This window comes from Carassius carassius, chromosome 12 (assembly GCF_963082965.1).
Source record: "Carassius carassius chromosome 12, fCarCar2.1, whole genome shotgun sequence".
NCBI lineage: Eukaryota > Metazoa > Chordata > Actinopteri > Cypriniformes > Cyprinidae > Carassius > Carassius carassius.
In genome coordinates, this window is record NC_081766.1 from 31,329,816 (window position 1) to 31,401,904 (window position 72,089).

The 72,089-nt window shown below is 39.4% G+C and overlaps 2 protein-coding genes across 3 annotated transcripts in view; both read right to left on the reverse strand.

The window, feature by feature from the left end:
* Positions 1–7,009: 7,009 nt before the first annotated feature.
* On the reverse strand, positions 7,010–41,614 carry prkag2b (protein kinase, AMP-activated, gamma 2 non-catalytic subunit b). 2 transcript variants are annotated; one of them, XM_059564120.1, is made up of 16 exons: positions 41,267–41,614; positions 37,068–37,139; positions 26,688–26,934; positions 16,539–16,750; positions 15,007–15,058; positions 14,351–14,460; positions 12,705–12,786; positions 12,091–12,149; positions 11,823–11,868; positions 11,546–11,600; positions 11,232–11,358; positions 10,887–11,052; positions 10,711–10,748; positions 9,815–9,961; positions 8,610–8,703; positions 7,010–7,197 (listed from the first exon to the last, which is right to left on the reverse strand). In XM_059564120.1, the coding sequence occupies exons 1-16, from the start codon at positions 41,357–41,359 to the stop codon at positions 7,166–7,168; spliced, it is 1,632 nt and encodes a 543-aa protein (XP_059420103.1). In that variant the 5' UTR covers positions 41,360–41,614; the 3' UTR covers positions 7,010–7,165. The 2 variants fall into 2 exon arrangements, with proteins under 2 accessions (XP_059420103.1, XP_059420104.1); XM_059564121.1 differs by lacking the exons at positions 26,688–26,934; positions 37,068–37,139; positions 41,267–41,614 and adding an exon at positions 21,394–21,881.
* A 16,601-nt stretch (positions 41,615–58,215) lies between these two features.
* The window catches only part of kmt2cb (lysine (K)-specific methyltransferase 2Cb), a 115,093-nt gene continuing 101,219 nt past the window's right edge, over positions 58,216–72,089 (reverse strand). Inside the window, exons 49-61 of the mRNA XM_059564122.1 lie at positions 71,346–71,524; positions 71,080–71,216; positions 70,489–70,702; positions 69,083–69,222; positions 68,113–68,214; positions 66,829–67,984; positions 64,651–64,787; positions 64,413–64,543; positions 62,821–62,992; positions 60,297–60,413; positions 60,126–60,199; positions 59,383–59,491; positions 58,216–58,558 (exon numbers count right to left, since the gene is read on the reverse strand). Of these exons, the coding sequence (XP_059420105.1) occupies positions 58,466–58,558; positions 59,383–59,491; positions 60,126–60,199; positions 60,297–60,413; positions 62,821–62,992; positions 64,413–64,543; positions 64,651–64,787; positions 66,829–67,984; positions 68,113–68,214; positions 69,083–69,222; positions 70,489–70,702; positions 71,080–71,216; positions 71,346–71,524 (2,761 nt within the window). The 3' untranslated portion in view covers positions 58,216–58,465. The remainder of the gene's footprint in view (positions 58,559–59,382; positions 59,492–60,125; positions 60,200–60,296; positions 60,414–62,820; positions 62,993–64,412; positions 64,544–64,650; positions 64,788–66,828; positions 67,985–68,112; positions 68,215–69,082; positions 69,223–70,488; positions 70,703–71,079; positions 71,217–71,345; positions 71,525–72,089) is intronic.

The following is a 72,089-nucleotide window of genomic DNA, read 5'->3' on the forward strand; positions in this document are numbered from 1 at the left end:
CTGTCTGAAAGGACTGAAGCTTTATGTAAAACAAGTTCGCTTTCAAAATGAGTGTCATAGTGTCATCAATAGATGCTGTTTGTCTCTCGTTTACAGCTGTGATTCTCTCTAACACTAACATTTGTTCAACAGATTTCATTCTTATTTCACTTTTATTTATTTTTAGGTACCTTAAACAGTTTGCTCCAGAAGATCATTTAGAGTTTTATTCATTTAAAAGTTTTAGTTTCTACGAACGATTTGGGGTATACATATGAATCAGTGCTGCTTAATGTAAAGATTAGAAATTCTAGAAATCATAATTGAATTGTCTGTTCTGTGTGGCGATGTTATGAATATTAATACTTCATTTCATGCAGTCACTTCCACTGTTTCTGTAGCTGTATGGAAATTCATATCAAAGAACTTTATTTTTTGTCTTACATCCTTAACAGGAGCCCAATGAAATTCATTTTGATATTGTATTTTCACTAGTGATGAGTCAATTTTAACATGTCAAAGTAATAAATCAGATTATTTTAAACTGTCAAATTATTAATCAACTCCAGAATAAGTTTTTATTTACAAAATATGTATTTGTGTACTCTGATATTTATGATGTGTACAGGTGCTGGTCATATAATTAAGAATATCATCAAAAGTTGATTTATTTCACTAATTCCATTCAAAAAGTGAAACTTATATATTATATTGATTCAACACACACAGACTGATATATTTCAAATGTTTATTTCTTTTAATTTTGATGTTTATAACTGACAACTAAGGAAAATCCCATCAGGATCTCAGAAAATTAGAATATTACTTAAGACCAATACAAAGAAAGGATTTTTAGAAATCTTGGCCAACTGAAAAGTATAAAAATGAAAAGTATGAGCATGTACAGCACTCAATACTTAGTTGAGGCTCCTTTTGCCTGAATTACTGCAGCAATGCGGCGTGGCATGGAGTCGATCAGTCTGTGGCACTGCTCAGGTGTTATGAGAGCCCAGGTTGCTCTGATAGTGGCCTTCAGCTCTTCTGCATTGTTGGGTCTGGCATATCGCATCTTCCTCTTCACAATACCCAATAGATTTTCTATGGGGTTAAGGTCAGGCGAGTTTGCTGGCCAATTAAGAACAGGGATACCATGGTCCTTAAACCAGGTACTGGAAGTTTTTGTTGGAAAATGAAATCTGCATCTCCATAAAGTTGGTCAGCAGCAGCAAGCATGAAGTGCTCTAAAACTTCCTGGTATACGGCTGTGTTGACCTTGGACCTCAGAAAACACAGTGGACCAACACCAACAGCTGACATGGCACCGCAAACCATCACTGACTGTGGAAACTTTACACTGGACCTCAAGCAACATGGATTGTGTGCCTCTCCTCTCTTCCTCCAGACTCTGGGACCCTGATTTCCAAAAGGAAATTCAAAATTTACTTTCATCAGAGAACATACAGTAACTTTGGACCTCTCAGCAGTCCAGTCCTTTTTGAAGCGATGCGCTTCTGACGCTGTTGTTCAAGAGTGTCTTGCATACGTCTGTGTGTAGTGGTTCTTGAAGCACTGACTCCAGCAGCAGTCCACTCTTTGTGAATCTACCCCACATTTATTAATGGGTTTTGTTTCACAATCCTCTCCAGGGTGCGGTTATCCCTATTGCTTGTACACTTTTTTTCTAACACATCTTTTCCTTCCCTTCGCCTTTCTATTAATGTGCTTGAGCTCTGTGAACAGCCAGCTGCTTTTGCAATGACCTTTTGTGTCTTGCCCTCCTTGTGCAAGGTGTCAATGGCCGTCTTTTGGACAACTGTCAAGTCAGCAGTCTTCCCCATGATTGTGTAGCCTACAGAACTAGACTGAGAGACCATTTAAAGGTGTTTTGAGTTAATTAGCTGATTAGAGTGTGGCACCAGGTGTCTTCAATATTGAATCTTTTCACAATATTAAAATTTTCTGAGATATAGAATTTGGGATTTTCCTTACTTGTCAGTTAAAATCCATCCATCCATCATCTTCCGCTTATCCGGGGCTGGGTCGCGGGGGCAACAGTCTAAGCAGAGACGCCCAGACTTCCCTCTCCCTAGCCACTTCCTCCAGCTCATAGTCCCTCCAGCGTGTCTAGGTCAGTTATAATCATCAAAATTAAAAGAAATAAACATTTGAAATATATCAGTCTGTGTGTAATGAATGTATATAATATACAAGTTTCAGTTTTTGAATGGAATTAGTGAAATAAATCAACTTTTTGATGATATTCTAATTATATGACCAGCACCTGTATATAAATACACACATACAGTATTTATTTTGAATTTTTTACATGTATTTACCTTTATATATTATAAATACATAAAATTTTTCTTAAATATATCCATGCATGGTTATACAAATATAATAAATATACACAGTACACACATGCAAATAAAAACGTTTATTTCTGATGTGATCCCTAAATCAATTAATCGATTAATCATTTGACAGAACTATTATATATATAATATATATACACTTTACTGTAAAACATTTTCTTAATTAGTATTTTTTTCCCATCTTCTAAATAAAAATAATTAAAACAAGCTAAATTTACTGGAGAACAACACTTTTTTAGAGAAATTTGATTGGGAAACAAAAACACTTTTTGCATTGTTTAACAAAATAAAAACTCAACACTATCAGAAGTACGCAAATAGATTTCTCATTAGACATCTAATTTATTTCTTTTTCATCTAAGGTGATTTTACTAAAACTGGCATGTTAAAATTGAGCTTTTGCTTGAGAAAATACTCTCTGTCTTTTGAACGTGTCTTTTAGTTTGATTTCAGAAAGCTATGTAATTTATATAAATATATATAACATTCTGTATAAATGGACTTTTCCTTGCACTAATATATTGGAGTGAGTTGAAGCAGAAAAAACATATGAATCTATTAACGACTGCATCATTCTCTTGACTGTATTGAACTTTAGTGGCATATGTCTTAGATTCATGAGCACAATTATGCATAAACACATTCAAAAGGTGAAAAAGGTCAGATTTCACAATGTACAGTCGACACAAAACACATGTCTGTTTCTGAATGATCCTGTATTGTGTTGTTGTTACTCCTGGAGCGATTTCACTGAAGAAAAGCTGCTATTCTTCTGTAGCTCTGCTTCAATAAGCTACTAGTGTCTAGAATCCCTCTGTTCCTGCCAAACAAATTAAGATTCAATAAAACGAATATAAGATGCCTTTGCCTCCGTGAAATGACTGATTTACGGTGAGATGAGGAAATTCAAAAACACGTCAGTCTTTAAGGGAAGATGCAGACCAGAAGGGACGGCAGCCATCAGTTCACCGTGTCCCCTCGACTTCAAAGACGTCCCAGAGCACGTCACATCTCCAAACCTTCATCCCACTAAATGCCATGCGTGTAAAAATGACTCCCACAGGCCAGCTTTCACCTCACACTCAATCTCTCTCCTCACACGCTCTTTCTTTTTCTTCAGCTCGTGGCATTCTTTAAAAAGACACCACTGGATCTGTGAAAAGCATGATGCAGTGAAACGACCGGTGACAGACAGTTCCCCGAGGAGAGAGTTCATCCCGCATGAACCGGCCTCCGTCCCCCGAGCACTGGCTCTCCCTTCATGCATATGGAAGACATGGCATGCTTTGGCTGGAAAAGGAATTGAAAATCACAGCCAGATGCTGAAGTGAGCGACGTGCCAACAGCTGTGTGCTAGTTTTAGTCAGAGCGATCGATATTTGGCCTAATGTTCTACTACGAGAATATTTTACCTGGTTATGTTGCAAGTCTGGAAAGTTCGCAGACAGCAAGGAATGTCAATATCAATATCAAAAAAAAAAATAAAAAAAAAATTATATATATATATATATATTACTAAATGCAAATAAAATAATGAAACTAAACACTGTGCATGCTCTATTCCCTTTAACAGAGACTATATTAACAGTATTGATATAATATATAAAACTATTCTATTAATATAAATGTAGTTAAATATTAATAAAAATTATAACATATAAATAACATCGAAAAATATTATTAAATATAAATATAGAAAATATTTTCTTTTGTCCATTCGATGAAAGTGAACAGGGTCCAATATTTTTTTTGGATATACTTAGATTTTTAAACACTTTACTGCAAAACATTTTCATACTTTATAAGTACTAATAACCAGCCAATATACTAGCAATATGCATGATAATAAGCAGCTATTTAATAGTCAGACACTCAAGCCAGTATTATCTAATATTATCAATTTTCCAAGGTCCAATATTGTTTTGGACCCCATTGATTTTCACTGTATGTTCAAAACCAATTGAAACATTAATATTCATATGGGTAAGTAAATTATTATATGTATGATTATTTATTTATTTATTTGGGGTTAATTATCCACTTTCAAGTCACACATTTTCATTAAAATGTTATTTTATTAAGCGAACATGGCATTGTTCCTCTAGAAAATCAGGTAATAGTCATGTAGTGAACCGGCCATAACTAATATCATGGAATATAACAGCTTTATATTATATATTTATGCAACTCAAAGAGCACTCTGCTAGCAACGCCAAGGGCACAGGTTTGATTCCCAGAGAATCTTATAAAAAAAAAAAAGTTTCTGTTGATAAAACTCTCTAACTCTCCAAACGCTTAATATAAATATAAATGTATTGAGCAATCAACATATGGTGCTGTGCATTTGCTCTAAACTGCGGTTTTGGGGCTCGTGAAATGAGGTAGATTCTGACACGGACAACATGGTTGTGTGATATGAAACAATGAAAGCCTAGACAATGCAAGGTAAAAATAAAATCAAAATACAAGCCAGACTACATTAAATACAGGTTGACTTGCAGCCGGGACATAAACATGGCTTGTGAATTACAGGCTGATGACAGAAACACTGAGATCCAAGAGAATTAATAATTCTGCATATTGCTGGGCCTGGAGTTTGTGGTCATATAGTTAACACTGAAATCTATTAATATGTGCACATTTTGTTTCTTTTTAAGCTACTGTGTTTGGTGCTGGTTCACTACTCAATGTCCAAAACACAGCTTGGGAAAAAAATGGTTGAGAACCACTTCTTAAAGCTTACAAAAGCAGACTTTTAATCCAACTTCTAAATGAAATATTCATCATTCTCTAATAATAACTTTACATGTGTGATTAGACACTGTGGCATGAGAAGGCCAAACAGCTGAGGACAGTGTCCCCTAGTGGACATCCCAAATAAAAGCTAAAACACTGTCCACTGCTGTGGAAAATATAAACTATAAGATTACTAACACTCAAATAAACTGCACAAGCGAGCATTCAAGTCTCTGAATGCCTGGCAGGTATGACTGTAATACACATTTTTATCATATTTCTTCTAATGATCCATTTTAATGAGTATGCATTTTTCTAATAATAATATAATAATAACGACGTCACGACGTAGCGTGCAGAAAGAGTCTCTGAAAAATCTCCACCACAGTTTGTCTGAAAAATACTCATAGAATAAAATGTTTCTATCTCCTAGTTATTTATTTTTAAGTAGGCCTACCCTAATTTAAAGTGATGCTCTCCTGTGTCCAAAATAACAAGCCATCTGCTAGCTTCAAACATAGAGACAGGACACAACAAAACAAATCTCAGACAAATATTAATGCATTATCAATATATTTTAGCTCAACCACATAAAAAATAAAATATAGTGTCATTTCTGTGTACAAAACTGTACATTTCTTTCTCTCCAGACCTAACGGTCTTAACTTTCACTGACAGCGTTTACAATGAAAAAATGCAATCAAACAATACATGATTTATCAGTTTTGAACGCATTACATGGCATGTCGTATTTACAGTAGGTCAGCATATCACTCAGGTGCAAAGAAGACATTCCTGCTCTTTTAATGAACAAGAAAGGTAGTGTCTCCATAATGCCAAACACTACAGACACTCATAATAGAAAAATAAGGCTCTGTATTTAGAGTCACTTTCCAGAACATTCTTTGTTCCAGTAAAAACAGTTGTGACAGTCCATGACTTTCAGTGCGTGTGTAGTACATACATTTTTTCCACTGACAACTAATAGGATGAAAAAACAATTCATATTCAGTAGACATTCTGGACTAATAGTCCAGTGTTAATGAGAAAAATCTATAATATTCGGATAAATCTCATTAAGCTTTTCAAGAATGCGTCCGTGTCATATCATATTTATATATATTACCCCATTGATTTTCTTTTTGATTTTTTTGCTTGTTACATTATTTTCATGACAAGTAAGCACATTTCTCTGCAATTTTAAATACTGTAATACAAAACATCATTCATCATTCTCTTTATTTATTAATAAGACATATATATTATAGTACTTGTTATATTACCTGTAACTTAAGCAGAATAAACAAAAAAAAAAAAAAAGAAAAAGAAATGGTACAGTTTTTTTAAATAATGACCAACTAATGAGAATCACTTCTAAAAAATAGTTGATTTTCATGACAACTATGTAATATTAAATTATTAATGTAGTTATTTTCAGAAGTGATTCTTATAAGTTGGTCATTTTTAAAAAAAAACAATTACAGGTAATAGAACTTTAATATATACAAGTTTTATTGTTTCTATAATATTTAAATATAAATAAATAATGAGAATGAGATGTTTGTATTGCAATAATAAAAAATGCAGGAAAGTATGATTAATGTTATTATAAATATTATTTTGTTTTATGCTTCATTTTATGTTATATTTTTTCTTTTCATTTTGGGATGAAATGCAACTTGGAAGTATTTTCAAGAAAGTGAAAAAAAAGAAAGAAAAAAAGTCCAGATGTCTACAGAGTCTAAAAGGTTCTTTGAACCGACAGCAGCTTATTGCTGAAGAATCAAGAGCCTGCTTTTGCACTACAAGCACATCTTTGGATCTCTGCTAACCTCTACAATCAACTCTCACTGAGGTCTTCACTGAAGGCACATGTTCACTTCAGATGCTCATCCCAGAGTGGACTACAGTGTCTGGAGATATAATGCAGACCCAGCTAGAATCAGCCCCCCACAAACCCCAGCCCTTAAATGAGGCTCTAAAACAATTCCTGCTGTCCTCTTCTCTGTATCCCGTCAGGAATGCCTGCTGGACCTTCTCTGATTTTATTTGTGTTTCTCCAAAATATTGTCTTGTCATTCAGTCACACTGTCCCTTCTGTGTCCTCCTGTGGGGCAAACGATGTACAATTCAGTTCATGAAGCAAATCTATCAGTAAGTGCTCTTTTAATACCACACACACACTGGAAGTTTTAAAACGAGACTCATATTCTGACCCTCTCAACAACAGATCTGTAAGCGCAGACAAATCACTGAGCAGAACACAAAGAAACAGGGTTTCTACAGGGTTTTTCATTTTTCATAATTACAGGAAAATATTTGGTAAGAATTTTAGTGAATGAGCTCATTTCCATTTCAATTAAATATTTTAAAGCTGAAGGAAACTAGAAAAATGTACATTCAAAAAATACATTTCCATGACTGACCTATGACTGAAGAATTTATTAATGTCCTTGACTTTTTTCAATTGTATGAATATCCAGAATATTTCTGCATCTTATTTAGATAGTATTTTTCTCAGGACTTTCTGTATTTTTCTGTAACTATTTACCCAAGCATTGATTTCCATGACTTTCCTGTTACTTTTTACAATTTGACTTAATTTCCATTGCATCTTTGGTCACTTTTTTGTGATAGTATTCATCACCAAGACATTTTACAGTTTTATTCATTTGCATGAATTTTCTGTATCTTTCTGTATTTTTCCTGTGATTTTTTTTTTACAGTTGTATTAACTTCCATAATTTTTTTGTGACTTTTTACAATAGCATTGATTTCTATAACCTTCCTGTTACTTTTTACAGCTGTGATAATTTCCATGTATTTTCAGTGACTTATTATAATTTGCATGACTTCAAGATTTTTTGATTTCTATTATTTTCTATGGCTTTTAAAGATTCTATAAAGATTTTAATTTCCTTGAAATATGATTTCCATAACCTCTCCTGGCCTGGAAATCACAATTCTTAAAAACTCCAACCTTTCTCCAAAAATATTTCCAGGTTATCCACGACATTTCTTATTTTTGCCTACACAAGAGTGTTGCTTATCGCAGCTGGAGACATTGAAGACAGCATGCTGAGCAGCACGTGAGAGATGCCCGTGTTTCATGCAGTTTTTCCCAGCAGGCTTCATAAAGGGCTCTCAGAGCACATGCTGTATCTCAATCACTATTCAACCAGACAGCTATTTCTGTCTCAAATTGATTTTTTTGCCATTGACAGTCTATCATTTCAACTTGCAGTTATGTATGAGCTGTCTGTGTTATAAAAAAACTTCAGAACCAAACAAACAGCTGCAATGATGCCATCATGATGTGTATAACTGGAATACACAGCTACATCCAGCTTCATTCTGCACAACCATAACAAGCCTGTGTGAGCGTACCTGTGCTCAGGGGTCAGAGAGGGACACTCGAGTGATAGATGTCCAGGGAGAGGAGATTGGGTCCGGAGAAGAGTGGAGAGGGAGAAGGAAAGTGAAATGGAGGGTTGATTTAGGAATTCTGTGCGTCTATACCTGCGGGGGTGAGAACCAGTGCCTGCAGGATGTCTGAGAGAGAGATGATGCCCTCGATGCTGGAGTTATCATCCACCACCACCAACCTGTGCACCTGCAGGACACACACACACACACACACACACACACACAATCAGATGGAAAAGCAGTGCAATTGAAGGTAAAACATGTTCTTTGTGAAGGGACCCTAAGTAGTTAAAATCACTGAACTGAAAATCATTTCATATTGATCACTGAGCTTTGTGCATGTAATGGAGTAATTTAATAAATTATTTGCATTGTACTGTATATGTAGCAAATCTGCGGCATGCTGTCGATTACCACAAAAAAATACTACTGAATTGTGATAAAGGAGCAAAAAATGCATTTAAAGTGCACTGCTGGGTTTGAAAGCACAACTTTTGGTGAAGTGCTTAAATTATTCTTAAGCAACACTTTGTTTTAAGGACCAATTCTCACTTTTAACTAGCATGCATATTATAAATCATATGTGTAACCCTATGTAACCATATGTAGTCATAAGGGTACATTTTTTGAAATTGAGATTAATACATCATCTGAAAGTTGAATTAATAAGTTATTTATATTGTTAGGATCAGACAATATTCGGCCCATATACAACTATTTGAAAATCTGGAATCTGATGGTGCAAAAAAACCATAATATATATATAAAATCATCTTTAAAAAATTGTGCAAATTAATTCTTAGCAATGCATTTTACTAAAAACAAAGTAAGTTTATATATATTTATGGTAGGAAATTTACAAAATATCTTCATGGAACATGATCTTTACATAATATCCTAATGATTTGTGGCATAAAAGAGAAATCAATCATTTTGACCCGTACAATGTATTTTTGTCTATTGCTACAAATACACCCCAGAGACTTGTTTTGTGCTCCAGCTTCACATTTTAATCTCTTATTCTGCATGACCATATTTTAGATCCCTTAATCCACCTCATACCTAAACTTAACAACTTCAACTTGTAGATATCAATTTTGCCATCAAACAAAAGGGACATTTATTGAGGTGATAGTAAATAGTTAGTTAATAGTGAGAATTGGACCTTAAAATTCATGCAAAAAATGAAGTGTCTAAATTAGATAGGACTTCTAGTGGCTGTGTTATGGATGTAACTCCAGTCGGTGGCGTTTGCTCACTGTAAACGCATTTTTCTAACTGCTGTGAGCAAATCTGACCTCAGCTTTGACGATCCTGTCCACTATAGTATCCAGGGTCTCGTGTCGATAACACTTCATAACGCCCTCGAAGTACTGCGAGCGATGCAGCAGAGCCTGAGTCACGGTGATGTCCAGGTTATTGTAGGTCTTCTCAGCTGCCAGGTTCTACACGCATCCACAACACTAATGAACATAGAGCCACGCTACAGCAAGCAGAATATAAACACCACACAACTAATCATCACTACTCATCAGAACACACTACATCTGATGCTTACTGCAGGACACTACATACTGGATCCAGTTTGTCTGAACATGGTCGCAGGGGACTGTAACATTTAAGGTTCGGTCACTAATGGCTCTTAGTCATTACAAGAATAAGTTGATACATTTAATTCAATGGATACAAAAGTGTTTCATGAAGAAAATCATGAAAAAGTTTAAGTTCAGTAAGTTTTTATATATATATATATAAAGATGAATACTTTAATTCAGTATGGACTCATTTAATTGATCAAAAGTGAGAGTAAAAACACTGTTACATTCTATGTTACAAAATACAGCTGCGCATTAATTACATTTCAAAATATATTCAAAATGCGATTTTATTACAATATTACTGTTATTTGATCAAATAAATGCAGCCTCGGTGAGCAGAATAGGCTCTTACTGACCCTGAACTTTTGAATGTTAGTGTATTCGCGTACAAATGAGAAAACTTGTCAGTGCAAAAACGAACTGATGATATATTTCAGAATAGATAACTAAAAAAAACATTCACTGTAGAAATATTTTACTAACGTCCATGATCATGACCGTGGAAAACAGCATTTTAATTTCCATGGGAACCTTATATATTTACACCTCACATGTTATTCTTTAACTTGAAATAGTATATTAAAGGAACAACTTACAATGACATCAAATTTGGAGTAAATGTCTACAACCTTTCCTTTGGGAGGAAAAATATGGAAAGCACATATGAGAACTTTGACTTCGAAAGACATGTTCAATGAAATTTTGTTCCTAAAAAAGGCCTTGACAGGAGAATAATTGAACTGACAGAAAGGTTAGCAATGCATGTGGCTACCTGTAACATCCACCACCGGCAGGGCAGACACTCTCCTCTCCACAAACATGCCCAGGGCTTTAATAATGGGTGTATCTGGGTGAATGAAAGCGATGTTGCTGTATGTGCCAATGCCCAGCTCCTCCAGAGTCTGCCTCATGAAGGCTGCTTTAGGCATCTCACACACCTACAAGACCATGAACCCTCAGTGTACACAGGACACTACATAACTCATGATGATTAGTACTCTTCTGTAACCTTTCACTAGTTTGTTCTGTTCACAACAACTAGCATTTCTAAAAGTATGATAAATGTAAGCATAAAAAGGTCAGTATTCAGTAAGCTCAAAGGAAGCGATAGACTCACAAAGAGCTGCAGAAACTTGAGGATCCTCTTGTGTGTGAGGATATAGAGGGCATTTCCTGTGACCGGATCGATCACTGGCAAACGATGGATCTTATTTTTGATGAGCGAGTAAACAGCATCAAATATACTGAAATAAAAGAATTACAAGAAACCGAACATTAAAAAACAAAAACACATTTTTTTGCAAGCTCTGCTGAGTTGAAAATGTTACAAATGTGAATCTATAATTTGGAGACAATGTTCCTTTAAACCAAAGAGAGGATAAAGCATCATGCTTTGAACACGGTCTATGACAATTTGAGCTACCGTCTCACCTCGCATCTGGAGATGTGTTGACTAAGGGTTTAAACGTTTCTTGCAAGTAAAGTTCTGTTGGTATAAGCAGAAATCGAAAAGGGTCAAAGCACTTGGCATTATTTACTCATTTATTTCCAAACTTTTACTTTATTTTTTCCAATAGAATATAAAAGCACAAAAATTCCAGACATGAGTGTGCGTAAATATAAAATGTGTTCAGTGAATAATTAAAAATCGATATAAAGGCAAATGAGTGTAAGCAGTGATGAAGTGATAAATGCCTGAAATATGTACCTCTCCAAGTCTCAATCTTATGCTCCTCCAGCTCATATATTTGCACCTGAAGCAAAGAACACAAAATATGACTGGACATTTTAAAATGTACAAATATTCTTGATCTCTAAGGTGAACATTCACTAAGTGATTACATGCAAGGTCTACAAGCTGAAGATAATTTCTGACGCCAAACCCCCATGAACAGCCATTAACCACAAACAAGCACTGAGCAAAATGACCAGCAAAACAGGTTGTATTTGAGATTCTGTGATGTCTAAATCCTTACCAGTGGTGATTTGTAGTATCTGTGCAGGATGATGATGAAGTCTGTGATGGTTAACATTCCTATTGAGAAAACATATTATTAGATATGACTCATATCTAGGCTCCTAGAGAAACTGTGCCTGCAGATTTAGCAGAATATGCATCCAATGTCCTTTGTGCATTTGCTATAATACATTGCTGTTCAGTTACTAGCAAGAGCTTTCAGATCATTTAACATTTTACCATGTTAAAATTAGCTTTCTTGTAAAATATCAGCACACAAAATGTAAAAAACGTCAGCAGATTCCATCTAGGCCTGTTTATAAAAATGTATATTCAATCAAAACAATCCAGACAGGAAATAGGCAGCAATGGATTTCAACCAATTTTGTACATGTTATTGACAGCAAGCTAACATAATGTCCAATTATGTTACAGGTGAACAAATAATATCCTGAAGCAATGTTTTTATTTGATTACTGATTAAGCTTAACAATAATTTCAAGACAGGCTTTTAAATGGTCTTGCACGATTAAAGGAGTTAACCATTTTCTGCCTGCATGACCCGTAAAAGACAACTCCAGTGAAAAGAATGACGGAAATGCAGGGCATGTGTGTGAACGTGTCATTGCTTACCCACGAAGCTTTGCTTTTTGGTTTCCCATAATGGTGCAGCTCGAACACCATTTGCAACCAAGGCAAAGAAAGCTTTCTTTACCTAACAGAGATCAAAGGATGCACATAACAATGCTTTTCTTTAGGTAACACTTCTGGAGGAACTGGTGGCGTGAGACAAAAAAATAAAAAAATTCACAGGAGACAATTCGTTGGGTGCAACCAGGGTTAAAAACAAAAAGTACACAACTGACTATGACAAACGAACAGGCAAATTTGGCCTTAAACAGCTCTTACTGGCCATAAAGTTTTATATTGTAACAATACAATTCATAAGCTGCTTCTCTGTATACTGTAGCAACAAACAGCACAATTATCAATTGTGACAGTTGCAGCATCATATAAAATGGGAGTCGAATTATTGAAAAATTAAGATACATTTTCCCCCCTCTGCAATTTTTATAATTTCATATTCTTATTATAGAACGAGCTTGAGCTTGGCAAATGAGCTTCACCAATAAAAACATTATTATTATTATTATTGAAACTTTCTTTTGAAGGTTTAATGCAAAGATTATGCGATATATTAGGCATCCTAGACAAACTTAAGCTAGATGACAAAGATGTTCAAAGACGTATGTGTTACTTTTTTAGTAGATTCTGGATTATTTGAAATGATCATGTGGCTTAGTAAAGGGTTCATTCTTCATTTGACTTAAATAATGTGTGCAATTTCTAATAAATTATCGACCAACCGGAACCCAGTGGTTTTGTTTAATGACTAATGCTATAATTTGCCAAATTATGGACCCGGCACCCATCATTTCTAACAAAAATTCTCTCTCTCATTTTTTTCACCAACCCATCAGTTATCAATTAAAAATTAACTTGCATTTCAATATAAAGGCAGTTCACATACATTTCAAGTTATGGCCCATGTACATTATATCACAATCCAGACAAAAAACCTCCTGATTTCAGAAACTTTAATTCACAAACAAGTACAATAAGTATATCAGCCTAAGCATAAAATCCCACTGATGGTCTCGTTTCTGAGCTTTTATTATTTTTAACTGGCCCTCAGCCCAAGGAAAGTCAACAGGTTAATGGTGTAAACCCCAAATCTAATGACGGCACATACCTGCACATGATTACTGATCAACCCTGACAAACCTAGCTTTATGACTGTGTCCCAAACACTTCAAAGAGATCCCATCCATTTCAGTCACCAACTAAGATTTATTTACTGATCGAACATTAACCACAATCACTTACACATCATGTGTTTAAACTACAACTGGGAAGCAAAACTGAAACAAGTATGTTCAGAAAAGCATACTACCATTCCTTCTATGTAATCGAATGACTTAAACAATATACAATAAAGTGAGCTGCATGGAATATTGTATTGCAATGCATTCAACTTGACCACTTCTAGTGTGATGAATGGACTAGATGCAACTACAGCTGTGCTGATGTGACAATACAACATACTACTGTCTCCAATGTGTTTCATGGAATAATTCCTAAACTATATATAACCACATACAGAGTTAACATTAGTATGCAGTATGTAGTAAGATCCCGTCCCATTCTGAACATAACACAAAGCTCCACACCCAAATCTTTTCACTTTCTGTTCTTGTGTTAGACAACAGAAGATGTACCTGTAATGTAGTGTCAAAGACCACTAGTTTGGAACTGGTGGGGATGAGGTCATAGCACTTGTGTGATTTCATAAAGCGCATGTAAATATCACTGTCTGGCTCTTCAGCAGCTGAAAACAGAGAAGAAATCGGCAGAATCATTAGCATTAGAATCATTTGCAATCTCTAACACTTCCAAGAGAGCACATGTACGTCTGCAAGATGCAGATGAGCAACACTCTGAAAAATCTGTCTTGTAGATGTAAATGCAGACATTAAATAGACGTCTCTGTGATGTACGTGTGCTATCAGGGTTAAAAATGGGACAAATGTTTTGCATACCCTGATAGCACAGGTACATCTAGGAGACGTCTATTTGACATCTGCAAGACGTATTTTTAGAGTGTTTGCTCATCTGCAATACGTCTATAGGATGTTTCCTATCAGATGTCAAAATATTCCAAATATTCCAGATTAAAACAAATGAAAGATGTATGTGTGTTATCTGGGTAAAACTTTAAAATCTATTCATTTTTTAAAACAAAATTAAATACAATGTTATAAAATAATACAAAAACACTACATACAGCAAACCTATATTTAAGAACAGGCTGCAAATTCAATTTAGTCACCAACCATAAACTTGCAAACAAGCAAGCATAAGTATAATCATTTACCTTCATTATCAAGTTCAAGTTTTTCCAGCATGCCTTCAGCAAGTACGCAGCTCTGAAACACCAAAGACACGGGCTGATGGGATCATCAACAATCACTTACTTCAAGTCAGTAAAACCCTGTTAAATCCTATGGAGTGGTAGTGTCCATTTTTATAGATCTGCTTATCTGCAGACAATCAGTCTGGTCACCACATAGGAAGCAGCTTGATCTGAAGAGCTTTCACTCACAGATTCATTACGCGCAGTGGTGAAATATTAATAGACGGACGCCCCCGCAAAGGTCGAGTCTGTTTCACGTCAGTTTTCAGAGCGCATAAAAACATCAATTTTAAACATCACGAGCTCGTGAGCCAATGATCGCAGTTTAAGTCACAGGAAATAAGGTACTTTCTATTTTTAGGTATTTAATCAAACCAGCGAATCTTCCAAAATTCTTTTGTAATCCTGACTGTTCCATCCACAAAAACTAATAAATGAACAGCGTAGATTACTCAAAGTAGGGTGTTTCATCAAGAACGGGCACTACTTCTGGTCCTGTGAAAAATCTCTAAGGACACACTTTTACACTTTTACAACGAGTGAATTTAGTTGTCTGTTAGTAAAGTCCAACATTCTGTGGTGGAAATTGTAAACATTTTTGGAATAAAATAACGTTAGCTTGTTAAAAATGAAATCATTGAGTATATATTATTTAAAATAAATGTTTATTCACAGCTTGTTAACTGTAGGTTATCATAGATTTGAGAATGTGGATTGATTAATAGTTTTATAATAGGTTGGCAGATTTTATGTTTACATTTGAGTCTGCGACAGGTCTAAAAGAATCTATAAAAGTCACCTGAAAATTATCAAAGCTAAAAAACAAAAATACAATATAGTTTTAATGTGATCTCCATTTATACTTGTTTGTTTTAATAAATTGAATAATAAAAATTATTAGGGCTCTATATCCTGCCGTTGCAACTTTACACGTAACTCTAACATTTTAACTTTCCATAATATAAAATACTTTGCAATGGGCTTCATTTACGAACTGTCCCGCAAATACCGTACTTTTCAAAAATTTCCACATATTTTTCACAGATTGTCTTTACGGATATGCAAGTAGAACAAACTATGCACAGTTGTTGAACTTTGTTAATTTTATATTAATGGGTAACAGGCGACAAGTCACCTGTGCAAAATATAAAGTCACAATTATGAAAAGGTCAATAATGCCTGTACGTGACCTCAGTTGCTGCATCAGACAGAGCTCAGATATATTACTGATGCAAATATAACTGGCTAAAATATATATAAATGTAAAAATTAAACAAGAAAAAGCTTTACATACTTAACAATTTGTTCTGATCGAAATACATCAACCTGAATGTTAAGTGAAGAAAATGAGCGAGCGGTTTTGTCTTTTTAAGAAATATGCAGTTGGTTGATTGAAGGTGCCACTAAAGGAGTAAAAATGACTTTGCTACTCTATGGGTCAAGTGTAAGCTGTAGTAAACCCCAAAAAAGAGCGCGTGAAGTTGTTCACTCACCTGGCGTGAGGTAGAGTTAAAGGTGTACGAGGCGATGGGTGGTTTGGTGGTGGAGGAGCTCAGGCTGAAGCGCTGGCCTGTGTCAGGAGGAGACGAGAGAGAGCGGGAGCGGCGTTCCTCCACGTGTCCCGCAGGACTGGGGCTCTCCACAGAGAAGAGCGGTGGAGCGGGACTCTGTGTCGGGGTGCTGGGGGGGGTGGACAGCCCAGAGCCTGTGAAACACATCAGTACAGAACTGAATTTGCATAGTGGATTCTGTTCAGGAATCATAATTCTGATGTGAAACTAGCATGGCCTGAAATTATATATTTGTTGCATAATAGTGTTCCTGTAGCTCAAGTGGTAGAGCATTGCGTTATCAAGGTTGGGGGTTCGATTCCCCGGGAACACATGATAGGTAAAAATTGATAATGCACTGTAAGTCGCTTTGGATAAAAGCATCTGTTAAATGCATAAATTTAATAGGAATGAATAGCAGAGAAAAGCCAGAACATAGATGATATCTCTTCTGATATTTGATCTATCTTATTTATCGTCCGCTAGCTTTCCTACCACAGATTGGCTTCTAGGTGATGTTGTGAAACTGGTCTTCGTAACAGATGCTACATTCTGCCAGGACTGGTCAAATAATCATGACACCACAAAAAATAGACAGCTGCACTGACCAATATCTGTCAATCAAGACCAGGATTCATAAGAAGAGTACAGTGTACTGAATCAGTTAGAAGGGAACCATGTTCCTCTGCTTCGCTCCCACAACAACATCACAAAAGAAATGACACTGAATAACAGAGGTTATAATTCTTCACACTTAAAAGAGTATTTTATCCTTCAAAGCCCAAGCATAAATGATAGTATCCTATCTCATAAGTATTCGAGAAATTGTTTCTGCTTTGTAAACAATATTGAAATCCATAATTGATATAATGTTGAAAAAAATGCTTACATTATTATTATTATTATTATTATGTATTATGTTCATGAAATAAGTCTCTTATGCTCACCAAGAGTGCTTTTATTGTATCAAAAAGTAAAAACGGTAATATTACTGTAAAAGAGTTATATTGTGAAATATTATTACAATTTAAAATGTTTTCTATTTTAAAATGTAATTTATGTTTGTGATGATCAGCATCATTACTCCAGTCTTTAGTGTCATATGATCCTTCAGAAATCAGTTTAATATGCTGTTTTGCTGCTCACAAAACATTTATTATTTATGAACAGTAAGTAAAATAATATAGTAAAACAAAATTATATATATATATATATATATATATATATATATATAATTAAAAGCCAAAGTTGTGGATACAGCACTTAAAAGCAGAAGAGCTGAGCTTATCAATTTTTTTTTTAAAGCACATTCATTTAAAAATAAAAAAATCAGTACAAACCCATTTATTATTTGGGCTTTAAAGTTATCCAAGTGGTTCTTTTTGAAGTAGGAATAGCATTCCTTTTTAATGAACATCTGGTTTTGTGACCAACATCCACCAATGTCCTTCTCGTGAGTGGAGTTTGCTTCATGTCAACAGTCCTGTTTTGGTAACCTTGCACGTATCATGCAAAAGACTTAATGTAAGTGCAATTCTAAATTATTTTCTGAGATAATCAAAATTTGCACAAATGTGGTTTATACAGCTCGACTCATCTATAACGCAGAACATTCTTTTGATTCAGTGTTACTATAGAGTTAATAATTAATGTTTAGAGCTTGATTCATCAGAGATACATCAGTAAACAGGTGTGTCTCATATGACAGGCCTCACATAACCTCTCATGTACTGCATGACACAGCACATGCACAGATATATTACTGAACCAGCTAATACTCCATAGCACGATCAAAAGCACATATGCTCTGAGGAATCTTTAGATCTGAAGGATGATTTGAATATCTGTATATTTTCATTTAGCTTAGAGTTGAAGCAATTGGGCATATTCAGCTCAGGACACTATTGATGAATCTCTGCTATCAAGGCATTTGGCTATAGCATGTCACTATGCTTCATCTACAGACGTCAAAAGCGTCAAAGCGTTCTGTGTTGGACTGGCAGATGTGCATGGTTTGGGCTGTATGCAAGTGATTCAGAAGACTGGTATCCATCATTAGACTAAAAGACAATATGGTTTCATGTATGGAATGCACTGTTGTAATCAATTAGTTTACTGTAGACACGATTAGCCCTGGCAAGCCTTCTCGCTGTGTTGAGGAGGTCAGGCTGGCATTAATTAATGCTGGTGTCCCAGTAGCTAATTTTCAGCTGTTCATCATTCATTAACTTGATTTACATAGTCCAAGAATCAGATTGACCTCTCAGTGGGTGGGTATTAACAGCCCCAGCTGGGTGTTGATGGCCCTGTCTTCACACCAAAAACATCCAACTTGCCTTGATATTATCGTTCAGTCAGTAGTACAGACTCGTGGTCTTGGCAGTGACCAATAAGTGGATAGAGGTCAGAGTAAGTCATGTAATCAGTTATTCCTATTCCAGGCTTAATTTTTGAGTGTGATTCACATATTGACTATTTTGGTAACACTTTAGCATAGGGTGCAATTCACACTAATAACTAGTTGCTTATTAGCATGTCTATTATTAACATATTGGCTGTTTATTAGTGTTTATAAAGTACATATAATGCATGCCATCCATAATCCTACCCAATACCCTAAACTTAATAACTACCTTATAAACTATTAATAAGCAGCAAATAAGGAGTTAATTGAGGCAAAAGTCATAGTTAATGGTTAGTTAATAGTGAGAATTGGACCCTAAAATAAAGTGTGACCACTATTTTTTTTCTGAAATTGTGCCCTCTTCTTGACACTAAAATTGAATTATAAAGGGGTAGTTCGCCCAATAATATACATTTTATTATCATTTTTATTCCCTTGTTTCATTCCAAACCTTCTGTGGAACACAACAGAAGATAATGTATTTAGAAAAATGTCTCAAGTGTATTTCGGACTTGAAATAGTTAACTATTGCGCATCATTGCATTATACAGTATATTGCCCAGTGCTATCAAATTTTACCTGTACTTTTCAGACTATAAAGTCAAAACGAGCACTGTTTACGTGAATGTCTAATGCATGTGAATAATTACTAGGCTCATGACTGAGTGACTGTTGCAACGCATCTAGCTGTAACATTTAAACTGCATTGTTTCACATTGTACAAGTTTGGCATAGCAATGTGGCGTCAATGCTGCAAAAGCAGGTGCTAACCCAGCTTCAGGGTTTCATAAGGTAAAAAGCTCCTCAGTTACCAGTCTTAAATATTCCTTTAGCTGGGGTTAAAATTAGCATGAAATCAAAATGGACAATTCTTATATTTTATGGAATATTGCATGAGATCACAGCAATAGCAAACAGCAATGGTCCAATCCATTTCTATTATAGTATACTTTGGGATTAATTCATCACGTTGGCGGTTGACAAACAGAAAGCTGCTTAGTTTGAATTTCTTGACTTGCTTGACTTCTGTGGGAGCAGTTCTTCATGCATCGCTACATATTGAAAATTGACCTTTTTACCTGCCGAATGTGTCCAATACCTTAGGCTGTCCTTCATAACATGTCCTGTTCCGCCCTCTAGGATACTGGCAGATGGTACGCTATCTGAAGGATGCTTGTTGGATGAAGGTACAGTACAGTAACTCCCCAATATCACTTTCTATTACACTTGGACCAAAAATACACTTCTCAAATAAAGTATATGTGAGTAGTTATCAGTAAAGACCAATATGCGTGCACGAGAACATGACTTTGGGATCCTAACTATCTTATGACATTCAGCCAGATTTAACCATCTGGCTTAGACCTGTTTTGGTGTGTTGTTGAGTTAGCTTCTTATTTTAGCCTTGCCACTGCTACACATTCCACAAGGGCAGATAACACTCACTCACGGGCCTTACAGAGTGTATGCTAGGACTCAGATCAGTTTGACTCCATTTCAAACTGTGAGGGATTCTGGATTTTCACTATTTGATGGCATCATTTGCCATTAAACCTGAAGGATGAATGCTTTTGTTAATTCAGTTCAGGTTTAATGATGCAATGATATAGGCTAGTTTGAAAGCTGTCCACAAATCCTTTGACCCATTTGAAGAAATAAATGCCATCTAATTGTGTGCTTGCTATTTGAGTAACTGACACGCTACAAATGAGAACGTTCATATCATCACAATCCAGCATGATATTCCACACACGCATAACTTAATAACTATATTAACCAAATTTAAACAAGAAGACAATTGAGTAACATGCTTCCAACTGCTGGAACTTGAGAGACGGAGGCTTCCGTGGCTCTTATTCAGCAAATAATCCACGTCAGAGTCAAGTCAGGAAACATACTGACTAATGGATACATGACATCCCTAATGGAACCCACTGTCACATTTTTTGTTTGCGTGTCTGTGACAAAGGCATCAGCTGAAGGCTTCAGGGTCAACCCTGAACCAAAGTAGCCAAGTGATTAACAGACTTACATAATACGCAGTGCAACATAGACCATTCCAGCAAGCCTACTGTGATTTCCTTTCCCTCTACACTGGAACGTCTAGGCCATCTATTTTAATGATCTTGACATATGAAAACAGTAGCCAAGTCAACAGACCATGAATGATCGATCCAGTTCAAACAACAATTTGTGTCATTGCACTTTATGCAACACATACATATACTGAACATATCTGATGTACTGAGACTATTGAGTACTGGTGAACAACAGTCAATTCCTGTCTCATAACAGCACAAGGCAGACTGGAACATTCCACCAACAGAGAGATATCAATACTATTATGTCTAGCTGACGGCTTTATACAGAGACATATCCTGATTAGTATCTTACCAGACAAACATGCCGATTCTGTCTGCCGTCTCCCAGTGAGCAGCTCCTCGTCATGGCGCTTCTCAGTCCGACGCAAACTACCAAACCTCTTCATGGGAACCAGCAGGCCTCACGTCCGGCCTGAAGATCAACCATACCCTCCCGACTAAAGCAAAGACACGATACAGAGATCCTGTTCTGATAACAGAGAACTCAACACCAAGTGAAGCCAAAGCCAATGTACAGGATTCCAGAAGAGGTTCTCGTTCTCAATGATGATGGATAGCTGTACCTTCAGAAGTGTCTCCTATAGATATTTCTGACAGTTTCTTTGTTCTACACAGATGCCACCTGTCCTGGCATTGAATGCATTCCAGTGCTATTGATTCCCACGAAACACACAATGCAGTCCGTCACTTGTGTCAGTTGAGCAGACCCTGCTGATGAAAGGCAGACTTGCTTATGGCCCCCAGTGCTGCAGATTGTCTCAGAAGTGATGCCTCTCTTCCCTTTTCTATCTGCACTCTCTCTCTCTTCTCGCCTTTTCTCTCCTCCTCCCGTTCTCTCTCTCCCTCTCACCAGCGTGAAGCCCTGCCCTCTCTGTAGGAAACTGTCAGGTGCAGCTGTGTGTCTCTTTAAAATAGCATACATGGCAGGAAGCTGTAAAAGGAGACCAGGCAACACAAGCCACCAACACTTTTGGTTCAGTTCTCCACACAGTTTTTTCTTTTTGCTCTACCTCTGAACTTCCATATAGACAGTTCATTTCTTTTACTCTGCTACTCTTATTTTACCCATCAGTCTTTGTGTCACCCTTTCATCCAATATTCCCGGTATTTCTGAAACTTTATGCAGTGCCATCCATCCATCATTCAAACTGCATGTAAGGTCTCAGAGATGCTGGAGCTTATTTTGACTCTAATATATTTTATAAGCTCTTCATGAGTTCTCACATGGTAAAAATACCACCATATGTAAAGCCGGGGTGTGCAGTCCATAAGCTGTGAATACTCTGCATACCCAAGCCATTTGAGAATAATATGTTTCGGGACTGGCTAAATATTTTTATTACTATAAATTCCCTTACATTATAAAATGTTGGGAATACAAATGTAACAGTCTGTAAATTATTTCTTTGCCTAACGATGCAATTTCTGCTAATCTGTGACAGTTATGGAGGGATTCGTGTGAGCGGATCCACAGATTTGGCGTCTAAACTTTATTGCTAATAATCATTATTACTGTTGCACGTTCTTATTGTTTTGTTGGCATTTGGGTGATTTCATGTGCAAAAAAATGGTCCTCAAATCGCTCACCCAAGTGGAAAAATATTCTGTTGCTGCCAGATCTCTGTTACTGATAATCTCATTGTATTTGCACAACTAACTCATATTAAACTCATAATAAATAATAAATAAACTGCATATTTTCATGTTTTGTCAAGCAAAGCAAATTTTGAAAGTCCACTGAAAACATATCTTAATTTTTTTTTTGGCATAGAACATAGGTACATGTTATGTGACAACATGCTTGAGCAAACTAATCAAAGTGAAGATTAGCTTTTTATATGTGTGTATATATGTGTGTGTAAGGAAATGTGGGAAAGCACTGCCATGAATTACTTCAGCCTTAAATTTAATTAGAGCTCCGTGTCTCTGTGGTGTCTGATTCCTGGTGTTTACACCCCGCCTCAGACTGAGAGAATAAAGATGTCTATAACTGAAGATTCAGTGGACAAACAAAGCAGGTCATATTTATTCCATGGATCAATGTCTGTCTTACTACCAGATACAACACAACTGTGTTTATCTGACCCCTCAAACTAGAATAATGTGATATAAGATGATTGTTAGACTCACAGTGCCTCCTTGTGGGTAAAGGAGATCGCTGAAACACGTTTGAAGATCAAACTGAATTAATTTCTCCATTATATCATATATAAGTATAACATGTATGATTAAAGAGAAGTGGAGCAGGTTAAACATGATATGACATGAGATTAGGTTATCTCAGTGCATGCAGCAGCTCAAGTTTCATATTATTCAAATAAACTGTACAAAGACAATGATCAGCATAAGTCTATGAAAAGAGCTCTTGACAATTTAAAATGGCTCTAAAGATTTTGGCAATGAAGGAGGTCACGTCCTGAGACCTTTTGGCAAAACGAGGCAAAGGAAACCGACTTCGGAAGAGCCCTTAATTGGAGAACAATCTGGAAACATGGCCAAAAATGTTTAGGTACATTTTGTTTGGTTGAGTATGGCACACAGTAAAAGGCACTCAGTCTCTAACATTGGATGGATTTCTGGAATATTCTTCTCACTGAGACAAACTAACCTCCTCATACTATTAGGACAGATTGACTCACTGCTCTTTCTAAGGGTGTAGACTTTTTAACCACCACATTTCTTAAGAGAATCCAAAGATTTTCATGTCTTGAAAACTTTTCATTTAGAAATTAAAGTTGTAATTAATGAATAAAAGAGTTTCTCTCAAGATCAATGGATTGTAGTGACTTTGTGAGCCATTGCCATGAAAATATCACATTTATAAAAAAATAATAAAAAAACGGTAATCTTGCAAATTGTTATTACAATGTAAAATAATGGTTTCTATTTTAATATCCTTTAAAATATTATTTATTTCTGTGATGGAAAGCTGGGTTTTCCAACAGTTGTGCTGCCAAATATTTTTTTGGAAACTGCTATACTTTTTTCCGGATTCTTTGATGAATAAAAAGTTAAGAAGAACAGCATTTATTCAAAATATAAAACTTTTCTAACAATATAAATATTTGTTATCACTGGAACACATCCTTGCTGAATAAAAGTTTTAATATCTTTCAAAAAAATCAAGAAAACTGACCCCAAACTTTTGAACTGTAGTGTATATTGTTAGAAAATATTATTTTAAATAAATGCTTTTCTTTTTAAGTTTTTATTCATCATAGAATCCTGAAAGAAAGTATCAAGGGTTCCAAAAAAATATGAAGCAGCTCAACAGTTTCCAACACTAATAATAAATCATCATATTTTCATGATTTCTGAAGATCATGTGACACTGAAGACTGGAGGAATGATGCTGAAATTTCAGCTGTGCATCACAGAAATAAATGACATTTTAATGTAAATTAAAATAGAAAATGTTTATTATACATTGTTATACTTTCTCCTGTATTTTTGATCAAATAAATGCAGGCTTGGTGAGCAGAAGAAACTCCTGTAAAAAACATAAAAAATAGTTCTGATGCCAAAATTTTGAACACTAGTGTATGTTGAAAAGGGGTTTTCGAGCATCAAAACAATAAAAGTTTAATTCAGCTTTAACTTAGTTTTTGTTTTCCCCCTGTAAATTAGAATGTGTCCTGTTTAATATATATTTTTTTCTAAGTAAGAAATAATGACAATCACACATATTTACCATTTAAATTTTGTATAACAATAGTTTATATACCAAAAAAAGTCTTGTCAAGAATATTTAGAACAAGATTCCATAGATGGCATTAAAACACTGTATTTAAGGATCACAGTGCAGCACACAAAACGTATTCAATGTCATTTTAAATCTTTAAAAAGTTTTACCCATTTGTCAGCAAGATGTTTTTAATTATTTGAAATATAATACAACTTAGTATGAACACTATTCTTACCCATACACAAGTTACAGTATACAGCATAACATTTTGGGTACATATTTCTTGACAGTGTTATCATTAATAAATTGAAAATGATAAGATCTGATATTGTAAAGTAATATCAAAGTGTTTAAATCCTGCTATTGGAAGACAAAGCTATCATTAAATAAGCAATCCCCCTCCCCCATTATTAGAGCTGTAGGGGGATAAAACTATCAAAAACAAGGAGGGAGGTTTGTTAGTCTTTGGTTTAGGAATAATATATGAAATACGCAGCAGATTTTGGAACTAACATGAGGAAAACTGAGCAGTTCTGTTAATCAGCCACATGGGCACAATCTCTGCAACGAAACAACTAACACTTGAAACCAGACTCAGAAGGGGCTGTGTTTTTCGTCATGCTTTTAATTCGTTGACTCTGACATACCCAACCTGCAATTCTCTTTGATTTGAAAAATGTCTGCTGAATGAGAAATGTAAACGAGTTAAATAAAGCTGCATCAATGCCAGAAAGAAGTAGGCCTCTTAAAGGGAAAGTTCTCCAAAAATAAAATAAATACAATTCTGTCGTCATTTACTCATTTACCCTCATGTTGTTCCAAACCCAAATGACTTACTTTCTTCTGCTGAACACAACAGATATCTTGAAGAACATTTGACCGCATTGTTTTGCATTGAATCGACAAAATAATACCTTTTTTCTGAATATCTTCTTTTATGTTCCACAGGAGAAAGACAGTCATACAGGTTTTGGAAGACATGAGGGTCTGTAAATAATGACAGCATTTGATTTGGCTATAGTTCACCCTTTAAAACCTGACATCAACAACAAATATAACTAAGTGATACATTTATGAGGAATGATAATAGAGGCAATGATGTTAAAAGCAAAATCTGCAATTTCGTAGGATGCTGTTTTTACTTTATCTTACAAAAAATGAAACACAATAAATCTGTGAATATCCCCAAATCTATATTGGTTTAATATATATTGGTACATTAATATTTGATTCCTTCTTGATACTGACATGCAGTTTAATCAGAGCAGCAAGCCGAAAGAAACTGCTTTACATAAGGATGATTTAGGAGTTGTATTTATTTTAAGATATTGATTCTCTATTAAAAACCTGGTTCTCCTAGCATTACTGTTGCATGAATTCTGAAACTGACCTGTAAATCCTTTATCCTCACTCAAGTCATTTCCTGGCCATCACTAGACTCTGACTAGAGAAACAATGATGAGGGCTCATGTCTGTGCCTCATTATCTATCAAACTGCTTGATGTGCACATTAGATCTGCACAATTTGGTCTAATAGCATGCACTCTAGTCATTAAAAATCAAAGGCTAGAAACCCCAAATCATAATCATACCACTTCCTGTTCTGATGATTTCAAATTGAGTCAACATAGGAACTCAAACTCTGTTAAAAGTTGCCTTTGATCCCTGATCAGCTTCCCCATAACCATTACAACATAAGTGAAGATGCAATTGTTTTCGGTGTTAACTGCTGTCTTACTCTACAGCATGCTTGGCTGAAACTGGGACCAAAATACTTCATATAGTCCTCATAAACAGACCATAATATGATATGTTTCAGTGGGCAGAAATACATAACTCAAAATACAAAAACAGCAAAGACACAGAACATGCGAGTGTATATCAACAGACTTGTGTCTCACCTTTTCTAGATTTGGAGAAGAGCTTGATGCTGGCAGGGGCTGTGCTGGACGAGGAGCGGAAGATACCACTGAAACTGAGACGGTGGGGAGATTTGGGAGGTGAGTCCTGGCGAGATGATGGTGGACGTGGGAAGATGGTTTTAGGAGTGCCTGGACTGGTCCTGGGACATATGGGAGCTGAAGCTGGGGTACAGGGCTGGCTGGAAGGAGGCTTCAAACATGGGCTAGCCGAGTCACTTCTGTCACCCTGAGAGGAAAAAGCAAAGAAAATGTGTCACAGTGTCTGGGTTGTGTTCCCTGGGTTTCCACTAGGTGTCCTCAGTTCCCACAGTGTTTATCATTTATCACTTCCTGTCTCCTTATTTGGTCACCTTCCTCCTTGTTTAGTTAATTGATTGTTTCCCACCTGTCTCCTGTTTCCCCATCATCCTTTTGTGTATTTATACCTGGTCTGTCTGAGTCTTAGTCACGGAGTCCTTGTTTAATGTTAAATGTTAATTCATGTCCGTCAATGCCTTGCCTTGCCTTGCCTTGCCTTGCCTTGCCTTGCCTTGCCTTGCCTTGCCTTGCCTTGCCTTGCCTTGCCTTGCCTTGCCTTGCCTTGCCTTGCCTTGCCTTGCCTTGCCTTGCCTTGCCTTGCCTTGTTTATGTTATGTTTGGATTTACTGGTTTTGACCCTGCCTGGACTGTGTATTCTCTTTGGATTACCCCTTATTAAAGACATACTCGCAATTGGTTCTCTCTCCTGTGTTTTCCATAACACCGAACGTGACAGAAGGACTCCGTCACTGCAAGAGCCAGCGGTATGTCGGCTTATGTCTCCTCCCCAGCCACAGTGCGGGAGAGGAGTGGATTTGAAGGAACTCGCCTGGTGGTTTTCCGGGGAACCAGAGGAGGTCGCCGAGGAGGGAGTGGTCGAGAGGATACTCAGCACCGCTCTCAACCAGGGCCGCCCTTCGACCCGGGGCTCGTGTGGGATGGATTAGAGCCACCGTCTCACCATGGCGGACGGAGAGGAGAGAGGAAGCGCACGTCCGCCTCAGTGGCGTCACTGCCCATGATGGCCGCTAGTCCAGCGCCACGAGGCAGGATGGACGCCAACACAGCACCACAACCCAAGGCGATCACGAGTCCAGCGCCACGGTGCAAGATGGCCGCCAGCTCAGCGCCAACGCCCAAGAGGGTCGCTGACTCATTCTTGGACTATTTCGCTACGCTGTCCAAGATCCTAGAGATTCCCAAGACGGTTGACGTCATGGCTGCTGAGCCAGCGCCACAGCACAAGATGGCCGCCAGCACAGAGCCACAGCACAAGATGGCCGCCAGCCCAGAGCCACAGCACAAGATGGCCGCCAGCCCAGCGCCACAGCACAAGATGGCCGCCAGCCCAGCGCCACAGCACAAGATGGCCGCCAGCCCAGCGCCACAGCACAAGATGGCCGCCAGCCCAGCGCCACAGCACAAGATGGCCGCCAGCCCAGCGCCACAGCACAAGATGGCCGCCAGCCCAGCGCCACAGCACAAGATGGCCGCCAGCCCAGCGCCACAGCACAAGATGGCCGCCAGCCCAGCGCCACAGCACAAGATGGCCGCCAGCTTGCAACCAGAGCACAAGATGGCCGACTCAACGCCTGAGTCTCCAGACAAGGTGTCACCGACTCGCCAAAATAGAGGGCGGAGGAGGAGGAGACAGGCGTCTACCGTTCCTCAAAGCCCAGAGGACGTTCCCGAGGTGGTGCCCGATGCTGTTCCGGAGACCGAGGCGGTGCCCGATGCTGTTCCGGAGACCGAGGCGGTGCCCGATGCTGTTCCGGAGACCGAGGCGGTGCCCGATGCTGTTCCGGAGGCCGAGGCGGTGCCCGATGCTGTTCCGGAGGCCGAGGCGGTGCCCGATGCGGTTCCGGAGGCCGAGGCGGTGCCCGATGCGGTTCCGGAGGCCGAGGCGGTGCCCGAGGCCGAGGCGGTGCCCGATGCTGTTCCGGAGGCCGAGGCGGTGCCCGATGCTGTTCCGGAGGCCGAGGCGGTGCCCGATGCTGTTCCGGAGGCCGAGGCGGTGCCCGATGCTGTTCCGGAGGCCGAGGCGGTGCCCGATGCCGAGGCGGTGCCCGATGCTGTTCCGGAGGCCGAGGCGGTGCCCGATGCCGAGGCGGTGCCCGATGTTGTTCCGGAGGCCGAGGCGGTGCCCGATGCTGTTCCGGAGGCCGAGGCGGTGCCCGATGCCGAGGCGGGACCCGATGCTGTTCCGGAGGCCGAGGCGGGACCCGATGCTGTTCCGGAGGCCGAGGCGGGGCCCGATGCTGTTCCGGAGGCCGAGGCGGTGCCCGATGCGGTTCCGGAGGCCGAGGCGGTGCCCGATGCGGTTCCGGAGGCCGAGGCGGTGCCCGATGCCGAGGTGGAGGCCGAGGCGGTGCCCGATGCCGAGGTGGAGGCCATTCCCGATGCGGTGTCCGAGGCCGCTCCCGATGCGGTGCCCGAGGCCGCTCCCGAGGCCGTGACCGAGGCCGCTCCCGAGGCCGTGACCGAGGCAGTGCCCGAGTCCGTTCCAGAGGCGGTGCCCGAAGCCGAGGCGTCTCAAGTCTCCACAGGCAGTCCAGAGTCGAGTCAGGTTCCAGTTGACCCTCCAGAGGCGAGTCAGGGGCCAGTGAACTCTCCAGAGTCGAGTCAGGGGCCAGTGACCTCTCCAGAGTCAGGGCCAGTCACCGTTGAACTTTCAGAGTTAAGTCAAGTCACTGGGTGGTCTGCTGCTCCGCCCTGTTGGACTCCGGCATCGACCACAGGGGCGTGGTGGTCATCTGCTCCACCCTGGAGGACTCTGGCCTTGACCACAAGGGTGTGGTGGTCTTCCGCTCCGCCCTGGGGGGCTTCCGCTCTGACCACACGGACGTGGTGGTCTTCCGTTCCGCCCTGGGGGGCGTTTGCCCTGACTACACGGTTGTGGTGGTCTTCCGCTCCGCCCTGGAGGACTCTGGCCTTGACCACAAGGGTGTGGTGGTCTTCTGCTCCGCCCTGGGGGGCTTCATGTTGTTTTTTTTTTTCTCCTTTTGTTTTTGTGTTAATGTCGGTCCCTGTTCCTTTCTGTTAGTCTGGCCCTCCGTCCCTCCCCCTGAGCCTCCACCTGTCCGCCTCCCTCCTGGTCTCTGTTTTGTGTCTGTCTTGGAGCGTCTGGGAGCCGCTCCTTAGTAAGGGGGTACTGTCACAGTGTCTGGGTTGTGTTCCCTGGGTTTCCACTAGGTGTCCTCAGTTCCCACAGTGTTTATCATTTATCACTTCCTGTCTCCTTATTTGGTCACCTTCCTCCTTGTTTAGTTAATTGATTGTTTCCCACCTGTCTCCTGTTTCCCCATCATCCTTTTGTGTATTTATACCTGGTCTGTCTGAGTCTTAGTCACGGAGTCCTTGTTTAATGTTAAATGTTAATTCATGTCCGTCAATGCCTTGCCTTGCCTTGCCTTGTTTATGTTATGTTTGGATTTACCGGTTTTGACCCTGCCTGGACTGTGTATTCTCTTTGGATTACCCCTTATTAAAGACATACTCGCAATTGGTTCTCTCTCCTGTGTTTTCCATAACACCGAACGTGACAAAATGGTAGAAGAGAAATGATCCATGTAGATCCTGCTGATGTAAGATAATTTTATCTTGCCAAATTCAAAATGTGTCATTATAAAGTCAAATCAACCAATTTCTGAGCCATTTGTAATTTACTATATGCAACTGAACTTTTGCCTTAAATCACTGATCAATCCTGCCATAGCAGCTGTTGCTGTCTGCCAAATTAAGTTTTAGCTATTTTCCGATGCAAGTCTTTGTTATACTATATTATGTGTTTTTTACACAGAATTTTGTTATTCCAAAATATGGCAGATAAAAGATTTTTTGCAGCGTCACATTTCTTTGTATCCCATGTAAGAATAATAGAGTGCATTAGTGCCTGCCCACAATAGTTCAGTAAGTATTATTAATTTTTTTTTTCAAAAAGTAATTGTTAAGACATTACAAGCCATAAGCCAAACCAACCTGCTATGAGGTGAATCACAACTTTACAAACAATTATTTTTGCGCTCTATGTGACGTTATGAAAAAACATGTTTGACTGAGGAACAGTAACTAAGTGGGCGGAGCTTAACAGTGTGCAAAATATACAGGAAATTACATTAGCACAGTCAGCTGATTCTATAACACTCAGCATGATATCTCCAGCATTATCTGGCCACTCGTTTGAAGTTTAAGACTTCTGAATCAGGCAGAATTAGCCTTGCAATGTCAGAAAAAAGAAGCAGGAATGAAGTGCTTCAAAGTATTGTTGTGATAACAGAGGGTAGAACAGGATGAGAATGTCACTAGATCAGCATACTACTTGAAAAAAGCAAGACGAAGTCAAAGCATTGCACAACACAATTTTGTGAATATATGGAAAAGAAAAAACTTGAAACATGAAAATGTCAGCATATTAACTATTGAAAAGCTTTGTGTGGCTGAACTTAGTACACAAAGCCACACCTGAATGCAAGCTATGTTTTCTCATACTTCATTCCACAATGGACAATCAGTTTTAAGTGAAGCCGGCAGTGAGCCTTGTGCCCTAAAAGTTAGTATTTCAAAGCGTTGACCTTCAACTCTTTGGCAAACACTTAGATTGTTTATTTGTTGATGTGCCAGTTCACTAGGCTGATGTTGCTTCACAGGCTGTTTTCACTAGCCCAGCTCTGTTTGGTTTTGATTACAAGAGGAAGGGCAGGCGTCACCTTCCAGCTTAGCTCTGAGTGGGTGAGATATAAATATATATATATATATATATATATATATATATATATATATATATTATATGTTGGAAAATAATAAAATGTGAAAACATCCCAGAGCATAAATCCTTTTTATAGGCACTGTATGTTTGGCACAGTTAAGTCAAGTTTAATATTAGACCGTATCACATCAACAAGGCAAATAAATATAAAAGTAATTAGAGTTAGCTGTAATCTGGCAATAAATAATTCAGAACTACTTATGCATGGGTCGACCATTTCACTCTGACCTTCATTTAACAAATGCTGCCATTCATACAATTCAATTAGAAATCCTGGCACATGCCGAAGTTTCCTTCCATTTAATTACTGCCATCGTTTTTTCCATTTCTGTGCAAAATCATCCGTAGGGATAAAGAAAGCATTTAAAATGTTGAATCTGAAACAACAGAACAGCATGTGTACAGAAAGTTTGCCTCGCCTTTTATTCATGACCAACGTTTATAAGTCAATCAAACCACAGAGCTAGTATAGACAGCACACTCCCACTCTTTTCTTTACTAACAAACCTTGTCTTCATTGCTCAAGTGCATGTTTAGTCAAGTCAGCTGTATTTCTGTGTAATATAATCCATGGTGTAACAATCCACACATCCGTCCTTCAAACTGCACCTGCAAAGGCTCTGCTCCAAAACCCTTTGTCATAGTCTTGCTCTACTGTCTACATACAACAGAGGCTTTATAAGTGAAGTGACTGATTTGGAATGCTCTACATATTACACTTTATATAGTGCATATGTTTCCTTCTGGAGCATCAGTGAATGTTTTAACCTTTTTTAATAGTTGTGTTTGAGTTCCTCAATTGTCCTCCTCAGTGTGAAAAGATGTATCTCAAAATCATACAGTCAATGCTGGAAAGGGTTCAAATATGCAAAGATGCTGGAAAACTGAAGAATCTGCAGGACCTTAAAGATTTTTCTGGAGAAAAGTTCTCAGTTTAACTGTTCAGAAGAATCAAGGGACTCATGCACAACCATCACAAAACAGAAAGACAGTCGTGGATCATCAGGTAACAGCACACAGTATTAAGATCCAAGGGTTCCCAAACTTTTGAATGGGGTTATTTCAATAAATTCATTTTTTTTTTCTTGTGGACTAAATGTAAACATCTTTTATGTACAATATCTTACTTAGGACAGTACTAAATAAAAAATAACATGCGTTTAGTATGATCTCTCTTATTTTTTGAAAATTATTCACATTTTCACAGATTCTGCAAGGGGGTGCCCAAACTTTCGAGCCCCACTGTAAAGCAATATAAATATTTCACAGTTAATTAAATTACATACAATTATATATACAGTTAACAAAGAAACATACATTCTAATATGTTAATAATATATATATATATGATTAATTTTTATGGTATTATATGTAGCAATCATACATGTCAAAAATATAACTTTTAGTTATATACTGTATGTGCAAAACATACAGGTGCTGGTCATATAATTATCATCAAAAAGTTGATTTATTTCACTAATTCCATTCAAAAAGTGAAACTTATATATTATATTGATTCAACACACACAGACTGATATATTTCAAATGTTTATTTCTTTTAATTTTGATGTTTATAACTGACAACTAAGGAAAATCCCAAATTCAGGATCTCAGAAAATTAGAATATTACTTAAGACCAATACAAAGAAAGGATTTTTAGAAATCTTGGCCAACTGAAAAGAATGAACATAAAAAGTATGAGCATGTACAGCACTCAATACTTAGTTGGGGCTCCTTTTGCCTGAATTACTGCAGCAATGCGGTGTGGCATGGAGTCGATCAGTCTGTGGCACTGCTCAGGTGTTATGAGAGCCCAGGTTGCTCTGATAGTGGCCTTCAGCTCTTCTGCATTCTTGGGTCCGGCATATCGCATCTTCCTCTTCACAATACCCCATAGATTTTCTATGGAGTTAAGGTCAGGCGAGTTTGCTGGCCAATTAAGAACAGGGATACCATGGTCCTTAAACCAGGTACTGGTAGCTTTGGCACTGTGTGCAGGTGCCAAGTCCTGTTGGAAAATGAAATCTGCATCTACATAAAGTTGGTCAGCAGCAGGAAGCAAGAAAGTGCTCTAAAACTTCCTGGTATACAGCTGTGTTGACCTTGGACCTCAGAAAACACGTGGACCAACACCAACAGATGACATGGCACCGCAAACCATCACTGACTGGAAACTTTACACTGGACCTCAAGCAATGTGGATTGTGTGCCTCTCCTCCAGACTCTGGGACCCTGATATCCAAAGGAAATGCAAAATTTACTTTCATCAGAGCACATAACTTTGGACCACTCAGCAGCAGTCCAGTCTATTTTGAAGCGAGACGCTTCTGACGCTGTCTGTTGTTCAAGAGTGGCTTGACATAAGGAATGCGACAGCTGAAACCCATGTCTTGCATACGTCTGTGTGTAGTGGTTCTTGAAGCACTGACTCCAGCAGCAGTCCACTCTTTGTGAATCTACCCCACATTTATTAATGGGTTTTGTTTCACAATCCTCTCCAGGGTGCGGTTATCCCTATTGCTTGTACACTTCTTTCTACCACATCTTTTCCTTCCCTTTGCCTCTCTATTAATGTGCTTGGACACAGAGCTCTGTGAACAGCCAGCCTCTTTTGCAATGACCTTTTGTGTCTTGCCCTCCTTGTGCAAGGTGTCAATGGCCGTCTTTTGGACAACTGTCAAGTCAGCAGTCTTCCCCATGATTGTTTAGCCTACAGAACTAAGGTGTTTCTCAATGTCAAGGAAGGATCCTCGGAAGCCAGTATTTCGAGGATGCTACGTCATCGACATCCGGCGAAGGACTGTTCCAATGTCAAGGATCCTCGGAATTTCTACCAAGGACTGAGTCCTTCGTTCGAAGAATATCCCATACACAGGAAAGGATGCATATGTGTATCCTTCGCGCTCTTCACGCTCTCAAATCACCCACAATCCTATGCGCGCAGCTTTGCTATCTTGTTCAAAAATTCAAAAATGTCGAACGTTAGCGGTTTTTATTTACGTTACCAAACATTTGTTATAACTCTAGTAAATATAAGTAAAGTTTAACGTTTAAATGCCAGTACAAATTACTACCATATTGATATTGTAAATTATACAAATACAAATGGTTAACTGAACCGGACCTGTCATTTAACAATTGGTTGCGTCAACGGCATTTCTTTTATAAATAACTAGTTAAGTTGTCCAAAGTAATTTAACGATACCATTCACAGCGTTATTCAAACGGACCTTTTCACTGACGTAATGACGCAATTACGTGCACTTGCTAGCCTGTTCCATTTACGTGTTCTCCGAATGCTTAAGAGGAGTCTCGCCTAGCCTCTGAAGGAAGTGACTTGGAAGGACCAGTCCTGCCAAGGAAGTATCCTTGACATTGAGAAACGCTTCTAGACTGAGAGACCATTTAAAGGCTTTGCAGGTGTTTTGAGTTAATTAGCTGATTAGAGTGTGGCACCAGGTGTCTTCAAATATTGAACCTTTTCACAATATTCAAATTTTCTGATACTGAATTTGGGATTTTCCTTAATTGTCAGTTATAATCATCAAAATTAAAAGAAATAAACATTTGAAATATAACAGTCTGTGTGTAAGGAAAGAATATATACACAAGTTTCACTTTTTGAATGGAATTAGTGAAATAAATCAACTTTTTGATGATTTTCTAATTATATGACCAGCACCTGTATATGTTTACTTATATATTATCAACGTGTATTGATGGGATTTAGAATGGATATACATATACATGACATATATGTCCAAAATGTACAACCCGAATTTCGGAAAAGTTGGGACGTTTTTAAAATTTTAATAAAATGAAAACTAAAGGAATTTCAAATCACATGAGCCAATATTTTATTCACAATAGAACATAGATAACGTAGCAAATGTTTAAACTGAGAAATTTTACACTTTTATCCACTTAATTAGCTCATTTAAAATTTAATGCCTGCTACAGGTCTCAAAAAAGTTGGCACGGGGGCAACAAATGGCTAAAAAAGCAAGCAGTTTTGAAAAGATTCAGCTGGGAGAACATCTAGTGATTAATTAAGTTAATTGATATCAGGTCTGTAACATGATTAGCTATAAAAGCTTTGTCTTAGAGAAGCAGAGTCTCTCAGAAGTAAAGATGGGCAGAGGCTCTCCAATCTGTGAAAGACTGCGTAAAAAAATTGTGGAAAACTTTAAAAACAATGTTCATCAACGTCAAATTGCAAAGGCTTTGCAAATCTCATCATCTACAGTGCATAACATCATCAAAAGATTCAGAGAAACGGGAGAAATCTCTGTGTGTAAGGGACAAGGCCGGAGACCTTTATTGGATGCCCGTGGTCTTCGGGCTCTCAGACGACACTGCATCACTCATCGGCATGATTGTGTCAATGACATTACTAAATGGGCCCAGGAATACTTTCAGAAACCACTGTCGGTAAACACAATCCGCCGTGCCATCAGCAGATGCCAACTAAAGCTCTATCATGCAAAAAGGAAGCCATATGTGAACATGGTCCAGAAGCGCCGTCGTGTCCTGTGGGCCAAGGCTCATTTAAAATGGACTATTTCAAAGTGGAATAGTGTTTTATGGTCAGACGAGTCCAAATTTGACATTCTTGTAGGAAATCACGGACGCCGTGTCCTCCGGGCTAAAGAGGAGCGAGACCTTCCAGCATGTTATCAGCGTTCAGTTCAAAAGCCAGCATCTCTGATGGTATGGGGGTGCATAAGTGCATACGGTATGGGCAGCTTGCATGTTTTGGAAGGCTCTGTGAATGCTGAAAGGTATATAAAGGTTTTAGAGCAACATATGCTTCCCTCCAAACAACGTCTATTTCAGGGAAGGCCTTGTTTATTTCAGCAGGACAATGCAAAACCACATACTGCAGCTATAACAACAGCATGGCTTCGTCGTAGAAGAGTCCGGGTGCTAACCTGGCCTGCCTGCAGTCCAGATCTTTCACCTATAGAGAACATTTGGCGCATCATTAAACGAAAAATACGTCAAAGACGACCACGAACTCTTCAGCAGCTGGAAATCTATATAAGGCAAGAATGGGACCAAATTCCAACAGCAAAACTCCAGCAACTCATAGCCTCAATGCCCAGACGTCTTCAAACTGTTTTGAAAAGAAAAGGAGATGCTACACCATGGTAAACATGCCCCGTCCCAACTATTTTGAGACCTGTAGCAGAAATCAAAATTGAAATGAGCTCATTTTGTGCATAAAATTGTAAACTTTCTCAGTTTAAACATTTGCTATGTTATCTATGTTCTATTGTGAATAAAATATTGGCTCATGTGATTTGAAAGTCTTTTAGTTTTCATTTTATTAAAATTTAAAAAACGTCCCAACTTTTCCGGAATTCGGGTTGTATTACACATACATGGCACCCTCTCACTCTTCTCTCTCTCTCTCTTTGAAATTGTTCTAATAGGTTTCATATATTTTTACTTCATATGGCAATATATTTTAATATATCAAACTGTAGTATTGACAAAAACTCAACTCTAAATCTAAATCAGTCTAATTGTTCACAAATTCAGAAAATTGATGATTGTGATTTTGTGTATTTTACCTTGCGCATTTCATCTTTATCTGCTCCGTCAGTCTCCCCGTCCATAAGGGAGGATGTGAATGTGCTCAAATCCTGTTAAAAGACAAAGCAACAGAGTTAATTATAAAAGCCAAACTATATGAATCTAAACAGTCTTTAAAAGAAACAGCTTCATCCAAATTCTCCCAGCAGTCCACTGTAAATTAGGGATGAATGAGATTTATTATTGTTGCAATGTAGATTAACAGCTGATTTTACTATTTTTTTTTTATTGCTATTGTGTGATTTTGGATATTTAATTGTGCATGCTCATTTTTTTTCTATTTTAACATTTAAAACCACTAATAATTAAATAAGACTGTTAAATGTAATCATTAGCAAATCCTAAAATTAATATCTGTTTTTCATTGTCTTTTGATGCGTAAATTCACATAATGCATTTATAACTGGTGATTTAGTTTTTAGCATTTTATTTTTAACCATATTTTGATAAATTGGTGTAGAATTATAGGCCACATTCTTTTCTATATTGAATACGGAAAATAGTGAATGGATGAAGGCAGAATCAACAATACTGAATCAGTGTGATTTAGCAATTGTTAACCTTATTCTATAAGCAGGTGCTGTTAAATAATGTGCAAAATTAGGAGTAAACAGCCATTTAGGATGTCATTTATGACTGTGTGGGTTAGATTCTACTCTGCCAGAGATTCCTGATCCACGTAAAGAAAGACAAAATGGACTCTCTAATCTCTTCTTCAATGGAGGCAGACTGGGAACAGGATCAAACGCTGGTTGGTTTTGTCGGCGGATGCTTTCTGTTGGGCCTGAAAAAACATCACTGTTGGGGGTGATGTCAAAGTTTAGCTGTTTTAGGCAACTGTTCAACAGTCATTAAAGTGACTAGATTAGACTAGCTCAAAACATTTGTTTTTAGACATTTTACTTTCACAAAAAGAATGATCCAATGTAATGAAGAAAAAAAAAATGTTGTGCACAAATATGTGCGATGACATAAATATATGCTTAGTTTGGTTTTATAACCCTGCATTCAGTTTCATTTTAGGAAAAGTTAGGTAACTTGGACAACTGAGAAAACTTATGCATGCGCTAAATATTTGGGCTGTAAGAACCTTGAATGAGCAGTGAATTAGTTTTCAAACTACACCCAAATAGCTTGTCAAGTGGTGCGAGCAGGGGCGTCGGACTGGGGGTAAAACCAGTACTGATTACCAGGGCCCCAAAGGAAAAGAGGGCCCTTGAAAAGTCTGGAATATATTTTATTTTTAATTTGGGGGCCCATCAGGTCTGCCTATGCATAGGGCCCGGGATCTTGTGCAACGCCCCTGGGCGCGAGATGGCAAAGCTACATGAAGTGAAAGCACACAATGTTATTTTTCACAGGTGTTCGATTCATTATCAGTTTACAATACATGCTCTTCCTGTCCAACTGGTTTAACGCAGCTGATGAACAGAACTAATAAGGGCCAGATCAAACCTTTTAAAGGGATAGTTCACTCAAAATTAAAATTTACTGTTAATTTACTCGTCCTCAGGCCATCCAAGATGTAGGTGACTTTCTTCAGAAGAACAATAAAGAACAGTTTTAGCTGAAACCGTGGCCCCTTGGCAATTCATAAAATGCAAATCAATGGCTGCTGTCACTTTGAGGGTCAATAAAAGCACAAACAGGCAACACAAAATTAATACTCATGGCTCCTGACCACATATTGAGGACTTCTGAAGCGAAACAATTGGTCTGTGCAAGAAACGGAACATTATTTAACTCATTATTACCTGTAATTCTGCATTCGAACAGAGAGTACTTTATGAGTGGAACCAGGACACACCTCTCATTCGGACAGAGATGTTGAAGCAGTGGGCAGTAAATGATGAACTAAATGTAGGAAAAAAATATTCTTGTTTGTAAGGAGATAAAGCCTCATATGGAAGAATATGATGAAATAGAGACATTTACTGTTCAGTATGATTTGTTTTGTTCCTCTTGTATTTTAAATGGACAGGAAGCCACAAGATTCAAGAGATTGTAACCCTGTAAAAGAACTACAGTATAGTTTGTTTTACCCATAGCAACTTTCCTGACAAACGTGATATGATCTACTGACTATAGGATCTGTAATCTTTAGGCAGATAATTTAAGAAAAATAAAATTATGTTATTAGGATAAGAAAGTGAGTTAATAAATACTATTTTTCCTAAACAGGAAACTGTAAATAAAAATGTAAAGTAGGCCTGGCAGTTCATTGTATTTATGTTACTGTTAAATTCAGTTGACATATGATATCTCTTATCTTTGGAAGGCGTCAAAAGAAGACCTTTGCTCTATATACCACAAACAAACAATTAAGGCCTATATGATATGTTATTTACAAGAAAGAGGCTGTAGTCAATCATAATGGCTGTTAAGCTAATGAGAAACAGAGTACTTTAGTCATTCTGCAGCACTGGAAAGGGAAAAAGTGATTTTTAAGTGTTTGCGGCTTTTTGCAGAATGTTTGGATGCCCAGGTCAAGTGTTATGTTTACAAATGGTTATGTTTATGATTCACATTAAGTTTATGGCTACAGGCAGAGAACAGTGAATAAGCTTCAGGATGAGGCAGAGGGTGGAGAAGAGAGAGGATCTTTCAAACAAAACCCCTTTCACTCTCAGAAAATTGCACATTGCACTGCACATTATAACTCCAGCCAGCTGCTTGCCTGAAAGACTAAGGCTAAAGAGAGCATGTTCTATAGAATCAATGTGTGTAGTATGAAAGTACCATGTTGCCATGTTGTCACTCACACGTGATCTACCAGCATCAGTTGTATCGTGTCACTGCCATTCATAAATCCTCTCCTGTGGCCTCATGGGATAGTAAAGTGTTCATTCTGTGCACACTTCAGAATCACGCCGGAAGACATCTACTACTACACCTACTGTATAGTAGCGAAGTATGCAATTCTGTATGCAGCCTATGACTATGGAAGTAATCCTGAAGACCTTGATTAGCTGATTCAGGCGTGTTTAATTAGAGCTAAACACTGTAGGACAGTGGCTCCAGGAACAAGTCTGGACACCTCTGTTTTAAAGAAACAACTCACAGACCACTTCAACATTTACCCACACTCATGCTGTACCAAACCTTTATGCTTTTATGTATTCTGTGAAACACATTTCAGCATGAAATTGAAATTTTGCCAATGTTTTATTTATTTATTGTTCGTGCTAATAATTCTTAATCAAACCGTCATAACTGGACTTTCTTGTAAAAATGACAGACTTGTGAATTTTCCAATTTAAAAAAAAAACAGAAAACACCTGCAAGCTCAAGTTCATCTGCGTTCACTTTTGAAAGCAAAGCCCACATCTCATTATCTACTTCAAAATCAATGCACTGAACCAAGTAAGTACCCGTCCTACATTATTTCCGTCAATAACTCGGATGTACAGTTCATGCTAAAAGAAAATACCTGGTTAATTAAATAATGCAGGGTCTCCTACTTATTATCTCCAAGAAAGACAGGATATCAGTGTCATAGCTATAACTTATCTTTGTTTTGAGCAGATGCCCTTGAATGGCATTCCACAAAGCAATAATATACAGACCTGGCCTTGATGTTAATTATAAAGTCAGATATGGTTTGTAACGCTATGAGTCACGGCTGAGCAGAGCGCGCTCTCTTAAAGCTGTTTCCCTCACTTCCTCTTTCAGCTTTCTAAACAGATAGGTTCAAGCAATACCATGGCGTGCCCAACCATTTATAATACAAGCGTACAAGCGTACTTTTCGTTACAAATGCACAATCGCGTTCGTTCTGTTTTGTTATCGTACGCAAGCAAACGTAGGCCTGTTACACACGCGCTCGCGCTCGCGGGGGAGGGTTTACTACTCATGTTCTGACAGCTCTCAAGCAGAACTGATTTCATATTAAAAGTTATACTTTTGTACTTCGCACGACTGTAGTAAGAAAAGTAAAAGTAAATCAAAAGACGTCGTCTGAAATGCTAGCTTAATAAGTTGCAATAAAACAATGTAACATAAAGATGTTCTAAAAATCTTACATATTTCCAAAAATGCATCAGAACGTCTGAAATGTAACTTACTGGAGAAGACATACTGTACTTTAAACTTGTTCCTCGTGCCCACGCAACACTCTTGCGGGATTCTCAACACTTAACGAAGCAGCAAAGTTACAAAAGAGCGAAAATCAACTCACTGGCATGTTTAGGCGCAGAGTTCGCTTTTTCTTTGATGATTTCTTTGCACAGTCCTTTTTCTTGGAGTCCATCAGTGTACTTCCCATTTTCATGCAGTCAGAATTTCTCTCTTAATATTTAGGAGGAAGGCGTTCTCCACTCACAAATTATTCACGCCAGTGAATATTTCTTCAGTCACGATCGTCCTCCGTGACTGAATTTCGCAGAAGCTCGTCTGACTCAAAACAAGCACATCCCGAGCCTCCAGTTCCTTATCACTGTCACTGCGCCGTGGACATCCGCATTCAACTCCACTGCTGTCATGGGTTCGAATCCCGCACTGAGCAGGCGGAGACTGAGCACGCCCTTCTCCTGCACAGGGAAGAAAACTGCTACAGACGAGCGAGGTTTATTAATCTCGGAAAATTGACTTCTGTAACATCAGCCTGAGGGTGAAGCTGGTGTCAGCTGACGGTCTTCCACTGACAGCGTCAGTTTCTCGCCATTCATTATAACTACAAGCGAAGTCATCATGAAAAAATATTTTTTTTTCTGTTCAAAGATATTAATTTAATTTGATCTGTGTGTATTTTTACATTACATTACCATGTTTGTAAAAAGACAAAAAAAAACTGTTCTTAAAGCTAATTCACCTAAAAATACAAAATAATTTACTCACCATCATGTCATTCCAAACCTAGACCTTTATTGGATGCCCGTGGTCTTCGGGCTCTCAGACGACACTGCATCACTCATCGGCATGATTGTGTCAATGACATTACTAAATGGGCCCAGGAATACTTTCAGAAACCACTGTCGGTAAACACAATCCGCCGTGCCATCAGCAGATGCCAACTAAAGCTCTATCATGCAAAAAGGAAGCCATATGTGAACATGGTCCAGAAGCGCCGTCGTGTCCTGTGGGCCAAGGCTCATTTAAAATGGACTATTTCAAAGTGGAATAGTGTTTTATGGTCAGACGAGTCCAAATTTGACATTCTTGTTGGAAATCACGGACGCCGTGTCCTCCGGGCTAAAGAGGAGCGAGACCTTCCAGCATGTTATCAGCGTTCAGTTCAAAAGCCAGCATCTCTGATGGTATGGGGGTGCATAAGTGCATACGGTATGGGCAGCTTGCATGTTTTGGAAGGCTCTGTGAATGCTGAAAGGTATATAAAGGTTTTAGAGCAACATATGCTTCCCTCCAAACAACATCTATTTCAGGGAAGGCCTTGTTTATTTCAGCAGGACAATGCAAAACCACATACTGCAGCTATAACAACAGCATGGCTTCGTCGTAGAAGAGTCCGGGTGCTAACCTGGCCTGCCTGCAGTCCAGATCTTTCACCTATAGAGAACATTTGGCGCATCATTAAACGAAAAATACGTCAAAGAGGACCACGAACTCTTCAGCAGCTGGAAATCTATATAAGGCAAGAATGGGACCAAATTCCAACAGCAAAACTCCAGCAACTCATAGCCTCAATGCCCAGACGTCTTCAAACTGTTTTGAAAAGAAAAGGAGATGCTACACCATGGTAAACATGCCCCGTCCCAACTATTTTGAGACCTGTAGCAGAAATCAAAATTGAAATGAGCTCATTTTGTGCATAAAATTGTAAACTTTCTCAGTTTAAACATTTGCTACGTTATCTATGTTCTATTGTGAATAAAATATTGGCTCATGTGATTTGAAAGTCTTTTAGTTTTCATTTTATTAAAATTTAAAAAACGTCCCAACTTTTCCGGAATTCGGGTTGTAAAAGCAAAGATACTAACAGAAACTTCACTCAGCTTATTAATAAATATATATGATTTATATTGTGTAAGTAAGTTGTTCACTAATTTGACATGTAGATACCAAATATGGTCTTCAATTAAAAAAGTATCAGTAGTTCAATATAAAGATGTTTTATTTTTGCAGAACTAGAATGGAGTTGCATACTACAGTCTATAGGGGGTGCTACTGTACTGCACCCTAAATCCCCTTTATTCCAGTTTCGTGTGTGTGCAAACGACCCACATACTAGAGGTCTTCACGGGTCCACTTGGATCCGAAAACCCGAGGTCCGACCCGAGACCCGAGCGGGTTCGGGTCCAAAACTCCAACGAGTACCTCGGACACGGGTCGGATTCGGTATTAGTGGTCTCGGGTAATTTAAAATAAATATGCCTTTTCCAAATGGACCCGAGAAGACCCGAATTCTTTTAAACTATGTTGGGCATTTAACAAAATTGCATTATTTAAAACAACTATGACACCGTTCTCTCATTTTTTCTAAGTGTGAGAGCAAATCAGCGCTTCTACGTGCAACGGGCTATAAGCACGGTTGCCTCGCAACGCATTTATTTACTCAGTTCCACATTAACCAACCCCCCTCCCTTTGCCAAGAACTAGTGCGCCATCATGTGGATGGATGTTTGACTAAATGCAAGTACCGGTATTTGAATTGTCGTTAAGCCAGGCCTGTCAATCAATTTGAAAAATACGCGACACTGTCAGAAAAGCATGGAGGCGATAACAGACATTGCGAAAAAGGTGAGGGAAAACGAATATGTAGAACAGAAACATCCAGGGTCGTCATCGGTGTTTAGTCAAAATCAATGACTGGGAGACTTTGTATATTTTATTGAAAATCTGTTATTCTGTAATCTGAAAAGTTATATTTGAGAAACAGCCATCGGTAAATTTTATCCTGTGGTGGTTCTAATGTTAATCATCGTATGGTCCGGTAAATAACATTATGCCAACTTTCAAAGGACGTAATGGGTTACATGTGTGATTGACATTTCAGCACTTCAGCGCGTAGGCTACTCCTACTGCCGCGTCTATGTTAAGTGCATTTTTGAGAAACGCATGGTTGCAGGCTGTGCACATGTAAATGCCGTTTACGTTCGGGTCCAGTCGGGTTCTAAAGGAAATGCCGTCAGGTCGGGTCGGACTCGGGTCTAATTTTATCGGGTCTGTCTCGGGTCGGGTTTTTCTTTAAAAATAAATAATGTATGCATGTCGGGTTCGGGTAAGTAGTGATTCGGGTCGATTCGGGTCGGGTACAGTTTTTAGGACCCGAGAAGACCTCTACCACATACCACTTACTTTCACTTTCTTGCGAAATGTAATATTGGTATATGCAAAAGCTATTTGAAAAAGCTGTTTGATATGTATTCTTCCAGAGACCCCCAAAATGTCTTATTTGGACGTGTGGCACACTTTCAAATAAAATATCATAGTAGGTGGCATTTGCAAACAAATTATACAATATGTATCAGTATATCTACTATTTTACCATCTACAGTCTAACAGCTGGATATCTGCTCAGCACTTTCTCAGATTTAGTAATGTTAGATGTGATAATTCGGGAGGCCCTTGAATGTATTTGACTTCATCCTGCTGTTTGAGAAGCTGCTTTTGCATTTGTCTAGCAGTGTGTATCCTCATAATGGAATAGTCTTGAATAATCAGGAGCAGCAGGCCCTGTAAAATAGCCTCATATTGCTTGGCTGTAATCTGACCCTGTAGAGCAATCATCAGACCTAATGACTGCTGTGTCATTATGGATTCTCTGCCATGCTTAATACATGGAAGCTGATACAGTATTGAGTAATGAGTTACATAAAAAAAAGAAAAATCAAAGTAAAGTGTCATCTTGTGTCAATATGTGACAAATGTAGAAAATAATGTACATAAATATTTTAGACAATTATTACATTCTGCATTGTTTTCATGTGACTGATGATATACTAGATTTATCAGACAATTGTATCATCAATATGGATCCAAATATAGTGCAGACTGAATTTAGTGCACTCAGTATGTTTTCTTTCCTACAGTGATGATTTCTTCTAGTTCATTATTATGTAATAATTGCCCTCCAGAGCATTGTGGCTGTGTTGATGTGTAGTTTATTTGATTTTCTGTAGCTCTGTAGTGTGAAATTGACTATCTGTCCACAGGTTCAAGTTTCCAGTCTTTCATTCTTTCTCAGTCCCGGAAACACACAGGGTCCTCATTCACTACTTCTTTACTCACTCATCAGGGGATATCTATATATGTTCACTTCACTTGATTACATTTATTTAAATTTTGTTTTAATTTATTTGTTTGTTTACAACCAATTTAATTTGGAATTTATATGACATATAAATTACCTACATTTATATTCTATATTAAAATTATCCTGAAATATAATTTAGTGTTGTCCTGAAAGAAAGAAAGAAAGAAAGATAAAGAGAAAGAAAATTAGTCATGTGATGTAAACATCTATAGATATGCCCTGATGAGTGAGTAATGCCGCGTTTCCACCGCAGGAACTTTACCCAGGAACTAGGGACTTTGGCCTGGTACTCTGTGTGTTTCCACCGCAGGAACTAACTAAAGTTCCAGGTAAAAAAATGCCCTTCAGAAAGTCCCTGCTGGCGAGGTCGTACTTTTTCAAAGTTCCGGAACTTTCGGGGGCGGGACTTGGTCGCTAAACATGCTGATTGGTTGAGTTCACGCAGCATTGGTTGGGTTCAACCACCATTTTTTCGGATAATTTTCAAAATATTACTGTTATTGTGTCATGAAATGTAATTTTAAACGTATTTCAGGCGAGAATGTAGTTGTTTAAAACTCATCTGTGGTTTATTTATAAAGACAGAGCCTATTTAAAAATGTGTTTCGCTGATCTCAGAGATGTGAGCTCCACGTGCTCAGCGAGAGCTCAGTCCTCATGTATCTGCTAGGAGCAGCCTCACCTCGACTAGACCTTCTGATATGTGCCCCTGGCTCTGATGTCTCTTTAGTGGTTAAACATAAAATATAATTCGTTTTGGGTAAATCTAACAGGTTATCTTTGGTCTCTATTCAATTTATCTATATGTTAGAATGAAAATGAAAAAGGCAAATTTATATAATATTTTGTTTCATTGTAATGGCTGTATATATACACATATCCCTGAACTAAGTACATTTCTGCAGCTGTTATTATGTTTAAATGAAAATGAAAGGAGGCAGTGGTTTTTGATATCCTATTTCGTTTTATTGTAAATATACAGAGAGGAAAATTGCATTAGTCAAGGTCAGCTGACTGAAGCTATCAAGTACGCTGCTGTCTGCAGATTTACCGGATTTGCGTGGTTGTGGACATCACACTCCCGAGTCGAACGCACAAAGTCTGAACTACCGAGGATGCACGTCCAAAATCAGCGTACTTCGTATTGAGAAACGCGCGCAGACCTACAGTACGTCACCAGACTATTTGCCTAATCTTCCCGGTACTTTACACCACGGTGGAAACGCAGAAAGCAACAGGTCTGGGGGGAAAAAAGTTCCTGGGAAAAAAAGTTCCTGGTACAAATGTTCCGGGTAATTTCGGTGGAAACGCGGCATAAGATGCAGTGAACACTATTTAGGGACTCAGTGAATCAAATTGCTTGGAAACTTGAACCTGTGGACAGATTTTTTATAATTTACATTATTGGGCTGCAGAAAATCAAATCAACTACATATCAACACAGCCACAATGCTCTGAAGGGAAATATTACATAATAATGAACTAGCAGAAATTATCACTCTGTTTTCCATAATGAAGATCTAATTGTCTGATAAATGTAGCAAAACATATACTCAGTCTTAAATAGATCAACAATAACATAAAAAACATCACAAAAAAGCAAAGTATAGACAACAACGGACAAAGACTAAAGGAGAACTGAGGGATAATAAGCAAGAACCAAGGGGGAAAACAAGGTCAAACAGGGCAGAACCAGAAACACACAGAAAACAAAGCATACATGTTACAGTAGCTCCCCCTCCCAGGAGGTGCCTCCTCACACCATGAATAATCCATCTGAGGGGGGATGGTGTGTGTTCTGGAAGGGGGCAAGGAGCAGGAGAGAGGCAGAATAAAACCAAGTCCAATAAATAAGGGAGAGGAGCCAGGAGGAAGCTAGGAGCAGGAGGAGCAAGATGTTGGTACAGAGACCAGCCAGGATGAGGCCCCAGGGTGGAGTCAAGGGAGGGAGGAGCCATGGTGGAAACTTGACAGAAGACATCCTGGGGACAATTGATGGAGACGGAGCAACTGGAGGTGGAGGCCCAGGGTGACACCCGAGGTCCGGAGGGCCAAGGCTTGAGCTGATGGCTCATGCAAGCGAGGCAGAGAGGGAGGGGGAGGGAGGGCATGCAGTTCCAGGGCGGAGTCGCAGGAGGGAGGACCCATGGTGGAAACTTGAAAGATGTAACCAGGGGTACGAACTCCTGCGACGAAGCCAGCCATGATGGAGACCTAGATGGAGCTGAAGAGGCACAGAGCCATGGTAACACCGAAGGTCTGGAGGGCCAAGGCAAAGTAGACGACTCAAGGTGGAAACTTGGATCTGGAGCCAGAGGGACAAGGCAAAGCCAGAGGAGTGAAGAGGAGCTAGGGTTGTGCGACATCTACCAAATTGGCATTGGATAATGTCTACAGTAAAACTTCTAACTTTTCCGAACACAGAACTGGGATACACGTATTGCGGGGGGATCACAATGTCAGCTTAACATTGTGATGTCTGTCAGCCATCGGCGATGGACGATGGCATCATCTATCGGCCCAACCCTATGAGGAACAGACTGTTTCTTGGAGAGGAGGCTGGAGAGGGAGGCTGGGTGGGAACACTGGAGAGCAGTGTTAGGAGGAACCATAGGAGATACAGGAGATGTAGGAGATTTGGGGCTGAGCATAACCTGTTGTGGAACTAGAGGGTTCTTCCTGGACGGGACCAGAAGGGGCAGAAAAAAGGGAATTTTGGTCCCATTATGGTCCAATAAATTCTCAGGGTCCATATTCACCTCACACACAGCAGTGGGAATGTGGGTGAGCTTCCATCCTTCCATTTAGATTTAAACCCCAACATTTAGTGATACATGATTTAGGATTGACCTTTGTATTTACTGTACTTGGTATTAGACCTTTTTGTTAATATCCAAAACTGAAAACAGTGCAATTAAAACAATAAAAAAAATACTAAATATTTATGTTAACCAAAAAGGTGGAAATCATACTTGGTGTGAAAAAGAGCTTGTTGAAAAGGGTTTGACAGTGATAATCTAGCTCAGCACTGTCAGACTCATCACTGTGATAATGCAACAAAACATTCACTCTTAATATGGACCTGGTTATGGTTCCCTCTCGAGAACGGTCTCACTACATGGCGTCAACAACTTGGGGACTCCCTTCCTTCCTAACCTACCTGAAATCTTATTGCACCCTGCCAGTGAAGTTGCAACTCTCACTGGCCAATTCCAGCCAAGACGGCGAATAGGGGTGGGGCCCACCACTATATAATGCTCCGCACTGGCGGCATAAACTCAGAATCTTCCTCTTTCATGTATCCTACTGAAGACAGCTGTAGAGAAGATGCAAGAAGACAGATTTTCCTCTCGGCGTTACAGAATGTCAAACATTTGCACGCTGTGTTCGGGACCCATCGAGGCCTGGACACCCACGAGTTCTGCATCCGTTGCCTGGGTCTCCCAAGTGCGGAGGCAGCAGTCACCGGGTCGAGCTGCCCGCACTGCTAGGAATTCTCAGTGCGGGTGCTTAGGGCCTGGAGGAACATCACCCTCTGTGATTTCTCTTGGCAATGTCCCACCGCAGCCAGCGAGCCAAGGGGGACAACGACGATCTTGACAAGGCGCTATCCCTAACAGGGTCCGAGAGGGACTGGACCACTCTGAAGCGGAGGGACACGCTGCGTTCCAGGATGAACTCATCCAGATTCTCACCAGGGCCGTAAGCAGTCTCGGCCTAGAGTGAGAATCCCCGATGAATCAGCTAAGAGCAAGCTGGATTCTTGGTTCCTGTACTTGGGCCGCCGAGCTACTGCAAGCGAGCCCCATTCCTCCCAGACTTGCACGACGAGGTCGCTAAGAAGTGGGCTGCACCACAATCGGCCTGCGCTCACACTGGTGGGTTGGAGATATTAACTAAAGTTGATGGAGTGGAAGCCCGAGGATACACGCGCATTCCGCCTGTCGAGCAATCCATCGCCACGCACCTCTGCCCCTCCTCTGTCTGACCGCACACATCGCAGACAAAGCGTACGCTGCCTCGGGAGAAGCGATCTCAGCTCTGCACACTATGGCAGTGCTTCAAGTTTTTCAAGCACAGCTTCTGAAATCCCTGGACGAGGGTAGGGCGGAGGTGTTTAAAGATCTACGCACAGCAATGGATATCACACTTAAAGCCACAAATAAGATGGCCCAGGCGATCGGCCGAAGCATGGGCTACATGGTCGTGCTCCACCTGCACCTGTGGCTGACACTCACCGAGCTGAAGGACATGGACAGGAGGGTGCTGCTCAACGCTCCTGTATATCTATCTGGCCTATTTGGAGACGCAGTGGAGGCTATTGCGAAGCATTTCTCAGAGGCACAGAAATGCTCTAAGGCGATGAGTCACTTCCAGAGGTGGGTAGTAACGAGTTACATTTACTTCGTTACATTTACTTGAGTAATTTTTTGGGGTAACTAATATTTTTTGGAGTATATTTAAAGATGGGTACTTTTACTCTTACGTGAGTAAATTTTTTGGGAAAAAACTGTACTTTTACTTCGTTACTGTGGGCCACGCTCCTCTCGTTATTTTATCTTAAAGCAATAAATGTTATAAATGCTTCAGTTTATTCCAAACGCGCCGTCTACTTTTCACTGGACAATGAGCGATGACCATTCGCTAATGATTCATTCTTTTGAGTCAATTCTGTTCAAAGGCTTGATCAAACCAATTGGCAAACGAGTGAATTGGTTCATGAATCAGTTTGAATGATTCGTTCAGTTCCCTGCCACACGTGCTGAGTCATCTGAAGCGGTTCACTCAGAGGTGTAACGTTTAACATCAGCAGTGTTGAAAACGTGGCTATGGAACTGCACTGAATAGAAAGCAAATCTGCAAAGGCTATTATTTGCTTGTGATGGAGATCCTTACTAGATGAACACTGTGTGTGCTGTCTACAGGTAATAACTTGGGCTACATTCGATTACAGTACACGATACCACTGTGACATTAGTTTGTTGTACGTGTGTGGCTTATAACAGAGGGGAGTCAAGTTGAATGCAGCTTCCAAAAGACAAAAAATAGCCGATTAAGATTTTATTAATTTTAATACAATCACACCGGTGCGAGTACATTCAGCAAGTCATATCATCAGCTGCTAAATTCAGATCTGTGATTGCTGGCTGGCGCTGAGCCAGAGATAGATGCGTTTTTACAGCACTGCGCATTATAAACAATCACACAAGATTCTGTTGAGCTCTTGAATTCAATGGCCAATCAGAGGCGTTCAGATGAGTCATCGCTGAAATGCCGTTGCTTCCTTCACTCGCTCACTGACTGAATACCTCTTTTTGGCGAATTCTCTCGTCAGAAACAACAAAGTGCAGATGTAGGTACGAATCTATAATTAAGATATTGATTTCACTGTGTTAACAGTTTCAGTGATTTTAATGGGAGTTTCTGAGAGTGATTGAACTCTAGACTGTCAGTGAAAATGATCTTTAATAATGTAAATGTTATATGCTCTCTTTCTGAACAATGAAAGATTAGTAGCAATTTTTATATCACATTAACTTTCAATGTCAAATTCACATTTAATATAAAGTCAGTCATATTAAAAATATGTTATGGTATGACACCTATATCTGTTACTTAAGTAAACAGACAGGGTTTTATAATAAATTACATAAACTGGAGTAAAGGCTGATGAAATATATACATTTATACACACATACATACATTACATACATTTTACCTATATATCTAAATAATAATAGGCTCAGTATATATGACCCAAAGTAACTAGTAACTAGCTACTTGAGTAGATTTTTTATCCGATACTTTTTTACTCTTACTCAAGCAACTATTCAGACTAGAACGTTTACTTTACTTGAGTAAATATTTCTAGAAGTACTTTTACTTTTACTTGAGTACAGTTTTTGGGTACTCTACCCACCTCTGGTCACTTACTACCACACTGGGCTGTATCGCAGGCTCCTGCACATAGTAGATCCTCATCTGCTTCCACCTCATCAGCGTCAGACCTAAAGCCAAAACTCCGCGGCAGAGGACACCAAAGGAAAGGCGTCACGGCTTCAAGAAAGGCGGCCATCCAGGGGGAGCCCCATGTCAAAACAAAAGCCTCGTTTCTGACAGGAGGGTGCAGAGGAGGAAAGCATCTGCAATGTTCTCAAAAAGTCCCCCTGGTGCTTGCAGGTGACTACAAGGATGTCTGTGTTGTGCATGTTCAAAATGCAATGAAGTCTGTGACACCAGTTACAGCCAGTACTTTGTCGTTCCGAAGAAAGATGGTGGTCTCCGTCCAATATAAGATTTGAGACCCATCAACCGTCCGTTGTACAAATGCGCTTTCAAAATAACAACTACTCAAAATACTCGCACAGATTTGACCCGGAAATTGGTTTGTTTCTGTGGACCTGAAAGACACATATTTTCATATCCAGATCTCCCCTCATCACTAGGGATGGGTATCGTTAAGGTTTTAATGGTATTACTACTCTTACCGATACTGCTTAACGGTCCGGTACTTAAACGGTATTCTTATCGGTACTTTGTGTTGTGTTACTTTGTGTTGAGTTAGACAGGAAAAAAAGAGCTTGTCGCACCACGTGCGCGTCGCTACTGCGTCGCTTCCATTATGAGCGCGCATACCGCGCACCTACATTTGAAATAACGAACTTGAGCACGCAAAAGACGCGATTTGCGAACGGCCCCTTATGCGTGTGTGTGCGCCGTGCTCGTTCTTGTTGTGTGTGTGTGTGACTGACAGACGGCCTCCGCAGCGCGCATGAGAGATCTCACAGATTTCACAGACAAACGTCTTAATAATATCGCAAATCAGAAATATTTGGTAAGATAAAATGTGCATGATAACATTATTAATCAAATCTCTTCGCCATTGTCACTCTTTATTATTAAGCGGGAGTTTTCATACTGTTATGTCTGTGCGTGCGCCGCGCTTGTTGTGGTGTGTGTGTGTATTGGGCCTTTTACACAGGACGCGGTATGCGCGGCGCTGCGCTATTAAACCCATTTCATCTCAATGGCTTGCGCCGCGCAAGGACGTTTTGTTGCTGCGTCGATCAAAGCGCAAGTGCCGCAGTGCGCATCATTTGCGTGCTCGCGCGCACGCCGCGGTCAAAGTTCAAAATAGTTCAACTTTTGCCACTGCGCTCTGTGACGATTACCAGCGCGACCAATAGAATCGGGGGATCCAAACAAGCACGGAAATCAAAATGGATGAACGGCTAGTACTGTACATGCACCCACAGCCTCTTCTTCCTTGCTTCTCTCTTAATTCTCATCAGCAGGACTAGCGCTATCGCTCGCTTCTTACAACGGGACAGATACATGTTTGCTGCTGACCGAAAGGAGGAACAACAGAATATGATAGAGCTCCCGCTAAAAGTTTTCAAAACTCCACCTACGCCATAGCGCAGCGCAAATCGCGTTGTATCTGAAGGGCAACGCTGAACCCAGCGGCAAGCGCCGCGCATACCGCGTCCTGTGTGAAAGGCCCATATGACTGTAAGACAGCCTCCGCGGCGTGCATGAGAAATCTTGCCGATCTCACAGACAAACGTCTTAATATGATCGCACATTAGAAATGTTTGGTGAGATAAAATGTGCACGATAACATTATTAAGCAAAATACATAGTAAATTAATTTTTTCCCCTCCAGTACCGAAAGCAGAACCGATACCGTCAGATATTACTGATACTACAGTCTTTCATAATTTAGCCCCGGGGCCATTTTAATACCGGGTTTTGGTACCCATCCCTACTCATCACAGGCGCTTTCTGAGATTTGCATTCGAAGGCATAGGGTATCAGTTCACGGTGATGTTGTTCTGGCTAGCACTGGTGCCACATACGTTTACGAAATGTGTGGACGCAGCACTTTCCCCTCTGAGAGCAGATGGAATGCACATATAAAATTATTGGGACGATTGGCTGGTTTTGGCCTATTCAGAGGATGTGCTCAACAGCCACAGATGCGCTCTGTTACGTCACCTGAAGAGTTTGGGTATCTGTGTGAACAAACAAAAAAGGGTGCAGTTGGACTCAAATTCAATGAGAGTGCATGTGAGCCAGAAGCAAGAACTAGATTTAATGTCCGCTCTGAACGCATTCAGGCTGGGCCGTCCCATAGCACTGAAGGAATATCAGAGGCTCTTAGGACGGATGGTGGCGGCCGCGACGGTCTGTCACCTCGGACTACTCTATATGCACCCCCTCCAGTTATGCTTACTGTGACTGCTTACCGGCCTCGGGTTACTGGACAGAGTCAGAGAGGATGTGGCACATAAATCGTATAATTTCATAAATTTCATTGAGCTGAGAGCAGTTATTTTGGCTCTTCTGAGTTTTCTCATGCAAGTCTTAGGGCATTATGTCTTGATTCGCATAGACAACATATCGGTGGTATCGTACATAAACCGTCAGGCCCAACTTTTGCTGTGGTCCGATCACCATCTGCTCTCCATTTCGAGCAGCGCATGTTCCGGGATGCCTTAGCATCAGCGCGTATATATGCTTACGAGGAACGAGATTCATCAGGGAGAATGGAGACTGAATCCTGGGAGAGTGAGGCTGATCTGGGGACGGTTTGGGAAAGCGAAGGTAGACCTGTTCGCGACAGAGGAGAACACGCATTGCCCTCTGTTCTTCTCTCTGTCACGCTCAACCCTAGGCAGGGACGCACTCATGATGCCGTGGCTGAATGCCCGTCTGTATGCATTCCCCCCACTGAAGATTTTGTCTGCACAAAATAAGAGAGGAGAGGGCGTCAGTGTTATTATTACTCACTCCGTACTGGCCGAACAGGCCTTTGTTTCCCGATTTGCTAGAAATACTAGTGACTCCCCCGTGGCTGATCCCGCTGAAATGAGATCTCCTGTCTCAGGAAGACAGCTCAATGTGGCACCAGTAAACCCGGGTTCGTTGTCTCGCCACGTGATGGACACGATTGCGGAGGTGCGAGCCCCTTCTACGAGATACCTGTACGCTTGTAAATGGACAGTGTTTGAGAGATGGTGTGAATCGAATGGTCGGGATCCAGGAAACTGCCCCGTGTCTGACATTCTGGATTTTCTGCAACAATAAATGGACGGCGGCACTATGCCCTCCAAGCTTAAGGTTTACGTTGCAGCTATCTCAGCCTTTCGCGCTGCTATTGACGGGCGCTCAGTGGGGAAACACGATCTAGTGATCAGATTTTTGAGAGGTGCGAGAAGACTAAAATCCTTCTGCCCCCCTACAGTGCCATCCTGGGATCTGGCTCTGGTGCTGGGAGCGCTAGCCCTCCTGCCATTCATTATCGTCATTCTAACTAACCCCACTTTTAAGGTAAAGAAATGATTCACTCTTGTAATTTACCCAGGGGTATAAAAACCCTGCTCCGGAGCAGAAAGCACTGCTTTTGTGATGTCAAACTTGTACACTGTGAAATGATGCAGTGCTACAAGCTGTGTCTCATTTCGAAGGCTGCGTCCTCTGGAGAATGCGTATACAGAGTGTCCTAAACACAGAATTAAATGAGATGGCCTTCGTAGGACAGGCGGAAAAAGTATACAGGAAGTATCACATTGCTATGCCAACATATTTAGTGCATCGTTGTGCTCTCATGCTAGTTAAATGTAGCTACAATACCAGAGGGTTAAACAAATTAACAATTTCTCACTTTAATAGCAAAGAATTGTTCTCAGCGTTTAAAAATCACTTAACATTTGTAATCCTGTTTACCACATCTACCAACTGAGGTACTGTAATACAACGTAAAAAGTACTTGAAAATACCTGCATTTAAACACCCCGTCTTCACTCGTGTTTATCGTTACATTTGCCGGTGGTGCCATTTTTTTAATATTAACTACGGTTGTTTACGGCAACGCAAAGAATTGTGGGTTATCTGTAGCAGCGAAGGAGACACTGCATGCATCCTCCGAAGGTTACATTCGGAGAGTCCTACTTGCTTTTCTGAAATGAGACAGCCTAGATGACATATGCATCCTTCTAATGCGACCTCCAGAGGGCGCAGCCTTCGAGACAGATCTACAGTCATCGACTTTTGATGGAGAAAATGTCAAATGGTGATGGAAAATGTGTGAATTGGAACTAAGAAGAGACATTTTATTCTTACCTTTATAGTCCTAAAAGTTCCTTTAGGAAATTGTTGATCAGACAGTCTGTTATACAAGGATGCGCAATGCCACAGCCATTATGTACCTTATACAGGCCACAATCAATGACACAGACAAATGATAAATTGGCAAATACGAACATTAACCTAGGGGAATGTAAACCGTTAAACGTCATTTAATGAATATTCAGAATGAATTGTTAACCCCGGGTAAATTATGAGAAGTGTGAAACATGACTCAAAATAACCTAGGATTTTGTTTACCCAGGTTTAGATTAGAATAACCCAGGGTAAACTATTTCAAATGTAAAATATTAGTTTCCAAATGTTTTTCATTTGCCATTTAGGTAATAATAACCAATAATAGTAATAATTAGTTACATTTATATATCGCTTTTCTGGGTACTCAAAGTGCTTTGCATGAAAGCGGGGGAATCTCAACCACCACCAGTGTGCAGCATCTGCCTGGATGATGCGACGGCAGCCATATTGCGCCAGAACGTCCACCACACACCAGTTATATTGGTGGAGTGGAAACAGAGTGATGAAGCCAATCAGCAGATATGGGGATGATTAGGAAGCCATGATGGTCAGAAGCCAATGTGCAAATTTAGCCAGGATGCCGGGGGTTACACCCTCACTCTTTTTCAAAGGACATCCTAAGATTTTTAATGACCACAGAGAGTCAGGACCTCGGTTTAACGTCTCATCCGAAGGATGGTGCTTTTTACAGTATAGTGTCCCCGTCACTACACTGGGTCGTTAGGGCCCACACACACCACAGGGTGAGCACCCCCTGCTGGTCTCACTAGCACCTCTTCCAGCAGCAACCTAGTTTCCCCAGGAGGTCTCCCATCCAGGTACTGACCAGGCTCAGCCCTGCTTAGCTTCAGTGGGAAACCGGTCTTGGGCTGCAGGGTGATATGGCTGCTGAATGGGGTGTGAAAATGTCTTTAGAGAACAAAATAAAACAAAGCATCACATATAAACTTGATGGAATATGAAATTTAAAGTATTTTTAAAAATATTCTGAAACAACAGTGAAATATTTGTAGTTATTAAATTGTTTTTTAAGTATATCTTAAAAAAAAAAAATAGCAACACATTACCAGAAGAAAAACAAGTTGTGCATCAGTTAATGATGTAAAATATTTTATTACTTTTTTTGTAAATGTAAATTCAATTCCTCAAATACCAAACCCTATATCGCTCTGTGTACTTCAAAAAAGCATCAGTTTCCAAAACAATTTAGACTACTATACAGAGCAAAAGAAAAGAAGAAAAAAAACACTAGGAAATTGATGTATTTTACAAGACAAGGAAAATATCCATGAAACAATTTTGTTACAGCTGTTCATTGAGAAAAAATATATACAACTCACTCTTTTGAAAAAATTCATGCCCAGTACAATACAAAGTCTAAACTGTCCATTTTTCAACGTGAAATTGTGCACACAGAAACTCCCAAATTGAAATAACAAGGCATGTGAAATGGGAAAAAGAGTTTTTTGGCTACAAAATGAATAGCGGTCTCTTTACAGATGCTTCACTTCAATCGATCGAACTAATACAAGCATTTGTTTTTCATATGTACATTATTTTCAGAGTTACGCTGACCCTTCTTTCTCACCGATTCCCGCTCATATCATCTCAAGCAAGCTTCTCAATCGAACGACTTCTCGTTCTTGCAGAATGACATTGCATTTTTATTAAATCCATATGACAACCTTTAAAAAAAAGTGAGATTGATCTACTTGTGCCTGTTCGGTTTACGCTTGTGATCTCATAATCGGTTTGTGAGGTTTAAAGTTCATTTCACAGTTTTTCACCTACAATCCCACCTGATTTACTAGAATATCACTTTTGAATTCCGTGTCGCTGCTACACGTAAAATAAAATGGAATAAAATGAAATGAAAACCAACAAAATGGTCAGCAATAATGTATAAACCACTAAGTCACTACAAATACCACATCCAAAGCACAGAGAAAATACTTTTCTTGTGAAATCACCTTTGTAATTCTGTACAGTTTCGTTATGACACGTGGTATCATGATGTGTCTTTGTTAAATAATTCAGAGGAGGAAATGAAAAGAGAAAAAAGCAAAACACAAAGGCACATCTAAAATATCTGAACATCAATATGAATAAGGTAGTGAATAAGGTAGTATTTGGTCAATCATTCCGATATTTCTCTATATATACACTGTATTTACAGATGTAACAGAATCTCAAACTGCGTGCAAGAATCGCAGTCGGGCTTCCTTTTGATCGGCATAAAACCGCTTTTAAAAATAGGCCCATTCATTCACTCACACAGTAATAAATACAAAACACCTTTATTTTCTTACACTAAACAATGAGAGATATCTAGGATAAAACTGACTCATGGAATCAAGTATTTTGAGTGGGTTTTTTTTTTTCTGAGTTCATTTTCTTTTTTTGTTTTCCTTTTCTTTTTTGTTAGTGCAACATGTTTGTCCCTTTGCGGAAGTCAATTCCGTACATTCTCCATTCAGTGATGTTCTACATTGATTTCTACGGTTCAGTCTCTACAGATCTCGTCATACAGATGGGCCTGCCCCTCCATCAACCTATAAGGCAATACCCGGCACAGTGCTCGCGCTCATTCTCCATCCTCATTCGCTGGTAAAATCTGCCCCGTGTGCCACACACACACACACACACACCACACCACACCACACCACACACACACACACACACACACACACACACACACACACACACACACACACACCACACCACACCACACCACACCACACCACACACACACACACACACACACACACACACACACAGACTCATGGCACATGCACAAAATGGAACCTTTTCCTTTCAAGTCAAGAAATGATACGAATGGCTCTCACACAATGCTGTATTGTCGCGTTGTGTTTTCCTCTTAGTCTTGCACATAAAAAAAATAAAATAGACAGACAACTTCCAGGATTGGCTGTTTCTTCTTTGCACATCTCCTCTGGTACATTGGCACCTCAGAGCTGTTGTGGTTGTCCCTCCTGTTTAGTTTATCCACTTGCGGCAGTTGGCAGCTCCACAGTGACATGGGATCTTGCTCTGATCTGCAGCTGGGGTGAGCTTGTAATCGTAGCAGAGCTAAAACAAAAAAGGAAGATCAAATCTCAGATCAGAAGCACTGTGGATAGTTCTTATGAGAGCAGACATTATAAAACTCTGCCCTCATTCAGCATTTCATCACATGATCAAGGAGAGCATTACGTGATGTAGTCGAGAGTAAGTGTTTTGAAAGGGACCTTTCAGGTGTCTGGATCAGAATGAAGCTGAACGGTCACAGTATAGTGTGTAGGAAGGCCGGAACTGACATTTAACAGTGTAATTAAAATATAATAAAAAAAATCGACTTAAAAGCAATTGTTTAATTGTGTTTTTTCCCCTTGAAATATTTGTTTCAAAATCATTCTTATGGTAGACTAACTTGTAAAAGGCAAACGGCTTTGTCTCTTTCTCAAACATCTGTTCTGGGATTTTGGAAGTTTGGTGAGCCGATAGCAACAAATGCTCCGAAGTTGCAAAAATACACATACAGTTGTTTTAAAAGAGAGATGGATTCAGAAGAACAGGAAATTCGAGTTTTAGCTGAAACCTACTGTCAGCTACGGTCACTCTGACAGTGACAAAAAAGCACAAGCAAGACAAAAGTAATACCCGTGGCCCCTACTGTGGTCTTATGAAGCGAAACAATCGTTCCGTGCAAGAAACATTATTTACAACATTATTACCTGTGTAACCCAGATCCTCTTTAGACCTGTGCTGGCTTGAGCCACAAACTTTTTTAGATGGTTCAGTCCAATTTGATGAAACTAACTGATTTTATACCCCTAACATTATGCCTGATTGCTAAGAAATATATGAGACTTTTAGGGGTGCAGTTAATGTTCAGTGAATTCCCTCTTGCTTACCTCTTCTCCCCTCTCAATCCTGCGGGCGGCACTGATGATGATCTTGTGGCCCCGCTCGAACGTCACAACCTCAGCCACACAGTTCGGTGAGCATGAATGATTGATGTACCTATGGGATAAATTGAACTCAGATTGAATTAGGGGGCTTTGTCCTAATGCATTACTATTCATTAGTTTGTGGGCAGTATGTATTTTTTGAAAGAAATTAATACTTTTATTCAGCAAGGATGCATTAAATTGATCAAACGTAACAGTTATGCAAGTAAAAAATAAAAATAAAATTGGTTCTTCAAAAAATCCTGAAATATATGAATAACGGTTTCCAAAAAAAAATTAAACAGCACAACTGCTTTGAACATTGATAACAAGAAAAAAACTAAGCATTTCTGAAGGATCATGTGACACTGAAGACTGGAGCAATGGCTGTAGAGAATTCAGCTTTTTCATCACAGGAATAAATTACATTTTAAATATGTACTAATATAGAAAACAGTTATTTTAATTTGTAATAATATTTCACAATATTACAGCTTTTACTGCATTTTTTATGAAATACATGTAGGCTTTGTGAGACTTTCAAAACCCTTAAACTTTTGAATGGCAGGCTCAAAATCTCAAATAATAACCCTGAAACAAAATACAGAAAAGACCATAATACATCTGATTTGACGTTGCCCACAATGCATTATTACGTAATGTACACAATTTGATAGCTGATATGAGAAGGCAAGTTCACTTTTTACCTTGCAGGGCTGCCAGACTGGGTTGCATCGATAACTCGCTCGCTGCTGATGCAGAACATGTACGCTGGGCGGTTCTGTGGGAGAAATACACACAGGTTTATACAAATGCATTTCGAAGTTAAGGTAACATTATTCCCAATGCTATTCCCTCAACGTTTGAGTGAACTTTACCTTAGCCTTGTACAGCAGCTCTCTCCTCATGGCCACCTCAGTGCGCAGAATATCCCCCATGTATTCAATCACCATGGTCTGCTTCTCAATGTCACGTGCTGCAAACAGCCCAAGACCCTGCAGACACCAGACACATTAGACATGCACCACAGCCAAGGCATTCGTGTTTAGTCACAATGCGCACATTCCATAGACTTGCATTATTTTATATACAACTAGATATAAATACTATAAGCTAACCCTAAACAATTTTTTTTGGCATTTTTTTTTCTTGAAAAACATACAGGTCCTTTTAAAAAAATTAGCATATTGTGATAAAGTTCATTATTTTCCATAATGTAAAGATAAAAATTAAACTTTCATATATTTTAGATTCATTGCACACCAACTGAAATATTTCAGGTCTTTTATTGTTTTAATACTGATGATTTTGGCATACAGCTCATGAAAACCCAAAATGCCTGTCTCAAAAATTTAGCATATTTCATCCAACCAATAAATGAAAAGTGTTTTTAATACAAAAAAAAGTCAACCTTCAAATAATTATGTTCAGTTATGCACTCAATACTTGGTCGGGAATCCTTTTGCAGAAATGACTGCTTCAATGCGGCGTGGCATGGAGGCAATCAGCCTGTGGCACTGCTGAGGTGTTATGGAGGCCCAGGATGCTTCGATAGTGGCCTTAAGCTCGTCCAGAGTGTTGGGTCTTGCGTCTCTCAACTTTCTCTTCACAATATCCCACAGATTCTCCATGGGGTTCAGGTCAGGAGAGTTGGCAGGCCAATTGAGCACAGTAATACCATGGTCAGTAAACCATTTACCAGTGGTTTTGGCACTGTGCGCAGGTGCCAGGTCATGCTGAAAAATGAAATCTTCATCTCCATAAAGCTTTTCAGCAGATGGAAGCATGAAGTGCTCCAAAATCTCCTGATAACTAGCTGCATTGACCCTGCCCTTGATAAAACACAGTGGACCAACACCAGCAGCTGAAATGGCACCCCAGACCATCACTGACTGTCGGTACTTGACACTGGACTTCAGGCATTTTGGCATTTCCTTCTCCCCAGTCTTCCTCCAGACTCTGGCACCTTGATTTCCGAATGACATGCAAAATTTGTCCAAAAGTCCAGTGCTGCTTCTCTGTAGCCCAGGTTCAAAAGTGGCTTGACCTGGGGAATGCGGCACCTGTAGCCTATTTCCTGCACACGCCTGTGCACGGTGGCTCTGGATGTTTCTACCCCAGACTCAGTCCACTGTTTCCGCAGGTCCCCCAAGGTCTGGAATCGGTCCTTCTCCACAATCTTCCTCAGGGTCCGGTCACCTCTTCTCGTTGTGCAGCGTTTTTTGCCACACTTTTTCCTTCCCACAGACTTCCCACTGAGGTGCCTTGATACAGCACTCTGGGAACAGCCTGTTCGTTCAGAAATTTCTTTCTGTGTCTTACCCTCTCGCTTGAGGGTGTCAATGATGGCCTTCTGGTCAGCAGTCTTACCCATGATTGCGGTTTTGAGTTTTTAAAAGCCTCAGGAATCTTTTGCAGGTGTTTAGAGTTAATTAGTTGATTCAGATGATTAGGTTAATAGCTTGTTTAGAGAACCTTTTCATGATATGCTAATCTTTTGAGATAGGAATTTTGGGTTTTCATGAGCTGTATGCCAAAATCATCAGGATTTAAACAATAAAAGACCTGAAATATTTCAGTTGGTGTGCAATGAATCTAAAATATATGAAAGTTTAATTTTTATCATTATATTATGGAAAATAATGAACTTGATCACAATATGCTAATTTTTTGAGAAGGACCTGTATTTATACAAACAAGAACATCCCCAAAATGAAGTTTTGCCAGGTTTAGCCCACTTCTGGGTACAAATTTTTACCCAAATTATGAAAAAGTAGGTATAAACATGTTTACTTAGCTATTTGACACGTTTACATTTCATAGACTTTTTGTATTCTATTGTTTTTGTATATAGCTAGTTTTAAACAATATATCCAAACAATAACAGAAAACTTCTTTAGAGCATTTTTAGAAACTTAATTTTTACAAATGATAAAGAGGTTTTGCCAGGTTTGGCTCACTTCCGGATACTAATTTGTCCCAAAAATTATGATTTGTAATTCGGCCTGAGCATGAAGAAACATGAATCCCATGAGAATCTGCTAAAGGGATAGTTCACCCAAAAATGAAAATTACCACATTATTTACTCACCCTCAATCCACCCTAGGGGTATTTGAAGTGAATCAATGTATTTGTGTAAGAAAAATATCCATATTTAAAACTCTGGGTGGTAAAAAATACAATTAAAAATTAGGGAGGACTGCCAAAAATACAGGCTTAAAAGAGACATATTACAATAAGATGCTCTTAGAGGAATGACAGAAACTGTAGTCACTACTCAAGGCCCGTCTGAATCCCTTACAACTTTTCCTTTTCAGTCAGTCTGATTGAACCTGGCCATTTCAGATGGGTGAGATGATCAAACATCTTCTTCACGAAGCGGCTCGTGTGCATGGACTCACCTGGATGCGAGAGTGAGCCAGATACACGTTTGTCTTCCAGTCACTGGTCAGTCGGCGGTACTGAGATGACTTAGAGTGCACAAAGTGCTTGCTGTGAGAAGATCCTCTCTCCACCACGGTTGAGTTCTGGATGCACTGAGATGCTCTGGACCACACAGAGAGGATCTTCAGCCTGTAAGGAGGCGATGGCAGAAACAGAAAGAAAACATTATTTCAACTCAAAACGTAAAAGTCGCCCATTAAATATGACTGAAAGTTCCTCAAACAGATTTTGCTTGTATTCAAGCTGATCATGCAAATTGACCAACATCTCAGCTGACAACAGCAATGGACCCGCAGGTTTTATGAAGGTAATTTTAAGACTTTTTAAGACCATTTTAACACTAAATAAAGAAAATATAAGGATTAAGTTAAAGAAAAAACAATATGTCAGTATGTTCTATAAGTGTAAACGTCCAGGGACCACAAAACGAATTGTGTGTAACATTTTGAAAATAACTTCCAAAAGATCTCAATTTATTTTTAATTAATAATAATAATAATAATAATAATAAAAAAAATCTAAACTAGAATTTGGTAACTTTTAGTGTACCTTCAGATCATATTGCTAAAACATAATGTTCTTCCTCTATATTTGTGTCTTATTTTGAAAGTTTCTTAAAGGAGCATTGCGTAGGTTCTCAAATTTCTAACCGTTACTGACACTAGTGGCCGTTAGAGGAACTGCAGCCAGTCTCATGCTCATTCTCAGTGCGCACGCTCTTTTTTTTTTTCTTTAACTTACAAGGAGTGTCCGTGGGTGTCTGAATTGTGCTGGAGGCTGGTCGATTCTTTCCATTCGCAGAGTCCATTTGAAAACATTATTGCCACTGCTTACTATAATGGCTGGCGTGCCGTACGGTTGTAAGCCCAAGTAGACGAGAACGCACATGACGTCACATTTTGTGAATTTTCGTGCCAATTCGGGCCCGACTTCTCCACACACAATTGAGCCTACAGGCTGATAGAGGCTACCGTGGTGGACAGTCGAGGTGTCATCATGGTTGGCTCATACATGTACAAATGAAAACTATCTTAAAGATTTAAAACCTCCACATAGCTCCTTTAAATTAAGCACTGAAGATACAAGAAGTCTCGTATTCTGAGAAAACGATCAGAATGAAGTGAGTTTAAGATTAAAACAAGAACGCATCTGTCAAAGGTTTCTCAACTTAATTCAAAGGCAAAACCCTTCTGACATATAACCGTTTATGTTCAATATTTATGTTAACTCCATTTTGTTCAATTTTTTCATTAAAACAAAGCTTCAACAATCTTCGTTTTGCATCACAACTAAATGTAATTTGATTTGAGGATGATTAGACTTTTGAACTAAAGAACAAGTCAAAAATAATGATGAAGATATTTATTCCTTGCAGCGCATGCAATAATGTCATGACTTTAAGACTTTCTGCTACAGTGTAACAACTTTTAGGGCAAATTAAGAAAATAAACTTTTTTGCACATGCAATTTTTCTGAAATTGTGACCGTACAATAATTTTTTAACAATACGATACGATAGGATAACTATTTACGATATGCAGCTACTGACCTCTCATGATGGGGGAACGTCTGCAACTCAGAACGAGCGCAACCAGATGGATTGATGGACAGTGGAAGCACCAACATGGGATTACGTCCATAACGGAATCGATACCTCGAGCACGCCTCCACACCTGGCAGCTACAATACAGTGACAAATCACAAAATGAGCTCATCGGAACTAACTGCACGTAACTGGACATCTCACGTTACAATATGCAGTGAGTGATAAAGTTGACCGTACTTACCGATTCAGCAATGCGGGCAACTGCTGAGACGGTGAGCCCAAATAGGTCCTCTCCCTTCAGATAGATGGGGAAGAGTCTCAGCATACCTGTCTCAGCCCTCCTCTCAGCCACAGGCCCAATAACCTTGTCCCAGACACCTAGAGCACACAAACGAATAAAAAAACCATCATGTCATTGTCACAGGTAGGACTGATGAGAGTTAAACTGGCTGTAAATGAGAGCTACACAATCACACTGAAATTTAATTTTGTGATATGGCATAGTGTGATTATTGAACCTCAAAAAACTATTAAACAGTTTTATATAGGATGTGATTTTATGGGATGAATGTGTGTGTTTTCAGAGTGTATATGGGGCTCATCAAAGGTTATTCTGTGGTCTAAGGGTGATTTTAAATATTAAAAGGCATTAGAGTCCACTTTAATGTTCAGTTACAAAGTAAATGCACACTTTTACACTCATTTCAGATTTGAAAGCGCTATGATTCTGTTCTTTTAAAGTGGACTTTAGAGTATCTCTAGATTGTGGCCAAAACATCACTTAGTTTGCAGACAAAAGGCAAGTTTGTAGTTTTTAACACCCTGATGAACATTAAAGCTGCTGTTTCAATATGATATTATGCCTTGCTACTGTTTTAGTCTTGTTTTTAATTGTTATTTTATGAGAGATGTTTAATGTTTATCATATAGTAGTTCTGAAAAATAATACTAAAATATAATTATATTTGCTCAGGGTCTCTGCAGAGCTCAAATGTAAGAATACTCCACAAAGTCCACACAGAATAACACATTCATTAAAGACTTATCTTATGAACAAAACGGTAACTGCAAATGTAAAAATACTATTTTAGATGTTCTATTTAATATGTAACATACTGAAATTGGTTTATCTTATCTATTGGTTTATCAATATATCAATACATATGAATCAGAGGCCAAACAATATTAGATTTGGCTGATACAGTAATGTGTTTAAAGAAAGACATATTATTTAGCCTGTGCTAGTAAAATCTCAATATTGAATGTGTTTAATGTGCTAATGTTTATTCTTTTGTTTGTTCTTTTCTTGGGATGGTGCAAACCAGAGAAAATTTAGTTTATGTTGAATTAAATGCTAGATACAGTTTAAGTAACCAAAATAGCAATAATAACCAGAAAAAAAGACTTCATGCATAATTCAGGACTTATTATACACTAACTATACACAAGCCTGATATACACCCTGGCGTTTATTTTGAAACGTCTAGGTTTATCTATTTCCAGCTGCTCATAGAAAAGGTGATAGAGATAGAATATGCACTCTTACAACCATTTACAACATATAAACACCACAAAGTAAACATTGTCATGATTCATCAACAGCAATCTACTGGTATTGGCAATGCGCAAGATTCACTGACCACAAACTGCTCTGAAATTCTAGCCTTCTGAAATTTAATAATCTGACTAGGCCGTATTGCAACTTCTGTTTTTCATTCCCAAATTTTAAAATGATAATTAAGACACTTTATATATTTAAGACTTTTTATGACTGTAAATTTGATTTCCACTGCATGATACAGCATGCTTTTGGGGTTTTTTCCACTGAGTACAGTACCTGGTACTTTTTTTAGTACCACCTCGGATGAGGTCCAAGCGAGCTATACCATTACCAAAATGTGATGTGTAAACCTTGCTGATTAGTGATTGGCTGGAGAGAATTGTCACTACCTCCGTCACTAAACTTGCGACACTGACACTAAACCCGATAGATTAAATTAGCACAGCCAACGAGGATCAAGTGCAACTGTTTTTGAATGAACGCAACAGTTTCGAACGAGCGCACTTTTTTAAAACAACAAAGTAATGGTAGGTTCGTGGTCTGTGGGGGAAGTACATACGGTCCTTTCATTGATAGCTGAGGAGCGGATCCAGCAAGAGCTTGATGGGACGTCGAGGAATGAAAACGTTATTTCAGGAGGTCCTTCAGCATGGCAGTAGAGGTGGCACAACTATAATGACATGTCTATAATCCCGCCCACTCTAAAGCGGTTCTAAACTGCCGTGGAAACGCAAACCGAACTGAGCCGAGCCACACCATGTAGTGGAAAAGCGCCATGTAAGACTTTTATAGGAACTCTGTCAGCTTTTATCAGTATATGTGACATAATTAATTGAGTGGTGACTGTGAAAGCTGTACCTTTAGCAGTGGTGTCGGTCAACACCAGATCCTCGTAGCCCTGCTCAATGACACGGATGCTGAATTCGGGACGCCCCTCATGTTCTTCCACAGAGCAGATGTACCGGCAGCGCTTCTGGCCGTGCCGCATGCTCCAGTAGAGACGGCTCACCTCGTAGCCAGGTGGAAAGATAGCTATGGACGAATGAAACGTGGGCAGCAGGGCAGGTGGCAGCTGACCCATTGCATGGAAAAGCAAACTGCCCACTCGAAAAGTATGGCCGCGTTCAGGCTGCTGCACGGCCCCTGCTAACTGTCGTAGCTCATCTCGCTGCACGAAGACACGGCGGAACACGGAGAAGCAGCGTAGTTGCTGTTCTAGGTGCAACCCGGCGGCAACACCAGATCCTCGTGGCCGGTGCTGGTGGCACAGCATTGTCTTATCCTTGAAAAACATACAGCCGGCCTGCAAGGCGCAGGTGAAATGGTAAACATTGAGGCAACGCAGTCGGTGGCAGCCACTGGTGGCACCCAAACGCTGACAGAATGCACAAACCACCGTTTGCCCTCGTTGGCGCGCCAATTCCACATTGATCAGGGCCCCCGCTTGCGTCTCGTAGACCTCGGAGGACCAGAGGGCACAGTTGAGGTGCACCCATGTGTCCAAGTCTAGGTTGAGCAGCCTGGCTGGGCCATCTGTCATCCCATCACCTATCTGTTGGCAGAAACAGCATCGGCGCCGATCGAGGGTGGTTGAGCACAGCCGCAGAGATGAGTTGAGCTGCTGTAAAAGCTCCTCAACTTCTGACTCCGATGTTTGGGTGGCAACTTTTGGTATTGTGATGTGTACCGTCCACTTACGCCAGCGCAGGCCTTTCCACCTTTTGCCGTGATGCCATGGTTTGTCTTCCATGTGGCTCTGGGAACATGGTTTAAGCTTTACCGTCATTTTAAGATGGCTCTCCGATATTCTTTCTGGTTTGGATTCTATCTTGATCGCTTGAGCTGCCTCAGCTGTTGTGAAAGCCGTGTGAAGGTTCAGAGAGGAAGGGGACGGTTTGGGCTGGAGTTGGGCCAGGCAGTGGACATCCAGCGAGGACATATTGTTGCTGTACTGGTGATGAACTTTAGAGGGACTCTGATTCAGAGCACTTTCAGGAAGTAGAGCAACAGATGCCTGGGAACGCAATACAGAAACTTAAACTGTGTGCAACATTCATCATGCCTAATCAAGAGCAATTTATTCATCAGTCAAATAAAATCAGCCATGCTGTTTGCATATGGATTATGACAGAGAAAACAAACCTTGGTGTCAGCATTCCCTTTGGACTGAGAGGAGGATGAGTGCAGAATGAGACAGCTGTGACTGCAGAACACCAAACCACCATCCGAACATAACTGAGACTCCTGGGAGAAATCAGAGAAGGACATCGGGTTTAAAAATGCTCGTCTTGTCTTTCTTTGCAAGTTGTTTTTGCTTCTGAAAAATGACTTTTCTGCTGATGTAATTATGCATCCTAGGGGTGGGCAATATGGCAAAAATATCACATTGTAATATTTTCAGGAAATTTTCATGAGTATTTTTAATGTTGGTTTTTAAGACTAATTTGCAAGTTACTGAGCAGCTAAAACGAGCAGGCCCTACAACTAAAGAAACACAGAACAGAAAACAGAAATGACAAGCAGAAGGACAAATAAATACAACAGTACGAAGATATAAATAAAATAAACAATACTATTCTAGTGTATGCAGGTAAGAAATACTACCGAAACTGAATGTAATCTGAAAGTAATCTTTAAAGTAATGAAATGTAAAATACAAAATTGTACTAATGAAACATAGCATATAATGATTTGTTTATTCAAATTAAAAAAATGTTTTGAATAAATTAATTTTGAAGTCTGATCAATATTAATGACAGTCAGCGGCAAGTTTTTTAGGCCACTGTCACTTTAAGACCTTATGCAATCTAATATCCTATGTTCTCACAACTGTTTATCTAAGACATTGGTAATTTTGTTAATGTGAATACTGGCCAAGGCGGGCATTTTTGGCATATTTTTTTGTCTATTTAACCAATTAGGCGCACACCCGAAACCCAAAATATACTTATCATGTTCGGGTTCTGCTCACAATACAATGATCCAATCAGTTCCCACTCAATAAAATAAAGTCCCACCCTGCATTTCACTTGGAAATATGTCACATTTCAGAACTAAAATGGGTTTCAAATGCTCTTTTGAATTCACTAAGTGTAAACTAACATATTCTTACCTGTGGTTTGCCCTGCTCATCTTTGGTAATTTTTCTCACACCATTTCCCAGGACAACCACTTTACAGTGTTGACACCATTGTTGCTTCGGTCCTTGGCTTTCCTGTATCTTCTTATTCTGCGCTCTACCGCCAACAAGACCTGAAAGACATCCACAGTTGTCAATAAAAAGAAAATGTTCTTCCTCCCAGCTCTGATTAGTGTAAAAATGGCAATCAGTCAACCATAATTTGAGCTGTGTCACTTCCCTGCAATGAATGCGGGGTAACCTTGTATTGAAGTTTTTAATCTGATTCAGTACATTCATTAAGTGTGTATCTGACACAGATGAGCAGACTTCAATAGGATAGAGTTCAGGCCAAGATCACTAGAGTGTTTAAGTAGCTTCTCCAATCGTTCACAAAATCAATAGTGATTTTCCATCAGCCAGACACAGACACAATACTGCACAGTGATGCATAAAACAATTCCTGATTGCTATCCTATAATTGTATTTGTGTAAACATGCTGAATGCAACTGTATACCAATCGAGTTAATTCTACCACTACATTCTGTATCCATGTATGTATTATGCACCATAAAAGTGATTTATTTATTCAGTTATTCATTTAACCATTGTTTCATCATTGTCAGACACTTCGTACTAAAAGTGTTTTATATATTATATATAAGATAAAATGTTCATTTGGTTTTGTTCTGTACTCTACTGTGCAAAAGTCTTAACCCACTAGTATTTTCACCAAGAAAAAAAAATGGTTTTAAGTAAGTTAATTCTATCTTTTGCTGTTGTGTGTTAGTAGTAAATATCAGTCTACATTTCCAAACATTATTTTTGCCATTAAATGTAATAATACAGTGAGATTTGTGTTTGCACAAAGAACTGTGGCAATGTCTCCAAGACACTTCAAGAAACCTGCAAAGCTACAGTACTGTGCAAAGTTTTAGGCACTTGTGTAAAAATACTCTAAAGTGAGGATGCTGTCAATTTCTATTAACTTAACTAAATTAAATCAACATTTGGTGTGACCACACTATCCATTAAAAAAAACTTTTTAGTCCTTGGATCATGTGACACTGTAGACTTGAGTAATGATGTTGAGCTTTGCATCACAGGAATAAATTACATGTAAAATATGTTTTTAAATAGAAAACAAATAATTCAAATATTAATAATATTACTATTTTTACAGTATTTAAATGCAGCCTTGATGAGCATAAAAGACTTAAAAAAAAACTAACAAAAAAAACATTTAAATAACGAACCCAACCTTTGTTTTCCTTTTCTTTTTTTCTCAAAATACTAAAACCAAAATTATTTTAAATCACCTTTATGTTGCATTATACATATCCAAAGTCAAGGATAACACGGAGAACATCTTTATGGAGACAAAGACAGTGTTCCTCACTTTTGGTATGGTTGTGCAGGAGCTGCAGGTGTTGGGGTGCTTGCTGTGTGGCCCGCAGTCCATTCTGCTCGTGAAGGGCAGAGGTCAGACGCTGTGGATCCACTGAGGTCTTGATGGCTCCCATAGTTCCCCCCGGGCCGCTGCTGACCTCGTAGCTGCTGGGGATCTTCACACGGATCAGGTCAGCAATGGCTGCAACAACGTCAGTGATGTTCTGAAAGACCACAGTGAAGAATAAGAGGGGTTTAGATATTATATCATACATTAAAATTTAAAAATGTAGTACCTCTGTTTATGGAGGCAAGTATCACTATTCCTACTGCTTAGAATTAGGGGTTCAGGCAGCAGGTTTTTCTTATTGGCAGAAACAACTCACATTTTCTTCAGACAATGTAAAATATCGTTATTTATACTACTGTACTTCTGCTCGCTCCATTTCAACTGACTGCTTGTAATATGAATTTAAATGATCTGTCAAATGTTGTGTATCTGCCCATTCTGTAGCAAGGAAATTCAAGACACATTCTGCAGTGGTGCATCGAGTGATTTGGATAGAAACGCATTTCTCTGGTAAACATCACTGTTCCTCACCTCAGCAGCTGCTGGCTTCAGCGTGATGGCGATGGACACAAGTCCAGTGTTGGAGCCATTCTGCACTGATCTAAATGGAGAGCCGAAGAACACTGATGAAGGCTCCGTCTTGACCTCTCGTAACCTGACCTCTGAGCCTACAAAATATAAAAATAAACAAAAACTGATTAAAAAAATTAATAAAAAATAAATCCACTGTGGTCACCCAGCACAGCACGAATCATTTATAATGTAAGTGTAGCCACAAATCGGAACGAGCTTATTACCTTGGCCTCTAAAGACAGGAAAGATTGGAATTACTGGAGACAGGGCTGGAGAAGGAGGCTCCTCCTTGACCAATGAGAGATCAGGATAGCGGCTGATCTCCATGCCAACGACACTCTCTGGGGAGGACGACGGGACAAAGCTGTCCGGGGTGTCTCTGTCTTCACAGTGCTCCTGTCCCCTGTGTGAACAGGAAAAATACACTGATACATTTTAAAGTGCCTCTATTATGGATTTTTGAAAATGACCTTTCATGCGGTGTGTAACCCAGCTCTAAGTGAATGAAAACATCCAGCTAAGTTATAAATCTGAAAGTGCACCGTGTATAAAGTTATTGTCTCTCAAAAGAAAGAGTCGACTCTGAATCATTGAAGCGAGTCGTTTTTAAAACGAATCCCAAGCCGTTTCATGTTGACGTCAATATGAAACATTAGCATATAGCCTGTCCACTTGATGGTCTTTTCACTTTGGTCTGAATGAAAATGCAAATTCATTCTTTGCCACTAGGTGCTGCTTTAAAAATAGAGGTTTCCCCGGTAACACTGCAAACAAAACAGCACTGCGCTCACAAGCACTGCTTTATCAGTCGTTACAGGCATGATGAAATGAAAATGAGACCAATTTTTCACCGCAGATTAGTGACACGTAATAGAGGGGTTTGAAAAAATAAATGTTGAGCGAATCGTTTGGGAGTCTTCGTTGGGGCTCCCAAAACTGAAATACGAATCCTTTCATAACCTATAATA

What these genes read in the sequence shown, in the direction of transcription:
- prkag2b (XM_059564120.1), bottom strand. Translation starts at nt 41,359, where the DNA reads ATGAAAATGGGAAGTACACTGATGGACTCCAAGAAAAAGGACTGTGCA. An exon ending in CTCTGCGCCTAAACATGCCA is followed by an intron (nt 37,140 to 41,266) that starts GTGAGTTGATTT and finishes GTCTTTTAACAG; the next exon opens with GATTTGAGCACATTCACATC. An exon ending in CAAAAAGCAAAGCTTCGTGG is followed by an intron (nt 12,150 to 12,704) that starts GTAAGCAATGAC and finishes TTTTCTCAATAG; the next exon opens with GAATGTTAACCATCACAGAC.